Source organism: Harpegnathos saltator, unplaced genomic scaffold (genome assembly GCF_003227715.2).
Source record: "Harpegnathos saltator strain DR-91 unplaced genomic scaffold, Hsal_v8.6 scaffold436, whole genome shotgun sequence".
In the NCBI taxonomy this organism is placed as follows: Eukaryota; Metazoa; Arthropoda; class Insecta; order Hymenoptera; family Formicidae; genus Harpegnathos; species Harpegnathos saltator.
The window spans coordinates 290371-362282 of record NW_020230246.1 but is presented as its reverse complement, the minus strand read 5'-3'; the positions used below and the strand labels follow the sequence as shown (position 1 = coordinate 362282).

General features: G+C 37.2%; 6 protein-coding genes across 7 annotated transcripts; 3 read left to right on the top strand and 3 right to left on the bottom strand.

Annotated features, from left to right (window-relative positions):
* The first annotated feature begins 18847 nt into the window (after nt 1-18847).
* Nucleotides 18848-58954, top strand: LOC105186180 (uncharacterized protein C1orf112). The gene is made up of 14 exons (XM_011146224.3): nt 18848-19008; nt 48082-48168; nt 48258-48404; nt 49316-49536; nt 50903-51060; nt 52725-52918; nt 52997-53142; nt 53330-53429; nt 55718-55883; nt 55964-56195; nt 57408-57738; nt 57849-58049; nt 58130-58534; nt 58615-58954. Exons 2-14 carry the CDS (start codon nt 48085-48087, stop codon nt 58813-58815), a joined length of 2586 nt encoding a protein of 861 aa, XP_011144526.1. The 5' UTR covers nt 18848-19008; nt 48082-48084; the 3' UTR covers nt 58816-58954.
* On the bottom strand, nt 19180-21773 carry LOC105186176 (gamma-soluble NSF attachment protein). The gene is made up of 7 exons (XM_025301635.1): nt 21535-21773; nt 21292-21359; nt 21056-21140; nt 20739-20756; nt 20460-20667; nt 20124-20372; nt 19180-20010 (listed from the first exon to the last, which is right to left on the bottom strand). The coding sequence occupies exons 1-7, from the start codon at nt 21582-21584 to the stop codon at nt 19651-19653; spliced, it is 1038 nt and encodes a 345-aa protein (XP_025157420.1). The 5' UTR covers nt 21585-21773; the 3' UTR covers nt 19180-19650.
* Nucleotides 21859-22760, top strand: Chrac-14 (DNA polymerase epsilon subunit 3 Chrac-14). The gene is made up of 2 exons (XM_011146221.3): nt 21859-22107; nt 22201-22760. Exon 2 carries the CDS (start codon nt 22265-22267, stop codon nt 22655-22657), a length of 393 nt encoding a protein of 130 aa, XP_011144523.1. The 5' UTR covers nt 21859-22107; nt 22201-22264; the 3' UTR covers nt 22658-22760.
* On the bottom strand, nt 22876-29068 carry LOC105186178 (E3 ubiquitin-protein ligase LRSAM1). 2 transcript variants are annotated; one of them, XM_011146222.3, is made up of 13 exons: nt 28878-29068; nt 28435-28677; nt 27947-28363; nt 27754-27783; nt 27436-27537; nt 27161-27269; nt 26914-27075; nt 26732-26831; nt 26397-26640; nt 24959-25084; nt 24689-24883; nt 24142-24342; nt 22876-23813 (listed from the first exon to the last, which is right to left on the bottom strand). In XM_011146222.3, exons 1-13 carry the CDS (start codon nt 28962-28964, stop codon nt 23688-23690), a joined length of 2142 nt encoding a protein of 713 aa, XP_011144524.1. In that variant the 5' UTR covers nt 28965-29068; the 3' UTR covers nt 22876-23687. The 2 variants fall into 2 exon arrangements, with proteins under 2 accessions (XP_011144524.1, XP_011144525.1); XM_011146223.3 differs by lacking the exon at nt 27754-27783.
* On the bottom strand, nt 30070-46009 carry LOC105186182 (uncharacterized). The gene is made up of 7 exons (XM_011146226.3): nt 45611-46009; nt 42693-43841; nt 40426-40768; nt 37019-37376; nt 33456-33561; nt 30589-30755; nt 30070-30502 (listed from the first exon to the last, which is right to left on the bottom strand). Exons 1-7 carry the CDS (start codon nt 45785-45787, stop codon nt 30439-30441), a joined length of 2364 nt encoding a protein of 787 aa, XP_011144528.2. The 5' UTR covers nt 45788-46009; the 3' UTR covers nt 30070-30438.
* A 6439-nt stretch (nt 58955-65393) lies between the features above and the next one.
* Nucleotides 65394-68797, top strand: LOC105186181 (uncharacterized). Its single transcript, XM_011146225.1, has 3 exons — nt 65394-65463; nt 67047-67148; nt 68262-68797. The coding sequence occupies exons 2-3, from the start codon at nt 67073-67075 to the stop codon at nt 68795-68797; spliced, it is 612 nt and encodes a 203-aa protein (XP_011144527.1). The 5' UTR covers nt 65394-65463; nt 67047-67072.
* Nucleotides 68798-71912: the final 3115 nt, after the last annotated feature.

Here is a 71912-nt window from a genome sequence, read left to right as displayed (position 1 = left end):
GAGAGCGAGAGAGAAAAGATTCCCATTCCGGCGCGAACCCCCTTAATCAATACTCCCGTTGTCCTCCAGCGACCGCGAGCATCCTCCCGATCCTCCCTGGACCGCCTTCCGCGCGACTTTCGCCGACGTCGCCGAGGATGGGATTTGTGAGAGACGCCGTTCCCTTTGTTTTCATTCCGGGATAAACGGAATGGAAATGCTATATTCTTTTAAGAGGCAGAAAAGAAAATTAATTCTAAAAAGAAACTACATGGAGGAGCCTCTGATAAGGATATTCTATCATTTACCGTTACAAGTCAAGGCATATTTCATCTGTATCGAGGAAGATATTCTATCACTAAGAAAAACATTTATTTTTCTGTTTTTCAGCAACATGCTTATCTTTAACAAAGGATTTCTTGATAAACAAAGTTTCTTGATAATAATCTTAATGTACACCCATCGCAAGTTTTTTAAAAACTCAATATTATGTATTTAGAAGAAAAATTTATTCTATATATATTTAAGAATATTATAAAATGCACTCCAAGCAAACCGAGCTTTTGTTTTAATTTAATGTTCTTGATTTTAGAATTACATTCTTAATTAATAACATAATAAGAAATAATTAATAAGAATGTATACGTTCTTAGTTAAGAAAAGTAAGAAAAATTTATTCTCTATATTTAAGAATATTATACGAGTAAAATTCACTTTATATTCTAAGTAAACCGAGTTTTTGTTTCAATTTGATATTCTTGATTTTAGAATTGCATTCTTAATTAATAATAATTAATAATAATAATAAATAATTAATAAAAAATACATATTCTTAGTCAAGTAAAACGAGAAAAATTTATTTTCTATATCTTTAAGAATGTTATAAAATATACTCTACATCCCAAGCGAACCGAGCTTTTGTTTTAATTTGATATTTTTGGTTAATAGAAAATTAGAATTTTAAATATTATTAATTCTTAATTAGTAATACAATAATTAATAATTAATAAAAAATGTATTCCTAATTAAGAAAAATTTATTTTCTATACAGGTTGTGCTCGGGATTTTTTAGAAAAAAAAATTGCAAAAATTAATTAGATTAAACTAAAGAGAAAAGTCATTTTGCAAAAATCGCAATAGTTATTGAGTTATTAATTATTGAAGATGATCACATTTAGAAGTTCTTTTAATTGATAACTTGAAAATTTGTGTACTTATTTGCAAAATGGTAAAGGACTTTTTTTGTTCAGAATGACGTAATCTACAATTATACGACAGATTGTGTCTAGCGATAGATATGAATGTATTGAACTTTGAATCCTGAATCTTAAATCTGTCATGATAGCTTCATATAATTGTAGATTAAATCATTCCGAACAAAAAAGCGCTTTACCATTTTGCAAAAAAAAAGTACGTCAATTTTTAATTAAGGTGATCATTTTCAATCATTAATAACTTAATAACTATTGCGATTTTTGCAATATGGTACTTGACTTTTCTTCTTAGTTTGATCTGATTAATCTTCACAATTTTTCTTTCCCAAAAGATCTCGGACACCCTGTATATTTAAGAATATTATAAAATGTACTTTACATTCCCAGCAAATCGAGCTTTTGTTTTAATTTGACATTCTTACTTAATAAAATATTAGATTCTTAAGTCATATTAATTCTTAATTAATAATACAATACCTAATAATTAATAAAAATTGTGTGTTCCTAATTAAGAAAAGCTTATTTTCTATATATTTAAGAATATTATAAAACGTACTCTACATTCCAAGCAAACCGAGTTTTTGTTTTAATTTGATATTCTTGATTAAAGTACTAAACTTGTTAGGATTCAGAATATATTTTAAGTAAATTTGATGTTTACGATAAATGGTAGATACGCGAGTGTAAAAAATGTATGAAATACTTGAAACAACGTCCACTTAACATTCACTTCATTCTGCAATATGCATTTTCCTGTGCTTGGGCATAACGGAATGTAGAAGAACAAATCTTGTCCCACACTGCGCTAATAGACGATTCACCCTCCCGATCAGAAAAGAATCACCGGAAAGATTTACGTGAGAGCCTGGAATCGGACCCTTTTCTATTATCAGGGGCAAGCCGCTGCGGCGTAGGAAAAATGTGGCGCGGAAAGTGTCGATTTCCCGAGTGGCTGGTAACAACGGTCTCAATTAGATACCGGTGCATTACGTGTCAACTAGCAATCAACGACCCCCTGGGAGACACGATACGGTCGGCCACGTAGTTTTATCAGAAAGGCTAATTAGTTGAAGGAGTTTTGCCGCGCGCGGCAACGTGCCGGGACAACGCGCGCAAAATGCTGAACGTATATTTACTGAGCCGCAGATTGTATCTGGAAAATATATCCGAGGGGGTTCCGTTTTCTTCCGAGAATCTTGTCGCGAGATTCTCAGGAAGGATTCTTCAGGAAGAAATTGCGCGCGTCTCGAGTACATGAAAGAGAAGTGCTGACGCGCAGCCGAAGGATGACCGACAAGAATTGATACCGGTTATGGATTTGTACACGCAAATGGGATGACTCGGCGGCGAAACTTCGTCGTCTCTCACGGCCGATCAGAGGAGCGTAACCTGAAATCGATAGTTGCCGCTAATAGCCGCTGATTATATTGCTGGCTCTATCATTGAGAATACCACTCGCTCGTTGGTTCCTTTTCTTGCGATTGTGTATATCGAGTACCCCAGGAGCTGCGAAACGTGCCTACCACGCCGCGCCCACACATGCCCGTTTATGAACACTTGGAAAAGCCGCGTGAGCGACGTCAGCAGGTCTAAAGAGCATGCGGGTGAAGGGTCCGAGATTAAATACATTGCTTCGTGTGTCTCTCACGTATTTGCACGTATCACGTATATAAATGTACAGGGTGTATAAAAAGTAGCGGGACAACGAAATATCTCGGAAACTAAGCGTTTTAGAAAAAAAAATGTTTCAGACAAAAGTTGCACGGTTTCGAGGGGGACATAAAACAACTATATCATTTTGTTTATAGATGGCGCTACTTTCGAGATATTTACTGATCGTTACTTTTCTTAAACGGAAACTTCAATTTTCTATTATATCATCTTTTTCTACCGATTAATTTGGACAACTTTCGTCTGAAACATTTCTTTATTTACCTAATATTTTTTGAGATACTTAAGGGAAACCTGGTAAACGATATCTCGCTAACCATTTGTCAGAAGAAAAAATGGTACTGGACTTTTCTACTCTATTTGGTCCCAAGAATATATTGTTACAATAAGGCCCTGACTTTTGTTAATTCGATGATTTTGAAATGTCCAAAGGTCGATAAGTTAACAAAAGTTGGGGCATTATTGTAACAATATATTCTTGAGACCAAATAAAGTAAAAACAGAGTAAAAAATAGAGTAAAAAAGTCTAGTACTATTTTTTCTTCCGACAAATAGCGAGATATTGTATTAAAAAAGTTATCCTTAGTTTCCCTTAAATATCTCAAAAAATCTGAGGCAGATAAAAAAATGTTTCAGACAAAAGTTGTTAAAATTAATTAATAGGAAAAGATGATTTAATAAAAATTGGGATTTCTGTTTAAAAAAAGTAACGATCAGTGAATATGTCGAAAGTGGCGCCATATGTAAACAAAGTGATATAGCTCTGTTTTATGTCCCCCTTGAAACCATACAACTTTTATCTAAAACATTTTTTCCTAAAGTACTTAGTTTTCGAGATATTTCACCGTCTCGGTACTTTTTATACACTCTCCCAGTCAGAACCATAATTGATTCGAAATCGATTTGAAATGGTCGATGAACCATTGAATCAACGTTAATTCAACCTTCATGGACGTCGAATCAACCTTGAGTCAACGTTGTGGTTCTGACTGGGTCTATATTACAAAGAATTTCTCCTCTCTGCCCGCCATCTGCCTCTCTTTCTCGCGCTTGAAATATGCAGAATTTGTCCGAGCTGCGTCCCCGGCAATGTTAAAGACGAAATTGAAGTGTAAAAAATGCAATTGTCAGTAGAAAAGGGGCTGTGTTCAGCGGGAAGAGGCTGTCGAATGTAAGCGCGCACACGGCACAGTATGTAGAATTATCGTACTCCGTAGCGAAATAGACGCCTCCTTCCGCTAACGCGAAACGTTTTCTCTGTAATCAAGAATAATGGACACGTACGCGCATACGGAAATCCATATGGTGCTGCAACATTGTAACATCAAGCGAGCAAACAACGGTACAATTGGACTAGATTCCGCGCGAGAAGGGAGAAAGCAACGGTCGAAATACCTTCGGGTATCCTTGCGTTTCCCCCGCGAGACCTTAATCGACCGAATTTTGTAAACCTCCGAAAGCGCGAGAGAGAGGTCCGTGAGTTTTCCTCCGATCGCATGCATTAATCAGAGTTTACACGTGTTTCTTCGGACATTTCTCGTCTCTTCGATTTCGAAGCAACGCTGGGAAATTCGTCGAAGATGAGCCGCCAATCGGTGCCAGGAGCCACCGGTTGGCGTGCCCGATGACTCGGTCCTAAGCTCCGCCATGCACAGATTATTACAGCTCTTATCGATCTGTACCATGCTCCTATTTTTAATATCCTGTCCCCGAAAGCTCGCGATAAGTCAGCCGAATTATTTTAATCCGTGTATGAGTGTCGCCTGCAGGTACCAAATTGTCTTTACAATAGCGAGCTGAGTGTACGAATAAATCCATACAGTGCAAACAGTTGCAGCAATATTGCCGCAACGTTGCAACATTGCACACGTACATGCAATATATATAATAATAATATAATAATAAATTAAAAAATGTATGCAATGTTGCAACGTCGCAACAACGTTGCTGCAATTGTCTGTGCTGTATGGGAACGTTCACGTGCATTCGCGTTTAAAGCATTAAATCAACATGTTGAAATACTGTGTACACATCCTCTTTAGCAATATACTATTTTGAAAAGTTCCATGCGTTTCTCTATTTTTCGTACTCTTGCATGCGTGAATTTAGAATTTTTTTAGTTCACCTTGCTCGTAATAACTCAATCAGAAAAAAAATTTTTTTAATATTTCTGATAATATTAAAAAGACATTTAAAAAACATTTTTAAAATGTTAAAATAATTTTAAACATATTATTAACGTAAAATAAATATTAAATAAATATTAAATAAACGTTAAATAAATATTTTTTAATACATCATTTTAAATGAAGAATTAATGTAAAATATATATTAAATAAACGTTAAATAAATACTTTTTGTACAATAAATAGAAGAAATGTAAAGAAATATAAAATAAGTATTTAAAATACGTTAAAAAAATATTGTCTGCTGATTGAGAAGATCCCTTTGGTCAAAACTCGTCAATTATCGATATTCGCGACGATAAAAATGATAAACAAAGTATGTCATGTAAATGTTGTACGTAAAATTTCAGAACTCTCTTTTCCCAAAATATTCGTACTCTACGGTAATGTACTTTCTTTCTTACATGTATGCCTCCCGTTACCATCAATATCACATTTAGTTAACTGTTTCTCGTTCTAGTTATAATACACCCATAGAGGTCGCTAGTGCACGGTGAAGTTCTCGTGTTGGATTTAATCGTAACACGCATAACACTACCAAACATTAGGGAGAATACACATTCGTCTCTATATATTTAATGAGATAAAATAAAAACTTCTCATCTGATACCTGATACCGCTAAAAAATAAAAATCTGAGCGAAACAAGCTCAGGATTATTTGAATAAGACGTGATAACATCGATAACCGGTTTCCCAGTGAAGATCAAGACCCAAGAATCGAACATCGATTCGTCAGTCGATTATCGTTCGTCTACAGTCGAACGCTCAGTTCACGCGCATAGCACTAGAGAGGAACGTGAGAACGACCAATATGGCGTTTTCAGTGACATCGACTTTCCACACCCTTAAGCGTGGTCTACAATGGCAGTAAGTAAGAAGTAAGCGTAAGCGATAAGAAATAAACCAATCACAGTCGATTATGACAAAAATAATCAACTGTGGTTGGTCTATTTCTTACTGTTCACACTTTCTTCTTACTGATTACGGCCATTGTAGACCACGCTTGAGGCCATCACACATAAATGAACGTAAGCAGTAAAGAAACTGACCAATCACAATCAATTATTCTCGTAAGTTTTAAAATGGCGTCTTTAAGTTTCGATTGTGATTGGTCGATTTGCTTACTGCTTACTGCTTATGTCTTACTGTTTAAGTTCGTTTGTGTGTGATGGCCTTAAAGTGCCGTTTACAATGGCAGTAAGCAGTAAGAAGTAAGCGTAAGTGGTAAGAAATAAACCAATCACAGTCGATTATGATAAAAATAATCAACTGTGGTTGGTCCATTTCTTACTGTTCACGCTTACTTCTTACTGCTTACTGCCATTGTAGACGACGCTTTAGAGACTCATAGGGCCAGAGCACAGACTTCTGCATAACGCATAATACGCAACGCATAAGAGAATCAACAAATCAGAGTTCTTCATTTTTGTCCTGAGGAGAGAAATGAAGAACTCTGATTGGTTGATTCTCTTATGCGTTGTGTATTATGCGTTATGCAAAAGTCAGTGCTCTGGCCCTATGGGTGCGTTCCACTTCACGCATATGCGCGCATTTTTTATAGTATATGTAACATAAACTATAGATAAATGCGCGCATATGCGTGAAACGGAACGCACCCTAGAAGTAAGAGTCCGGTCAGTCGGTTATAATTTTCATTGGCTGCGGACTGCTTTGAAGCAAAATGGCGGAACCAATCATATTCCCCCTTCAAGTATCATAAGCACGCGATAATTTAACTATTAAAAAAAATACAAAAATACAAAAATAGATTCAACAATAATGTGAAACAAAAAAATACAAAAATAAATTCAGAGTTAATTTTGTTTTAATTCCGAGTTAATTTGCAAAAGAAATGTTAATTGTTAAAATAAAACGTATCTAAAGGAAATAGTTATGCATTAATAATAAGTTTTTAATCTTACATAATATAATTTATTATTATATATATACATATTTAATATATAACTATAAATTATTTATTAACGTTTTATCTTAAAATCGAATGTCGTGCCATAGTTGTACTACTGTACACTGGTGTGACTAGACGACCTTTCTGGCACTCTATTTTTAATCTAAATAGAATAAAATGTTTCATTATTAGATGTGAGATTTTATAACAGTCCTTGAGTATGTCACACTGATATTTTCTGGTTTACCAGGATCTAGCATTACATTTATTAATTAATATCGTCGTATATTTATTTCACAAATGTGTGAGTTGGGCGTAGGTTCCCAATTCTTTCGATTAATTTTTGTTATTCACAATGTCTTTCGCTCAGGATTAGATGGAAATCGCCTTAGCGAAAAACCTTTTTCGTTACTGTTTTTACATTCAGGAACACAGCAACCAGTCATTTTCTATTAAGTGATAACAATTAACACAAATATAAAATAATTAAAGAACAGATTCGAGTATAATTTTACTAGAAACACGGGCTCGTGCTCCCATAACTCTGTTTTTTATATTTCATTCCATAAGAATTAATCATAACATGTTATAATGTATGAACTTACATATTATTATTATAATTATTATTATTATTATTATTGTAGGTTTGAATAAGTTTGCATAACTGGCGTCATCCCGGTTTCCCGCCGGGTACTTTTCCTAGCCTCTGCCCCCGCGCCCCCGGCTAGAGAGGTCGCCCCGCGATCCCCCCTCGCCGGGGCCAGCGGGGTCGCCCCCGCCGGTCGACTCCTCGGTGCAGTGATGCATATTAGAGATCTCAGCACGCACGGCTTTACCCTTTTTTTTTTTGTTAAGGAGGGGAAATGCCTTACGCACATCCTGGGGCCCGTGCTGGAGGTGACCCCAGAGTAGTGTGGGGCTTGCACCCACTAAAACCCCGCCGGCCCACAGCGTGCTGAGTGCGGAGAGCCCGGGAAACACCATGCAAGACGGCACTTAGCCATCCGGACTCCCCGCCACACATGCGCGCCGCTACGCCAGACTCAAGTGGGAGAGCCGCACCTCTCCCTACCTACCCCCCCGCCCCCCCGGGTCAAACGGATGATGATCGTCATCATCCGGACCCGAAGAACCCCCCCCCCGAGGACAGCGACGATGACAACGACAACCGCGACAACGACGAAGACGACGAAGATGACGAGACGGACGATCGACGACGATGAGAACAATGACGACGACGACGACGAACCCGACACCACGGACAACGACGACGACGAGAAAGACGAAGACAAAGACGCGGAGCCGGGGGAGGGAGCGGACCAACTCCGGTCCCCCGATTGGGAGGAGGAAGAGGGGGAAGAGCCCACGACCCAGCGGTCGGCGGTCCTCTTGCGAGCCCTCTCCGCGTTCTCCTTCGAACCCAGCACGACCGCGGCGAATCTCGCTACGGCCGACCAGGCCTGACGAGAGCGGAGGCTCCCCCGCACGACCACTGGCAGGGACAGATCCCCGCCCACCACCCCCACCAACTCCTCGCGCTGCCCCCGCCATGCCACGCAGTGCTGCAGGGTGTGCTGCGCGTCGTCACGCGCGTCTCCGCAGTGAAGACACTGCGGAGATGGATACTTCCCGATCTTATTCAAAAACTCCGCGAACACCCCGTGGTCCGTCAGCAACTGCGTGACATGGAAGGTCAGGCCGCCACGATTCGAACGATCCAGCCAGAGATTAAATTCCGGCAGAATCGCGTCACGCACACGAACACTCGGCAGTCCCGGGGCCCGGAGCTGCAGAAGCCACTGCCGGCGGACCAGCAGCTCCTCCGCAGCCCGGGCCTCCGCGACCGCCTCGGACGTCCACAACCCGTACGGAAGAAGTCCTCTCGTACATCCGGCGACGAGACGCCGCCAGGATGTCAACGGGCGGCATCCGAGCCAGGAGGGTCGCAGCCACGTACGACACCGTCCTGTATCCGGACACCACCCTCAACGCGATTTGGCGTTGGATGCGCCTCAGGTCCACCTGGGCTCGCTGAGTTGCAGCAAAAGCTTCAACCCAAACCGGCGCCCCGTAGAGAACCACGGACATCATTACGGTTGCGTACAACCGACGCCGGGCCTCCCCGGGACCCCGCAAATTGGGCATCAGCCTGCCCAGGACCTTTGCGACCGTCGCGACCTTCGTCCGCACATACTCCAGACTCATTACTACTCCAGACACGACAAAATTATTCTCCTACATGACGACGCTCGGCCACATGTTGCAAAACCGGTCAAAACCTATTTGGAAACACTTAATGGGGGAAGTCCTACCTCACCCGCCGTATTCACCAGACATTGCTCCTTCTGATTATCACTTGTTCCTGTCAATGGCACATGGCCTGTCTAAGCAGCGCTTTACATCATATGAAGATACTAAAAATTGGGTCGATTCGTGGATAGCCTCAAAAGATGAAGAGTTCTTCCGACGTGGTATCCGAATGCTGCCAGAAAGATGGGAAAAAGTAGTGGCTAGTGATGGACAATACTTTGAATAAAACGTAATATACCGTTCTTTCACAATAAATTCCTAATTTTTGATAGAAAACGGCGGGAACTTATTTGTACTCCTAATAAGTTTTTACAAGTAAAACTTATAACTATAATAAAACTCTGCAACACTTTTTTACTGTACAAAAGAAGTGATATATTAGAACAGTAGCGCCAACTGAGAAACCTAACATATAAATATGATTATTGTATACTTAATATTTTGATTATAGAAATCTCAAATTCAAATTATTTCCTTTTTTAAGATATATATTATGTACATAACATAAGTTTTTACAAACAAAACATATCAAATTATTTTTCTTTCAAGATATAGTGTGTCCCATTTTAAGTGTCCACCCCAAATATCTCTCTTATTTTTTATTTTAGAGAAAAATGGTTCAGACATGTTTTGTATGGTTTCGAAGAGGCCATAAGATGGTATCATTGATTTGACCTTGAAGAGTCATTTGAAGGTCACGTGAAGGTTACCTCAATTTTTTTTAGATAGCACCCCCTATTTTTTGTTACATATTCTTGTAGCTGACCTCGAGAGCTTCCCAAAACACTATAATCAAATATTTTTTGGTGAAGTACTTTTCGAGTTATAAAGCTCCAAATTTACAAAATTTTGATAAAAATACAAAATATTTCGTAAAACATTCACTTTCCGATAGTCTTATCTTACATGATCCATCCAGTCAAAGCAAGATCCGAGCATGATCCAACCAGTTAAGGCAAGATCCGAGCATGATCCAACCAGTCAAGGCAAGATCCAAGCATGATCCAGCCAGTCAAGACGAGATCCTGTATTGCCTGATAATCAATGAACTGTAACAATTGTGAAAGTGCAATTGTCAATTCTTTTAATGAAACAAATATCAAGAGGCTTGTTTCAAATTTCTTACTTGAGCAACTATCGGTATTTTGGCGAAGTCTCAGACAGACGCATATTATTATCCATTGACTTTTTTTGGTAAGACAGGAATTTTTGGTTTTTTGGCGCTTTTTTCTTTATAATTATGGCTGCTTATCCACCAAATGAAATTGTGGATATGATTCGCATTTTGGGTGAGGCCAGGAATAATTACTCGGCAGCAGAAAGGCTTTATGCTGAAAGATTTCCAGACAGACGCCATCCTGATAGGAAAGTAATAAAAAGACTCTGCGACAGAGCTGAACAGGGTTTTCTTAGAAGAAACCGGCGAAAATCGGGCCCTGATGAAGTCACATCATTGACTGTTATAGATGCCGTTGCTTTGAATCCTCAAATCTCTACGAGACAAATTGAGAGGCAATACGGTATATCTAAATCAATAGCCAATCGTGCTCAAGCTCAACAAGTTTCACCCATATCACATTCATCTAACTCAGCAATTGGAAGAGAGGGACTGCCAACGCCGTGTACGTTTTTGTAACTGGGCTCGAGATCAAATCCAACAAAATCCCCGGTTCATTGCTGATACGCTTTTTTCTGATGAAGCCACGTTTTGTAATAGAGGAGGTGTTAATAGACATAACTGCCATTATTATTCAGATGCTAATCCACATTGTCAGAGAAGCCAAGAGTTCCAACGGCAGTGGTCCATTAACGTTTGGGCAGGCATCCTGGGAGATGTTATTGTTGGTCCATATTTTTTTGAAGAAATGCGGCAATCAATCTATCTAAGATTTCTTCAAGATGACCTGCCCAACCTCTTGAGACATGTCGACAATGATTTACTCAGACGAATGTGGTTCTAACAAGATGGAACACCGGCTCATAGATCTCGAGCTGTTACACAATATTTAAACAATAGATTCCCGATTCTCTTGAAGCGAATTTTTCACCAGCAAAATTGTTCGCCATGGACAGGAACAGATGGTAATCAATTGGTGCCAGGTCCGGACTATAAGGTGGATGTATAAGAACCTCCCAACCAAGCTCCCGGAGCTTCTGGCGAGTCACTATCGATGTGTGTGGCCTGGCGTTGTCCTGATGGAACACAATTCCTCTCCTATTGGCCAAAGCTGGCTGCTCCTGGGCGATTGCTTCCTTCAGACGGTCTAATTGTTGACAGTACAGTTCCGAGTTAAGAGTTTTGCCGTAGGGGAGCAGCTCATAGTAGATAATTAATTCCCTGCCAATCCCACCAAACACACAGCAAAACCTTTCTGGCCGTCAATTTTGGCTTGGCCACCGTTTCCGCCGGCTCACCGCGATTCGACCACGACCGTTTTCACTTGACGTTGTCGTAAGTGATCCACTTTTCATCACCAGTGACCAGCTTCAGAAATGGGTCGATTTTGTTGCGATTCAGCAGCGATTCGCAGATGGAGATTCGGTCCATGAGGTTTTTTTTCGTTAACTCGTGTGGCACCCATACATCGAGCTTCTTTTTGTATCCAGCCTTATTCAAATGGTTCCAAACGGTTTTTTGTGCAATCTTTAGCTCTTGGGCAATCGAAACAGTGCTTACATGACGGTCGGACTCGACAATGTCCATGATTTTATCGATATTTTCGACAATTGGCCTTCCAGTGCATGGTGCATCTTTGACATCGAAATTACCGGAACGGAATCGACGAAACCAAAATTGTGCGTGATTGGCTGTTACAGTATCAGGACCATAAACACTATTCACATTTTCAGCCGCCTGGCTTGCGTTTTCGCCTTTATCGAAGAAAAACTGTAAAATATAGCGTATTTTCTCTTTGCTAGTGTCCATCTTTGACGCGCGCTCAAACAAAACTGAGTCAACTAATCACAAAACTGTCACAAAAGTTTTTTTAGTACGAAATCTCATCTTTCTAACGCCATCTAGTGGAACGCGATCGGACTTATACAACGCGAGATACAGATAACTAAAGCCATCTATTTGAAAAATAATGGATTTCTTTTTACTACACCTGATATATATAGTAATAGAAGTATAGGTACATTTGTCTCTAATGCTACCTGTGATTTGAACTTTATCTCCCTTATTAATATCTAAAATTGAATAATCTTCATCATTGAAATTTACAATATATACTTCTAATTTATAAATCCCATCACTAATGGAGCCACAACCAATAATTTTATTAATGAGATTGCTGTGTACTTTAGAAAAATTTGATTTAATAAATGCTTCCACACCTAGAAAGAAACATAAATATAAATAATAAATAAGTATATGTATGTGTGTGTGTAACTTTGTTAATAGCGTTGTGTAACAGATTTTTTAGCTTCTAGTGAGTCTTAATTAAAAAATCATATATTTATATATGATATTATTGTTATTATTATTATTATTATTATTATTATTATTATTATTATATTTTTTACTATATTTTAACAATTTTATCGTAAATATTACCATAAAATTGTTAAAATATAGTATATCGGAATTCTGAACGAAATTACTATATGTATTTTAATCTTTATTGATCTATAATGAAGTATGTCACTATAATGGTACACTAAAAAATGTTTGACTCAGATACAATCCAATACGTCGTGTTATCTACCTATAGAAAACGGCAACTTTGATGGAAAAAAAGGCTAATGCCTGTCGATAAATGCCGTGATTTATTTACTGTGCATGTATATAAGTCGACCAGGCAATCTGCCTTCCTGAATTATAAGTGGAATACAACATATTTATATAAAGATGAGTAAAGATTACAATACACATAGTATTTAATACAAAAGTAGTATACAGTAGTAATACAAAAATAGTATTTAATACAAAAGTATTTAATACAAAATTTTCTCCATGTACCTAAATTTTAATCTGATTCGCTTTGATCAAAATTAGAAGAAACGAAATTTGTGTAAATGCAACAAAATTTTGTAAAAACAACGGAATAGGAAAAAAAGTACAAATCGTGGCATGGACGAAATAGAAAACTAAACAACAAAAATCTAATACAAAATATGTAAGTAGGCGATTCTTTTCTTTCTATCCAGAGTAATGTGCACACATCATTATTATTTATTATATTATCTTTAACTTAAATTTAAATTTATTCTTATAGATTTTATATTTGGATGATATAGAAATGAGAAGTTTCCGAAGCATACAGTTTAAACAAAGAAATGTGCTCTGTAAACTACGTTAAGATCATGACATTTTGATCAAGATAAAAACAAACTAACTAAAATTTAGATATGTAAATGCCCGAAAGTTATATATGTATGTATGCGAACAAGTATGCGTACATATGTTTGTTTGTGTGTATATCACTTACATATGTATCCGCTTGTTTCAAAAACATCACTTAACGAAACTTGCATTGGGCTATGAGTCGATTCATTTGTCGGCTCATATTTACCTAAAATTAACACAGTATTCGTCTTGAAATGTAACTTGAAATGTAACTCATAGGGCACGTTTCCTTGATTAAATTGATTATTTCTAGGACTTCTCGCTTATACACCATCTAAGTATATAATCTATAAAAATAAATTTAAAGTTTAAGTTAAAGATAATACAGTAATATTGTATAACATAATAATCGTATGTAAACATTACGCAGAATAGAAAGAAAAATTGTCTACTTACATAATTCGGTAGAATTTTATCGTCTAATTGTGCTATTTCATCATTCCATGCTATGATTTGGACTCGTTTACCAGTTCCGTTGTTTAAAAAAAACTTGTATATTTTGTATTGTTGTTTGTTTCCAACGAAACGAGATGCCTCAATACCGTCTACATATCCAATAATCTCTCTATTGAATAAATGATTTGTAAAAGCATGTAAATATATGAATATTATATATAATTAGTATAAAAGTACTTACACCGTTGAGTCGTATATTTTTATATCATCAAACACCTCGTTTGAACTTAATATTTCATTAATATTTACATCTTTTAAGTCACTTATTTCTTCATTAATAGAAAGAGAATCCATCTATTAATAATATTAATAGATTTAATTTTTTTATTAATAACTTAATAACAATTTGAAAATTAGAAGCATATAACAAATAATTATTTTAATTTTATTTATATTAAAGTTTAGAATAAATATAAATCAAAAATAATCCCTGGAGTGTTCTCTCTCTCTCTCCTCCCCTCTCTCTCCCTCTCTCACACTCTTTCTCTCATCCACTCTCTCTTTTTCTTTCTCTCTCTCCCTCTCTCTCTCTCTCTCTCTCTCTCTCTCTCTCTCTCTCTCTCTCTCTCTCTCTCTGTCTCTCTCTCGGATTCTCTCTCTCACATCTCTCTTTCTCTGTCCCTTTCTTTCTCTTTCTCTGTTATCCTACCCAGACAGCATTAATGTCCAAAATCAGGACATAAGCCGTTTTTAAGAAATGTTTAGAAGATGTCTTAAAGACGTCTTATGTCCCAGTTTCGGACATTTTGTTTGGGGTGTGCCGTTTGGAATATATTAATATATTTTATATATATATTTTAATTTTACTCTTATAATATCGGAGAGATGTCACGGCGATGCTTCTATCTTGCTGATATTCGTACAAATACCTATTGTTTTATTGACATATATCCCTATAGCAACCATATATATATATATTATGGAAAAAATGAGAATATGTTATATATATAATATGTTATATATATAATATGTTATATATATATATATGTTAATATATATAAAGATTTACGTTATTAGATAATAACATATTCAAATAATATAATATATATAATGTATCGCACTTACATACGTACGATACAGTATTACGATAGATACCTACGATAGATTGCCTATCCATAACCGCGTGCGTCCAAATAAACAATCAAAGCATTTATCGACAGATATTAGCATATTTTTACATCGAAGTTGCTGTTTTTTGAATTATCATAAGTTTATCGGGTTTGCATTATTATCTGTTAGAAAGTCGAATAATATTGTACTTATAAAATATATAAAAATATAGACACGAAAGCCATGGGCTTAAGTGATACAATTAAAATTACGAATTTCTCATAATTTCTTTACTGTTCTTTAACGTTATTGTAAACTTCGGCAAAAATTGGAGATTTCGAAAAAGAGGAAAGGAAACATATTATAAGCCTCAAACAAGTATGCAAAATGAATAGATTTTCGATGAACAGATTAATTATAACATAAGTTAATGATCACAACTTAACCGATGATCATTTTAAATACAACAAATTTTCGAAATATATTTTCTAAATTTTACGGAGAGAAAATTTATTCGAAATGAATGAAAATATTACCATGGTAACCGTATGAGCATATATTCCACTCATGTTTATAATATATTCTGAATGAATACATGAGTTGTAATCATTAACTTATGATGAATTTGAAATTAATTCATACTTTTGCAAAATTGAATGAGGCTTATAATGTTTTCTTTTTATTCTTCTCAAAATCTCCAATTTATATCAGTTTATTATAGGTGGCAATTATGCTAAAAAAACGGTAAAGTAATTATGAGTAATTTGTAACTTTACTTATATTGCTATTGCTATTATTATATTGCTTAAGTACATAGCTTTCGTATACTTATATATATACGAGGGCAGTCTGAATAGTTTTGAGCCTCAACATGAAGATGGTTCTACTCGTTAAAACCATTCTGGTACTACAATGGTATATGCTTTGAAATATGACTGTGAAAATTTCAACCATTTTGGACGCTCAGTTGTAGTTAGACAGTCGCTTGCATCAGTCGATGTCAATTTTTGTAAAAATGGAAAAAATTGAATATCGTGTCGTGAGTAAATTCTTGCATTTGAAAAGCAATACGCATGCGCACAAATTGCACTTCGAATTGATTAACGACCTACCGTATTCACCAGATCTGGCCCCTAGCGACTTTTTCCGAGTTTCATCGAACGAAGAGGTCATCGCATACTTAAACACCTATTTTGCGGAACAAGACGCCAACTACTATTTGGAAGGGTTAAAAAGGTTAGAGCATCGCTGGGAAAAATGTATCGACTTAAAAGGAGACTATGTTGAAAAATAAAACTACATTCGACCGAAAAAATACTTGTTTCTATATTAGGTTCAAAACTTTTCAATCTGCCCTCGTATATATATATGTATATATTTTATAAATACAATATTATTCAACTTCCTAACAAATCATGATGCAAACCTACTGAATTTATAATAATTCAGAAAATGACAACTTCAATGGAAAAATATGCTAATGCCTATTGATAAGTATCCTAATTTATGACGCGCGCGGATATGGGCAGATAACCCGTTGTATTGAATTGTATGTAAATGTAACACCCTATATGTACGTATATATGATATTATTTTATAAATACTTTTTAATTAATATTGTATAATATTTTACAAAAATAATATTGAATAATACTATTGTTAACTTGCAATAAATATGTTGGAACATATTGAAAATCTTAAGTTATTTTCTTGCTGAAACACTACCATGGGTGTTTACATTATCCATAAAAACGTTCATTATCCGTAAAACATCCATAACGATACTTAATGCATACTTAATGGTCAAAATTGACATTATTTATTATTATTTTTTTATTCATTTATAATAAGTATTAACTTTACTTATTAAAATGAGAGAAAAAAAAAATACGAGAAATTGAGAAAAAATTAAAGAAAATGAAAAATGCAAAAGAATATGTTTGAAAGAATAAGGAAGAATAAGAAAGAATATTATGTAATATTTATTTTAAATATAAAAAAATGTTAAATAGTACGCACGTAGTACGCGCTTCTGTAATGTTTTATATTATTATAAATATAAATAACTAAAAATTGTAATATGTTTCACATTTAATTTAATGATAATTTTTGTGCCTGAAATTCATATTTTTTTTGCATATATGATCAGTATTCACACATAGCAATCTATATTACATGTTCTTATATATCATGTAATATTTATTTTAAATAAATATAAAAATATTAAATGGCGCGCGCGAAGCACGCGCCTGTAAATGTTCTAGTTCTTTAAAAATATGATGTACTGAATTTGTAAGTATATTAAATCTATCTCTTGCTGCTAGAAAAGTTACTGGTCTGCTTAATAACCATATTGTGAATAATACTTTTTTTGGAGAGGTGCATATTCATTTGCATGTCTTGCAAGATGTTGTCCAATAACATTTGACAAATTCCATTAAATAAAAATAAAAGTACAAAATATAATTAATTAATCACTGCTACAAATAGTTATTCTCTAGATACATATAGCTATTCTCTAGAAAATTAAGTTTAGTTGTAAACTCATATTTGGTATTAAATTGTACAAAATTGATTAAATAATTTTCATAATTGTTTCATGTATATAGTTGCTTACTTCGCAAGTTGCTCTGTTTATTCTAAACATTTCTTTAAACTGGTCCTGTGTAAATCTAGGAATGTTGCCTCAAAATAATGCAAATTACGACGTTTTATTCGGGCACGACATTTTTTAAAATTAAGATTGATATCAGGTCTTATTAATGATTGTATAATGTTGTCTAAATTATGCATGGGTATTCCACCATCTTCCGCAAATAATAACATTAATTTAACAGCTATTGATTTCATTTTAACTGTATATACCTGAAACTTTAATTTTTAATAACTTTATTATCTATACATTATCCGCACATAGATTATATATTGTCAGATTATACATATTTTTCACTGTATTATTATAATTTACGTGTAAATATACAATTCTACTGTTAATCCTAACCTTATTCACTTTTCAACACATTGGAAGTAGCCATCTTTATAAGTAGCGATATCGCAAACGGATCATTCAGTGGAAAATTCATAGCGGAATTCGATCCATCGGAAACAGATGTCTCAATTGTTGAGTCTACTGAATGTAGCCAATGGTTGCATTCAGCAGACTCAACAGTTGGACAACATTACTAAATTTTCCACTGAATCTCGCTCCTCATTGGTAAATACTTCTGGGTCTATGAAGAATCTAAAAGAATGCTCCAATCACAAACAATAATCACTAAGCGCTCTCTGATCACTTTGGCCGCGTTCAGTAGAACAAAGTGATCAGAGAGCGCTTAGTGATTATTGTCTGTGATTGGAGCATTCTTTTAGATTCTTCATAGACCCTGAAGTATTTACCAATCAGGAGCGAGATTCAGTGGAAAATCTAGTAATGTTGTCCAATTGTTGAGTCTGTTGAATGCAGCCTTTGTTCTACTGAACGCGGCCAATGGCTGCGTTCCGATATTCACTAGGCCTGTTCGTTTTGTCTGCACTGCTGAACTGGTGCAATAAATTAAAGTGAGACAAACGTAGGTTTTCTCACTCTAACTTGTTGCACCAGTTCAGCAGTGCAGACAAAACGAACAGGCCTACTGTCAGTACTGAAAATACATAGTTTATGTCACGTATACTATAGATTTTCAATGCTGGCAGTGAATATTGAAATGCGGCCAGTATCTCGTCGGTGCGCATAGTTTTCCGCGTATATTTTAAATTCGTAAACTGTTGTGTCGTGCGAGTTCCAATTTGCCGGAAATTCGCTTCTCATCGACTACCAGTGGATTCGCGATCAAGAAAAATTGTCCGCTGCTACGTGATTGTTCCCGTATAATTCCAGTTTTCCAGTGAGTACCTGCTTTACTAAGACGTTTCTCTACCCGTGAAACCGGTGAACATAACCTATTAAAATGTCTTACAAAGATAAACTTTCGCAATTTTTGGGGAAATTTCGCTTTATTGAGAAGCGTTCCGTAGGAACGACGTGCAGGATTGATACATCAGAAAGTCCACAACACTTTGGAAGAGATTTAGAATTGTACGTTTTTATTAACTCGTAAACTCTCGCAATCATAACAGATTTCAGTATAACGATCGCTAGAGCAGTGCTGAAAAACTAAGTGTATCATATATTTAGTTTCATCTTTATCTTATTATTTAAAATGTCCAAACATGTGGAAAACATTAGTTAATTATTAAGTAAAAGTCATAAAGGCTATGCTAATGAGTGGATTAAACTGCGAACAGTCAAATTATCAAAAGCACATACAATATTAGAGAAACAATTGTTATAGAGTTTTGAGAAGTTAACAACATGAATTATCTTTCGAAGCCAACAGTGTGCTTTCGACAGAAAACGTACAATGTACATAAATGTCAATACACATGCACATGTTACAGGTACATTTTTTTGCAAGCATGCCAATTAGAGGATTTTACTATAATATATAGGTATATATATATATATATATATATATATATATATATGATCAACATAGGCCACCCTCATATTCATCTTCCTCCTCATCCTTTTTTTGCACTGGTGGTGGCGCAGAAGCACCTAGCTCTGCCTTCTTTTCTGTCGGTTGATTAGCCGCATGATTAACTTCCGCTTCAACTGTGGATTGACCCGAAGCTTTTGATGCGTTAGGAGACACATAAGATTCTGCAGCATTTGCCCTCACTCCAGCAGGTGGGACAGAATACTGCTGCTGAGGTAGAGACAAGCCCCGTGCCAATTTAGCATATTCCACATCCATGTGTTTGATAAAAGGACTATTTAATGCCGCCCTAGCCGAATCCGCGTCCTCGTTATCGTACGCTTGAAGCAACGTCTCCAACGTTTGCACCTAAATTCAACAGGCGAAGCTTACGATACTCAAAAAATTCGTGGAGAAAGAATTCTCTGTTGGTAATTGAATATTGCAATCCCTCAAATTAAATGTTTCCAAATTCCGTATACCTCGGGAGATTCGCAGTAGTTGCCCCATTCCTTAAATGCTTTCTCCGCCGCTACTTGGTCATCCCGCGCCAACTGCACCAGCACTAACGCCACGGTTAGTCGGCCTATGGACTGCCAGTGCTTTATCTGCTGATGCATTCCGATCTCTCGACGTATAGCATCCGCCGCTTCGTCGTACCTCTGCAGCTTCACCAGCAATCTCGCAGCCTTGCTCATGTACTCGGCCGCATGCCGTGGGCTGTCCTCACCCTTGAGAGAATGAAACAGTCATTAGCTGATTACTGACAGTTCTTGACAGTTTTTTACAAATTACTCGCATTCAAAATATTCACTCACCATTACTATGTCAGCTGCGCGTTTGAACAGCTCCAAGGCTTGTTCAGGCTGACTAGCTTCTAACATCTTTGCCGCCTTGTCGAGAGTAGTTACACCAGATTCAGGAGAACCATGTTGCTGAAAGAGACTACAAGCACTGTGGGCCAACTGAGATACACTCGACAGATCTCCCATTTCCTTGCTAATGAGCAAAGCCTGCTCAATAGTCCTAAAAATATTGTGCTTTTATAATATCAAACAGCATTGCACAATGAAATTTGAAGTATACACGATACATACTTTGCAGCATGGAACCATCTTTATTGCAGTAAGTTTTGTTTTAAGGAGAATGGATAGAAGTATTAACTTGTTTGAAAATATACAATTCTCAATTTATGAAAACATAATAAAAATATAATAAATATTGGTTATATAAATGATATCAATATTACAGTAAAATAATATTACACATAAATACATATACATGTAACAGAAATGACATTTCCAAATTAAGAAATTCAAATTAAAAAATAGAATACAGATTCATCACATTCACAACTCAGATTTGTATACTTGAAATTTAGAACACTTGTCACATTATATGAATTAAAGGATACGACCTGGTCTGTTTGTAACAATCACCCGCTTTTATCCAACACTCTTTGCACTCTTTATACGACTTGGCTACTCGGAAACATGTAGCTAACACAGAAAAACCCATCGATATAATCAATGTCAGGCTTGCAGGAAATAGTTCAGTGCAAAGTTTCACACGAAAAGGTTTGACTCTCTTCGTTTTGAACTTATCACGATATGCTTTACTTTCTGACGTTTGTCCTCATTTTTCACTCACCCGCATTTGAATACTCATCAGCTGCCACCTCGAAATCAGGTCGCCATTTCAGTAAAGTCGTCTTCAAGCTGCGAAATATTCGTTTGACATACAATAGAGAACACTATGCGACTTAAACGCGTGAGGTCTTAGTCGAAAGTTTGACAGTTGAAAGATATCGCAGCGCGAGAACCGAGAACTGTCATGAAGCGAGATGAAAACATTCGCGCGAGAAAGAGAGTAACGAATCGTAAATGCGCTTACGCTTTCTCGGCCTGCCGTATGTGCTCGGTCGCCTCTTCGATCTTTGACATTTTCCTCCGAATGGTGTCTTCGTTTTCCTCGTCGTTTTCACTAAACTAATAACTGCGACGGAATTGTGTCGATTCCGGGGCAAACCACTCACTTTCGTCACATATAGTACGGACACCGAAATCTTTATGATCTTTATCGTCCATGTAGACGGCGTTCTCGAGATCGCAAAGTGTACGAGGAAAATGATCGGCGACAATTACGCAATCTACTCCACGTTCGGCGTATTAGATCCCTCGCACGATGGAGTCACCCTCGTGTGTGTAGTAGCGTCAGTAGGTCCGTCCAAGTTTATGCCTGGGCTTTGTTTTCATTCGTTTAAATTTCTAACCTGTAATTGCATTGGCCATAAAGGAGCAACCGCGTTATTATAATTCGCGTTTACTGCGGCTCTTCGTCTGACTCGAAGAACTAAATCTCCCCTATTAACATTGTTGCACTCACACACATTTCGTGATGTGAACAGTCTTGGGAATCACGTTGGCGGGAAAAATCTAACCTGATTTTAGTCCACCGAGATTGAAGGTATTGACAGATAGATTGAGGCATATTTTAAGCGTTATATTTTCAAGCGACAAAAATAATTTCATTTTTCATTTAATGTTACTCTCGATGTAGCTCACAAGTAGCTTACAAGTATTACGACATATTCATTTGGCCCTGCGCTTTCTAACGATATCAAATGGCCGAGAAATTGGAAGACCTGAACTTGCCCAATGCTGTGGTTACTAGGATCATAAAAGAAGCCTTGCCTGATGGAGTTACGGTCGGGAAAGACGCTAGGACGGCAGTAGCGAAAGCTGCATCTATTTTTATATTGTATCTCACATCGTCTGCCAATATAATAGCCAAGAAAGGAAATCGTAAAACCATCAGTGGTCAAGATGTGATCCAAGCAATGATGGATATTGAGTTTGATCAGTTCGTTGATCCGCTACAGGAATCATTGGAAAATTTCAAGAAGGCTCAGAAAGAAAAGAAAGATGCTACATCAAAGAAGAAGCAACAGAAGAAGGACGAAGATGATGCAGGGGAGGAAGAAGATATCTCCGGGAAAGAAATTACAGTTTTCTGATGCATATGATTGAGCCGAGCTTGTTGTATCTTATTACCTAAATTATTAAAAGAGAAAGAAACAAGTCGAGTAAGAAGATAAAATCATGTGTGAATCAAAATAAAAATCATATATTGATATGAAAAAGAGAATGTTTCTTTTATATCTCGTTATTTATGTGCAACATTGTTCTACATTAGGTTAAAATTGTTTAAATACTGAATGAACGAATAAGTGACTTGCAAACGAGATTTTTACTATATTATTCAACAAGAAATTTGTTCACAATCAATTGACATAACCAATATATAGAAAGAAGAAAACACTAGAATTTAAATTTCACTTGTGAAATTTAAATTACCAATAAGGCTCGATTCGAAGGTGTTTTCACGTAATTATTTATCAAAATTTCGTCGTATAAATTATCATTTATAAAAGCTTATGCATAGCGCTGGTCTTCTTCCATCATCGCGCTCAACTACAAACAGATCTTAGGATCGTTTCTGTTGTTCGAGTTCTTCCAAGTATGTCTATATTCTGTAATCTATAAGATATGTTTGCAATCCACTTATATAAACTATGTGTACCGTTTGTAGTCAGTCGAGATTACGTTGAGACACAAAGTGCCACCAGATCTGATCACCTTCGAATAGTATTTCGTCTATACCACTTAAATGAGTTAAAGTGCATGTGTAAAAAGACTACATTCGAGTATATTCGTGGAACGCTATTTCGACTATTTTTAGGTTAGTGTTATCTCTAAGATAAGTAAAATCGATATATCAAACCTGGTCAAAGGAAAAGATTTGTTCTTGTGGCATAAAACGATAACATTGGTGTACTTTATACAAACGTTACATTACCATGCAGTGGTAGATATAACTGTTGTGCGCGTTATATTTTCCACTATTATGGAAATAATCGGTCCGGGGATGTATATATGTATGTGTGTAATCACAGATCAGGAAGAAGCATTTTTATGCGATTGCGAGATTGGAGAGAAATCATTCGCAGAATTAGTCAAACAAAACACCATTCACGTTCCGCGAGTTCAAGGCTGCACAACGCGAACTTTGCGTTCAATGGGGCTTCTGCACATCGGACACTCCGCGAGAATTTTATCTGCACACGCGGAACAACAGCACAGATGTCCACAAGGTAGAAAAATCACCTCGCACTGTAAAAAAAAGAGAGGATAATTGAGAAAACAATTGAAGTTATTATCAGCTGCAGATTTGAAGTAATGTAGAAAATGTATATTGAAGAGACACATACAGAGAATGTGTATGGCTATAAATGCACACCATTCTCTTATGTTTTAAATTAAAGGAGATTGAAAATTAAAATTCTACGAGAGTTAAATTAAGGAAGACATACTCCATGATAAAAGCTCCAGTTTGACAAGCGATATGATGATAACCATATAATGTATTTTGAAAAATATGGATCTTGAGAACACGAGGAGAGAATCAAAATTATTTATAGCGAATATAGATTTTACTCACCTGTGAATCGAGGCAAATTACACATTCTGTCATGTTAATGTTTTGAATAAAATTGCAGTCCTGACTACTAGTCGAAGCCTCTTCGGGTGGCGCGGAAGGCGTTAGCGGTGATCGAGTAGATTCATTCAGCTTCACTTCCGCTAGGTAATTCTCCACCGCCAACATTATGGCGGCGCGGTCCTTCTCGCAGCTTATACCGATCTGCGAAACGAGAGAAACGTAAAACACAAGATGATTGAAACAATTGAAACAAATACAAGAGATATGGTGTACACGAGATTTTCTTCGTAGACTTCTCCAAAGCATTGATAGTTTTTACTTGAGATGGAAATTTACCGAAATACTCGGATTTATATTTTGAGTTAGTTTTGAATTTTTATGTCAAATCATACAATAAACGTAACATTACACCGTGATTCAACTGAAAAACTCACATCTAACTGTGCATTCAAACGTGTCTCACTTGAGACAAGTTTCGAGGAACGACTATCGATTAGTGATTAAAAAATTTCCCTAATTAGTATCCCATTGATCTTCGGAAACATACATCATTTAGTTGCTCGTCGCTGATATCCGGTAACAAGGATGGCAATGCAGCCAAGAACGGAAGACAGTGCAGTGCTCCCGCGATCGCGACGTGTCGAACCAGCATGGGTTCCAGCATTTCCAGCAGGCCTTGCGGTCGCGCTTCCATCAAGGACTGATACTGCATTAGCCAGAACAAACTGCCGCGTCTGGCATTCTGTCAACATTTCGCCATTTATCATCTTCCACCGTTTGTCAAAAATGCTTCGAAAAGAGGAAAAGAGATCATTACAGAGATGCATCGTTGTTGCTCTATAGTATTTATCGTCTCCAGCAGCTGATCTCTTCTAGCCTTTTGCTGCTCCAGCAAGTCCACCAGAATAGCCGTCAGGGCCACGCGTCTGTCGGCGATTTCGTTCTACAAGGAAAAATGATAACAGAACAAGCATTATATTTTGTCAGGGTTGGGAAGTATAACTCATTACTTGTAACGAAGTTATAGTTACAGTTTTTTTCTCTCTCTTTTTTTTTGTAACTATAACTTCGTTCCGTTTTTTCCATCTATAACTATAAGTTAACTTAGTTACATTTGCTTGATAACTAGGACTAATTTAATAGTTACTTTGATAGTTACTTTATATATTTCAAACTCAAGTTTCTGGCAGACCAGCACGATAACGCAACGTATGATGCTTCATATCTGATAAGCATACAGTTATTCTGACTGCATTTGGACAATGCGCTCGTCAAAATTGCGTCATTTATCGTTCATTAGATATAAAACAAGGATAAAATGACGCAAGAGCGCTGATAGTCTCCTCTCCGAACGCAACCTGTATTTCTTTCAAAAAATTGTACACCTATTGGACATTTCCGTCGCGCGTCGCCAGTCCTAATTTATTAACATAATCTACGTTCAGCGTGAAGTGCGCTGCGTGGTTCCAATTATATAAAAAATTCAAGCAATGGATAAAACGTCTCAATCTACGGAGAAGGATTGTAAAATGCCATGGCCATCATATGCAGAAATATTCGAGTTACAGCAAAAATTTGGAAACGAGAACAACTGGGCATTTTTCTGCAAAATTTACACTGGCAAACAAATTATTCATGCAAGTAGAACTATTCTTCAACTATAAATTTAAGAAAATATATAAGTACAAGTCTTTATTTACAAAATATCAATATATTTTTTAATGAAAAAATCTAATTTTGATGTTAAAATTATTTTTAATTTTTTTAGTATTTATTATCCTCATCAAATTCATTCACTTTCTTATAATTGTTATTAATAGTCTTAAAGAATAAATATGACTTGCTTATTTAAATTAATGAATCTAATTTGTAAAAATTATATACAATATGAGGAATATAATAATCAACAAACTACTTTTATATAAAACTGAAGGAATTTACACAATTACGAAATTTAAAATAATAGCACTATTATTGTAAAAAAGTAACTGAAAAGTAACTCGTTACTTTCTAAATAACTATAACTATAATATATTATTTTTGAAGGTCAGTAACTTGTAACTGCAACTAGTTATTTTTTTAGTAAAAAAACTGTAACTAGATACTTTTACAAAGTAATTTTGTGAAACAAAGTAAACTCTGTATCTTGTATCAAGGCTCTCAAATATTCAATCGCTGAGAATTATAGGCCAATAAGAGCTGCACAAAGATGTTCATATCAAATAAATTTTTTTTTGTTGAAGCTGTACACTCACGAGCTGCTGATTGATCTCCAGCTTCTTCCTTTCCAGTTCAATGGTAGTGAGCGCCGCCAATTGCGATTGCACTAGATTCACTTGCTGAACGATGCTCCAGGAACGCGCGTCGCTGCGTTCCAAGAGTGTTGCGACCGCTGCTTTCTGCAGGACCTCGTCCTGCCGCAGCCTGTCGATGAGATCCTGTCGATTCTTCTCTTGGTCATGCACTATTTGTGCCAAATGGTCGTTGTTTCTCACCTCCCTGAGACAGTTCGCATTTTATCTTCACTGATCCGCTTTTAAAAAGCGTAATCGGACGTAAAGAATTGAACAAATTTCAAACTATTACTAACAATGTGAGCAGCGATTGCGCGGTATAGTTCCTATATTTCGTATATTCCTCCAGCTTCCTCGCTTTACACATCTCTTCCTCCAGCAACTTCTCCATTGCAACTGCAAAACAGAATCTGTTCATGTATATTCATGTGCCGATAACCTCACAAAATGTGTGTCTGTTCTTCTATCCAATGCTCACAGAGGGTATCCTTTGTACGTAGCATGAACTGCTCCGAATGGCACGAACTCAACAGACGCATCTCCTCTCGCTTCTCTCGCTCCAGTAATTCCGCCTGGCTCTGTCTCTCCCCCTCGCTGTTTCTCAGAAACTCTTGAATCACGTTATCGGCCTCTTTCTCGGCTAAACAACAATCATCTCCGTTTTTAACAAGCTGCGCATCTCCCACCTTGCAAAATTCCTCGAGAATAATCGGAAATAACTGTACCGTCGTAGATGTATAAAAGTAAACGCGTCCTGTTCGTGTCCCTTTCCTGCTGCACTTTCTCCAGTTCCTGCTCCAATTGTATCTGCTGCAGTGCCAGATCCTCTAACAGCTGGAAACACATATCTTTTAGTTTAAGATGTTTCTCATCTGTTCGACGCAATCGAGTGTAGTTGTTAGTAATGACGACAATCATAAAAATAGAAGCAGCATATGCCGCTTGATCTCAGTATAAAATTTTAAAGCGTGTCGTCACAAAGATGTTTTATAATAATCACTTTCTTTCTGTGAGCCTTGAGCATGGATTGCACTTCTATCTCATATTCCTGCTGCTGTTTTATGTTCTTCTCCACTTCCAACAAAGCGTTCTGCCGATGTTCCTGTCGAGAGTGATTTTTACTATTACAGCAAACTATACTAGGACACTTAAGACATTTCTAAACTCACAAACGTGCATTTAATCACTCGTTATTGCTCGCGCAAAGAAAATAATCACAGGAAGGGAATAAATTATAAAGGCGAGCAAATTATAAGTAAATACGAAAGGAATGTAAGGATTGAGAAGCGTACGAAACTCAAAGAAGCATCCAACATGCCTTGATTTTGTCTAGCTTCTGTAACACTGCCTAAAAGAAAAACAAACAGAGAAACGGTGAATACGTCATCGAAAGCGCACGCTGTGCGGCAATTGTGCATACCGTAGAGACAATTTAGCGCACAGAAACTTGTTATTACCCTATTATTACACTTAGAAAATTGCGACATAACGTACTAAGTAATAGGTAGTACCTGCACATCGTTACTTTTATTGTGGTATACCGCCTGCATATCTTCCGAGCTTATATCTCTGGAGATATCGGTAGTTTCAGATACCGAATCCTCTGGCGAGTATTCAATACCGCTTTCATTCGCCAGGAAAGCGATGATCACAATTGTGCCCCCATTTAAGATATCTGATGGTGGGTATGACAGGTTCAGTTCATCAATATTTAAATTTGTCAAGTGCTGGGCATAGCCAAGGGATTTGGGCAGCTTCTGCAGCGACTTGTTATGACCAATGTCCAAGGCAGTGAGCTGCTGCAGCTGTCCGATCTCCTCGGGCAGCTGTTTCAGATTGTTCCTCGATACATTAAGGATTGTTAGTTTGCTTAATTGAACTATCTCGTTGGGCAGTTTGCGAATATTGTTATCTTGCAAGTAGAGTTCCTGGAGAATATACAGGAAGAGATGGGATAAAATGGATAATCATTGCTCTCAATCTCTATTAAATAGTGTACCTTGAGAGAAGAGAAATACATTATGTCCGAGGGTAAAGCAGCGAACTCGTTTCCATGAATGTCTAACACAGTCAGCAGCGACAAGTCACTTAAGGCACCTCCGCCTGAGAGCGAGCTCAATTTATTGTTGTACATTACCAGGACCTTCTTCCTGAACACCTTGCAGAGCGAATAGATCCCCGATGGCACATGTTTCAAGGCGCATTCCGAGACGTCGAACACTGGTTCCGGATTTTCCCTGGCCTGTCAAAAGATAGGTTTAATCATTACCGTGTCTGTCAAGTTACCGATGAAGATGCGATTGAAGCACAGGCTGATGTAGCGTAGTTAAACTTCTTCAACTAATTCACGAGTACCAGAATGATTGTAGTTGATAAAGGTACGGTCAATCCCTTAACCTCAATTTACCTAACCTCAATTAGCAGGCACACACATATACGCACCAGGTACAACTTGTACTCGAGCCGCGCCTTGTAGTCGACGTTAGCCTTGTTCCCGTGTTTCTTCGATAGAGACATCCTTGCTCGCATCCGTCATGACAAGGCGAGCAAGGATCTCGTGCGGCGGCTCGCTTCGCGTTTGACACGTGATAATCAGTGATAACCAGTGATAACGTCAAGCCGCAAAAGGGATGAGTCAGCACGTACACTTGCACATCTTGAAATCTCATGATTTATGGCTAAGTGCGCGCGCGCCATCTACCGTGCATTTTTACATTTACAAGCGGATCCCGCGTCTAGTATTTTCTAATGATCCACGGCTGGACGCATGCGATCATGACGATTTCTTTGCGAATTCAAAAAATACCAAGATATATTACATGATGTAAACTTTTGCCGATCGAATTTGAGAAGAAACACTTTGTAGCTGTCCACTTTCATACACTTCTTAATATTTGCTTCTCGTCATAATATCACGAAGATCATTAATTAAATGTTGAGTAATAACTAGTTAATCAGCTGAAAATTAAATTAAACCGTGAGAAAGCCAGTAGCTTTTAACTCAACTCAGTTGATCTTAAAAGAGTAAATTGTTAACTTAAACTGATTGTCTTAAAACGCATTAACGTCGACTTTTTAACATAGTTTTATATAAATTAAAATAATATTAAAATCATCGCAAACGATAAAAAGCTAATTGTATAAAAAACATAACTTTTGTCAATTTGATGATTTCGAAAAGTTAACAAATTAACAAAAGTTAGGGTACTATTGTAACAGTATATTCTTGAGACCAAATAGAGTAAAAATATTTAGTACCACTTTTTCTTCCGACAAATAGTTACCGAGATATCGTAAGTGATATCGTGAATATTGAAAAAGTTAGCAAGTTTTCCTTAAATATCTCAAAAAATATCAGGCAAATAAAAAAATATTTCAGACAAAAGCTGCTCAAATTAATTGGTAGAAAAAGATGGTGTAATAAAAAATGGAAGTTTTCTATTTAAAAAAAGTGATGACCAGTGAATATCTAGAAAGTGGCGTCATCTGTAAACAAAATGATGTCACTATCTTATACTTCCTTCAAACCAAACAACTTTTGTCTAAAATATTTTTTCATCCAACCACTTTCCGCGATGTTAATCGGGGTACACAATTAAAGTGGAACATCTTGTATATCGGACCAAGGGTGGAGCGGTGATTGAATTTTGGATTATTTGGTAAGAACTCAAGTCATTTTATTGAGCGGTACAATGACGTATAAAGAGAAGAAGTTGGCAAACTCTCTCGGTAGAAAAACAATAAAAAAGAGATACCTCTGGGAATAATTGGAAAACAATTCGAGAATAAGAAGATCGACAAAAAGGGGCAGTAGGTTTCGCCTAAAGCTCAGTAGGAACTATCTAATTCGGTTCGGTTTGTGCCTCTTTTTCCGTGTATGCTCAACTACAACGCTAACAAAATGCCTAACGTCGGCGCCGTTCACTACCCAATTCGCTTCATCTGCATCGGTGGATCTGGTCTTTACGATTCATCCGTTCCCATTACGATCCATTCGCGACTTTTATGATAAATCTTGCGAGAGTTCTTTCTGTCGCAGTCGATATTCCGTCGGTGTCAGCATGCCTCTAAGGGATAATTATATTTGTAATCATTCGTAATAAACAATGTGAATTATAGTAGAGTATCCTAAATTTGGCACTCGCAAAATTACCTTAGAACTGTGTCGAAGGACACGCACACACCCTTATCGCACATTCGTCTGTAAAGGTGCCAGCATTCTTTTTCCTTGGTGGTTTGGAAGCGCGGCTCCGTCGACAGCGTCATCTCCCTCGGTGGCATTTCCTTCGCAGGCAGCATTTCTTTGACATATTGTTCGACCTGTATTTGCGATAAAGACAGATTAAAGAACATGAGAAGATAGAAAAAGGATCGGGAGGGGATGGAGAGGAGGGAAAGAGAGAGTAATCGAGTAATAAACCTTTTATCGGAAGATTAACTACGAGAAAATTAATTAAAAGATAAGATGTCATGCTTTCCCTTTCCCTTTCTCTTTCTCTCTATTCTAGGAATATATATATATATATATACAGTGTGTTTTACAAAATGGGTTCAGGACTTTAAGAACAGATCGTACTGACAAAATAGAGGTAAAAAATACTAATAAGCATAGGTCGAAAAATTGATATTGTCGGAGTTATAAAAAGTTATTTATTTTAATTAAAGCAAGTGATTTGCTCGCTTCTGGTGCACGACCATACATGAAATGCATTTTCTAAAGAAATGTTATTTCTTGATTAAAGTAATGCGATGTCATTCTTACCGTATCGTGAAAACTTTGTGATAACTCTCTGCGGCTATTTACTGTTCACGAGAATATGTGACTAACAACTGCTTGGTGAAGTGTGTGCATAAATGGGAAGAAAATGGACGTTTGTCTACATTCATATAGATAAATGACATAGACAAATTACATTAGAAAATACAACAGCAACAGAAGCGAGTAGGACACTTGCTTTAATTAAAATATATAATCGTTTATAACTCCAGCAATATTAACACATTGCTTGCGGGTATATTTCGCCGCGGACTTACGCGTGTAGCGGGCGTTTTTTCGTGAATTTCGCGAGAGTTTGGTCATTCAGTAAAATCGCAATAAATCGATATTTCGTTTTTCTCAACGAAACTTTTTTTATTTTACACTTAAAGAAACAATGGAAATCGTTGCCTAACAATACAAACACCATACACACTTACAATGTCCATCGTATTTATACGATACCCGCTCTCCAGCACAAATCTACTAAATACGTACTAAATACGTACTTTTACGTGACCCGCGCTCTAGTCACAGATTGCAAAAAATGTAAAAGTACGTTCCCCGCAATGTGTTAATTTTTCTTATTAGAACAGTTTCTCCTCCATTTTGTAAGTACCATCTATCTATAATGTCTTGAATCCTTCTTTTTAAATACACATACATATACAGGGTGTTCGGAATATTTTGGAAATGAAAAATTATGAAGGTTAAGCAGATCAAACTGAGAAGAAAAGTCAAGTATCACTTTGCAAAAATGGCAATAGTTATTAACCCTTTAACTGCTACAGTCGAGATAACTCGAGTGTGGAAAAAAATGGCGACCTTGCTACGATTGAGTTTACTCGATTTGGACTTTTAATGTGTGTGGTATTGCGTGTGGTATTTTTAAAATTTAAAAATGTGAATTTGTGAAAATCTGGATCATCAGCAAATTATAAAATATTTTATAATTGTAAAAATAACTTAGCAAAGAAGGTCAAACTGGTCATTTAATATCTCAGCAGTTAAAGAGTTAATGATTGAAAATTATTACATCTAGAGGCTCTTTTTATTAATAACTTTAAAATTTGCGTAGTTATTTGCTAAATGGTAAAAGACTTTTTTGTTTAGAATGGCTTAATTTACAATTATATAACAGCTATTGTGCATAGCGACAGGTGCAAGATTTAGAATTCAAAGTTTAATATATTCATATCTATCACTAGACACAATAGTCGTCGCATAATTGTCAGATTAGGTCATTCTAAACAAAAAAGTCGTTTACTATTTTACGAATAAGTAGGCAAATTTTCAAGTTATTAAAGTTAAATAATTAAAAGTCTCTAGATATGATAATTTTCAATCATTAATAACTATTGTGATTTTTGCAAAACGGTACTTGACTTTTCTTCTCAGTTTCATTTAATTAATCTTCACTTTCATTCAATTTTTATTTACAAAAGAGCCTAAACACCCTATATATATAATCGTATATGTATATATGTAGGATACTTTTGCGGACATATGTTATTAAAACTTTTTATATTTATTTTTCAACATAGGATCTGTCCTGTAAATTTGTCGATAAAATTCAGATATACCCTGTACATTATATAGTATATACAGGATGTCCGGGATCTTTTGGAAACGAAAAATTGTGAAGATTAATCAGATCAAACTGAAGAGAAAAGTCATGTACCATTTTGCAAAAATCACAATAGTTATTAAGTTATTAATGATTGAAAATGACCACATTGATCGAAAATTTGTGCACTTATTTGAAAAATGGTAAAGGACTTTTTTGTTCAAAATGATTTAATTTACAATCATGTGACGGCTATTGTGCTTAGCGACAGGTTCAAGATTCAGGGTTCAAAGTTTAATATACTCATATCTATCGCTAGACACAATAACCGTCATATAATCATAGATTAGGTCATTCTGAATAAAAAAGTCCTTTACTATTTTGCAAATAAGTACGCAAATTTTCAAGTTATCAATTAAAAGAACTAGGTGTAGTCATTTTCAATCATTAATAACTTAATAACTGTTGCGATTGTTGCAAAATGATCCCACACAGCATAGAAGTTGCAGCAATATTGCCGCAACATTGTTGCAACGTTGCAGCAACTTTTTTTCAGCTTTGTGTGCTGTATAGGGTACTTGACTTTTTTCCTCAGTTTGATCTGATTAATCTTCATAATTTTTCATTTCCAAAAGATTCCAAACACCCTGTATATGTGTGTTTCTCTTCTTAACTTAGAGTATTATAACTTGTTTACTTTCGGAAGCTGACCGTCGATCGGCGAAACCAAACCCGCGACAAGATGCGTCGGCCTCTGTTCCTTTGGCTCCATCGGCACATTGATATTCGTCTGCTCCGCAACGCTGCAGAAACATTATTGAGACATATTGGGACATATTATTGAGACATATTATTGAGACGTACAATTCTTTTTCATCGTTCGCATAATCGTACGGCAGGCAAAATCTCAGCTCGTGAAACTGAATAACGATCGGATGGAAATTCCACGACGAAAGATAACATTTCTGTTCTGTCACAATCGAAAAAAAGATTGTAGTAATCGAAAGCAATAGCCCTGATTAGAAACCTCCTGCGGGAATCCTTTTGTCTCTACAACCGACCTTTTCTACTTATCCCTTCTCCGTTCTTTCTGGCAGCGGGAAATTCAGTCACTGACAGGTTTCCGGAAAACCGATCGTTTTCTCGTGCATGTGAGGAGGTCCTTGCGGTGCACGGTATAGCTGCAGCCTCGCGAATACATTAACCAATCGAACGCGAGTAAGTATATAAAATTGGCTTTAATCGTATCGCCGAATAATAGACAAACGACTCCGACTCGAGCGCGGAGAGCCTTAAATAAATTCAGTTAAAATTCGGCGGAGCGAGACCGACCAATCGAAGGACGTACCAGTTCGGCGGGATGCGGAATTACACGCGGCGTTCACGGCCGTACCAGTCCGTTACCACCCCTCCCTCCCCTCGCAAATCGCAGTTTACCTATTCCGTTACATCGTCCCACTTAATTTTTTCCACATCGATATCATAAATCGTCGGGCAATCGAACTTCCCCTTCGCCATACACCGCGCCTCCCCCGCCCTTCCCCTCCCCTTCACCCATCCCCTCGCGCATGCACTTTGTTAGATTAAAAATACGATACAGGGCTCGTATGCGGCCTCGAGCTCGACGAATCGACGCGCTCGTACAGATTGGCGATTCATTTGCTCCTTATCAACTGCTCTTCTTTATTATTGCGTATCGCTCGTCGTCGTCATCGTCGTTATCATTATTATTTATCCACTTTTGCAGAGCAGGTATGTGCTCGCTGCTCCCTGTATTTCTCAAAGTGGAAGCTCGCTCAGAACGAGCGGAAAGTGGCGATATTTTTGCCCGAGACGATAGAGAGAATATGCCTGTCGAAATCGTAATTGAGCGGATGTTTCACTCAACTTTAGGTTCTAACTTCACACGAGCGAATGTTTCAATCGATCAGAGCGAGTCCCTGCAACCCCTGTGGAATGCGCGCTGAGTTCCAAAATAATTCCAACGTCTTTTCTGGAATTGATCGATCTAGAGCGCAGCAGATGTTCCACGAAGGAAATTGATTTCAGAGAATTTGTCATCGGCTGCGCCCGAAAAAACGTACTCAAACCGTTTTGAAATCCACAGTCACCAGATTCAATCTTTAGGATGAAGGTGTTCACTCGGCGATCCAAAGCGGAGATTTCACTCTGTATGAGTATGAGTATATATCATCATTCTAATTCACCATAATGAAGAAAGGGATCAGTAAAAACATTTTTCCGCTCTCACAGGATTTTCAGAAAAAGATTTCTTTATGATTTTTTTGTGGATGATTATTATGAATGTCCAAAAAATAACCACTGAGATGAGGAAAAGCTTGATAAAACCAAAATTAATTATTAATCTAGGTGTATCATCATGGTGGTATTTAAGCACTTTTCATGACTAATAAAATATTTTCGCTCATTGTATTTTAGGAGTGTGATTTAGTTTTGAAGGTCTTTTTTTCTCAAAAACTGATTTCGGATGATCTGAACGGATACCTTAATCAAAATATTTTCCTTCGTTTTCTACAACTTTTTCCCATCTTTCTGGCAAGAGATGAATTTTGCAACGATAAAAAGATTCTTCTTTGGAGTTGATCCAATTTTCAATAAATTTTCGCCTTTTGTACGAAGTTATGAAAGTATGTATCTTCTAAAGCAGGAGTTCCCAACCGGGGGGCTAAAAGACATTCTTGGGGGTGCGGAAAAAAGTGATTGTAATTAATAATTAATAATAATTAAGATGAATCAGAATTCATTCTAGAGAATAATCCGACATTTTTACCATCAAATTAAAAAAAATGTTATTAAAATTATATCTTTTTTACGTATCACTATGTGAAGCTTGATACCGTGAATAACAATTTTATAATATTAAAATGATACTTAATTTCTATAAAACAATACTATGTAACAATAAATTATTATAAATTAACTTCTTACCTTAAAATCCTAACAACTAATTTTTACCATAAAACATACGAATAATTTTTTTTATAAGCGGTGTGAAGGTTCATTAATAAATTTTTAAGGGTGCGAAAAAAGGTTGGGAAACCCTGCTCTAGAGCATGTTGCATCGACCGGAACAAGTGATAATCGGATGGAACAATGTCTGGAGAATATGCAAGATGCGGTAAGACTTCCCATTCCAGCTCTAATAGCGTTTGCTTCATTGATAATGCAACATGAAGTCGAGCATTGTCCTGAAGAAAGATTACTTTGCGTCGTTTACTCGCAATTGGTGACTGTTTTTGGTCCAATGCTCGCTTCAATTTGTATAATTGTTGTCGATAACGATCAGTGGTGACAGTTTCATCCGGATTTAACAGTTCGTAGTACGCAACACCTTTTTGATCCCACCAAATACATAGCTATATCTTTGAACCGTGAATATCACCCCTCGAGGTGGATGTTGCTGGTTGGGTTGGATCAACCCATGATTTTATTCATTTGAGATTATCGAGATAGATCCATTTTTCATTCCCAGTAACAATTCGATAGAAAAAACTCTTCATTTCTTGTCTTGCGATCAACGAAATGCAAATGTTCAACCGATTCGCAATGGCATTTTCCGATAATTGATGTGGAACCTATTTTCCTTCTTTATGAATCTTTTCCATATTATGGAAACGTTTAGTAACTGTTGTACGATCAATATTTAATGCCCTGGCAAGTGGACTCTGAAGTGGATGGAACAAAGTTGTGATCATTGTAAAGGTTTTAATTTCTTCCTACTTCTAAATTTTTTTTATTCCATTTTTAATTTTTTATTTCAGTTTTTTGTCTTTTGTTTTTTGTTTTTTTTTAGTCATATTAAGCACTACGACCATGATTTTTAAACATTCTCTGACGATGATTGTTCAGAATTCGATTATTTTTCTTCATCTCCATCTGTCCAGTAGGACAAACAATTGGTAGCATCACCTATACTATTTACAAAATCCTTTGATAGCCCAAGATGACATTAATATGACGGCAGAACGAAGTATAATGAGCGAAAATATTTTATTAGTCCACTTATTAGTCATAAAAAAGGCTCAGGTACCATAATGATATAGACTAATAATTATTTTGCTTTTATGTGTCTAGTTTTTTCTTACCTAGTTATTTTTGGCATTCTTAATGATCACACAATACAAAAAAAATTGGATTTTTTAAAAATCCTGTGAAATCAGAAAAAGGCCTTATTGACTTTCCTCTCTTTTAGAGGGATGGGGGGAGTGCCACTTATCGCATGTATCAAAAGTCACTCACATCGGGCGGCTGGAGATGCTGCGCGTTCGCAAGAGCTTCCGCTTCTTGTCGTCGTGCAAGTCGCCGATCGGCACCGCCAAGCATCGCTTCTCGCGATCGGTCAACGGCGCCGGCTCCGGCACCGTCTCCTCGTCGTCCTGAGTCAAGAGAACAGGGACGGCCAACGATGGTATCACAGCCTCGGCAACGTTTTGCCGCCAGAGCGGCGCGTCATCGCCGGAACCGTTGACGACGAAGTTCAGGCGAGCTGGTTGAATCCCGACGATTGACTTCTCGTCTCCCAGCCTCGTCGACGCCTGCGGCGCCTGCAACAACTCCTTCGCCGGGTCCTCGTCGAACGAGTACCTCTGGAAGGAGACTGTCTGACGATTCAGTCGCGTTGCAAATCCTCTTCGTCTTGTTCTCACCCTTCAAATGTCCTCAAATGAAAGTTCACTCGAAGCGAAGGGACATTCACTGTTTCGATCGATGATGAAATTACATTAAATTCATTCTTTAATTTCGAGCGAAAGGATTCACCCAACGATCCAGAGTAAGGAACTCGGCATGAGCAAAGAGTCACTCGAATTTCTCATGATTTCACTCCGCTTCTCTAGCGAAATTCCACTCCAAGAAATTTAAAGAGTAATTCACACTTCTTTTTACTTTTTATATTTCTCTGTACAGTTGGATAATTAAAAGTTGCAACGCTTTTTCTCAATGAATCCTGATACGCATCCTGCAACCAATAGGAAAATATATCTCACGAAAATTACTAGAAAACAAATTCTTCTATTGAATATGAAGTGCATTGTAGTTATTTAACATATAGGATGTGTCAAAAGGTAAGGATAACGGTAACGACAATACGGAGATGAAAGAGAAACTCAAGTAGGATACATAAAATATAAAAATTTCTTTTGCATTCGTTCTGGTTTAGTAAAAACAGCGCTCACACGAGTATACATAGTAAGGATCGAAACTTTTAAATTTTAATCCTTATGTGAGATCTTGACAACGCTATTCAAGGTCATACTAATTTTACTAACGTGTCGCTTAAAACCCTACAACTTTTGTATGGAATGTCTTTCTCGAAAATGCATATTTTTCGAAGTAACAAGAGTTTCGAAATATCAAGTACGTATTTCAACACTTTGTACATTCATATAAAGCGCTGTATTTCCTAAATCATAGCGAAAATAGAAAAACGTATACAGGTTGTCCGGGATCTTTGGGAAACGAAAAATTGTGAAGATTAATCAGATCAATCTGAGAAGAAAAGTCAAGTATATATACAGCACACAAAGTTGAAGAAACGTTGCTGTAATGTTGCAACAATATTGCTGCAACTTTTTGTACTAGATGGGATTTTGCAAAAATCGCTATATTTGTTAAGTTGTTAACGATTAAAAATTGCCACATTTAGAGGCTCTTAATGACTTGAAAATTTGCGTATATATTTGCAAAATGGTACAGGACTTTTTTGTTCAGAAAGATCTAATCTACAATTATATAATGGCTATTGCGTCTAGTAATAAATATATATTGAACTTTAAACCTTGAATCTTGAGCCTGTCGCTAGACACAATGCGCTAGCCGTCATATAATTGTAGATTAGGTCATTCTGAACAAGGAAGTCCTTTACCACTTTGCAAATAAGTACGCAAATTTTCAAGTTATTAAAAGATTAATTAAAAGAGCCTCTAAATGTGGTCATTTTTATCATTAACAACTTAATAACTTTTTTTGCAAAGTGGTACATGACTTTTTTTCTCAGTTTGATCTGATTAATCTTTATTCTCGTTTCCAAAAGATCCCGAACATCTTGTATATACATTGTTTATTCTACTCAAGCTTCTTTTTCATTTTCTTGGTTGTCCATAGATTTTGACACACCCTGTACAAGGAGAAACCAAGCGATTCATTTCCGGCTTAGTTCCCCTCGCCTCATTTGATTCCTCGCTTAACGAAGAATTTTATTTCTTCGCTACTGCAGGATTAAATAGATCTGCCTATAATCTTGCTAGAAAACGCGATGCAGAATCAATGAAGAAGGAGGAGGGCCGAGAGATGACGAGTAATATTTAATCGGGGTAATTCAGTCCGCGTTGCGAAAGTAAATCGATGGTATCGTTTGGCCCAGTTGCCAAATAGCCCGATAGAACCGGGTTACCCGGTAAATAGAGCCAGGTCGGCGCGGTGCGATTGCAAAAAACTCGAGCCCGATCATATACACAACCGCGATAAAGCCTATTAACCCGCCGCGATCAATCCCGCGGTGTCTCCGCGAGATGCGCCTTATCGAGTCGCACGAGTCGCGAGCCGCGAGCCGCAGTTAGCCGAAAGGACGAGCCTCAAAGGGGTGGTCGCGCTGGTCGCGCGCAGGAGGAACTCGAAAACGATGTAATTAAATTGGCGACACTCGAGTTGTAATCCTGTGGAGTTCGTTTGTGTCCGATCTGCGAGAAACGAACGCGGCTCGTGATACGAACAGCGTGATACCTGTATTGAAATTATTCCGGGTATGCGCGGCTGGCGTGTCTCGTGTCTCTTCTAATTAGTCGGCTCAATTATGGCCCTACGCTTTCTCACCTCCGGCCTGCCGCGTGCGGCACGTTAACAAATTCGGCACGTGGACCGAGAGATATCGTGGGCAGCATGATGTTCACGAGCGGTTTGAAGATTTATCGAGAATCGCTCTCTGCGAATTTGTGAGGATAAAAAGGACTCAGATCGAATCAGCGGGATAACGAACGGACAAATTCGATTCTGAGAACCGAAAATTCTGTTTCCTTCCTCGTGTAGGAGAACCAACGAAAAATCATTTTACGACAGATTGCAAATTTTCACGGCGGAGTTGCGGAGGAAATTAAAGAAGAAAATTAAATTTAAAAGTTAAAAAGGAAAAGAAGAAGAATTAAAGAAAAAAAAGTCAAGGAGAAAAATTACGAAAAAAAGAAGATTATAAAAAAAAAATTCGTCTCAAAAATTCAGATTCGTTACTAATTTATTATTAAAATTTATTAGGGCTTCTTTATTCTATTTTCATATATATATAAATAATTTGTAGATAAGTAATTTGTAGCTACAAAGAAAAAGAAGAATTAAAGAAAAAAAAATTAAAGAGAAAAATGACAAAGAAGATTATGAGATTATAAGTTCAAAGATTATAAAGTTCGTTTCAAAGATTCAGATTCATTACTGATTTATTACTAAAATTTATTAGAGCTTTCTTTTCAAATTTATAAATAATTTATAGGTAATTTTATTTTCAAATTTATCAAATTTACTTCAATTTTCTATTGCTACAATTTAATATTGCTAAAATTTAGAGGTTTATCTGAAATTCGAATTTATTTCCGGGACACAAAAGAACACCCTGAGTATCGTTCCTTTTCAGGCTTTATCATAAGAATGGAATGCCGCACCTGACTTGATCGGCTTCCTCGTTACACCGGGATTAGGATTGATGGATGTCTTAATGATCGGTGTAGTGGGTAGTTTGCTGCGCAGCTCGCTGATGAGCTTATCGTCGCCCGGCGAATTCTCCGCGTCGCTGTCGCTGTCGGCCGAACTGACCAGCGATACCATCGTCACCACATCGCTGGTTCTCGAGTCTACGTAGGCCCTTGCGCGTCCTCCACATCGATCCTGCGCCCTCGCGTCCTCCTCATCCTTGCCGCCCGCTCCTGAAGACGCTAGGAAGCGTTTCTTCGCGCTTCTCGATCTCCTCTTCAGAGGCGCTGACCGCACCGATCGTTCGCGCGATATCTGAAGGACAGATATTGTTCTGCTCTCTAAAGTACAGTCGCTGTGTTCTTCGCTGAATGTTATACTTTTAACTGGGGTTTCAGTTACAGGTATAGCACTGCGATCGGAAAAATCTCGGAACGGTTTGAAATAATCGGTTAATTGTGGGGGCCGTTTCCGTAATTATGAAATGTAACGTACTCCCCAGAGAAGTTTTATTGCAATCAATATCAAGTTCAATATTATCAGAATTTTCAGCTCTTGAAAAGAATTTTAGCATTTAACGGATTCGTATTTAGCGTAAAAAAGAAACAGGAAATGACTGGTCTCATTCTGTTACTTTTTTTGCCGAACAATGTTATTAGTAAAATATTTATTGACTCAGAATCAGAAATGTTTTACTTGAAAAGAGTATCAACGAGTTATGATGAAGTCCAATGTTTTCATCCTCTTCAGAATTATCAAATTTCTCTGTTTTACTATCGAGTTGACGGAACACAATGTCGAATTTATCACAAAATGCAAAGAACTAAAATAATTTGGATTCAAAAAATCGGAAAATGAAGAAACATTTTTACTGATTTACTTCAAGAGAAAATATTAACACGTTACGCTGAATTTTAACATTTTTCTTTGCTTTTCGGAATCTAAATTTTTTTTTTTATTATCATCCATTTCCGGAAAAAAATGTTAAATTTATTACAGAATGCATAAGAACAAAATATACAAATTAAAAAAATTTTAATCCTGAAAAGCAAGAAAACATTTCTACTGATTCATTTGAAGAGAGAATATTGATACGTTACACTCAATTTCAACGCAATTTTTGCTTGCTTTCCAAAACCTATTTTTTATCATTTTTTTTATCATCCAATCGGCGAATAAAAAATGCTGAATTTATTACAGAATTTACAGGATCAAAATAATTCGAATTAAAAAATTTGAATTCTAAAAAGTAAGCAAATATTTTTGCTGATTCACTTCAAGAGAAAATATTGATGCGTTACATTAAATTTCAATGTTTTTCCTTGCTTTCCAAAACCTAAGTTCTTTTATCATCCAATCGGCGAATCAAAAATGCTGAATTTATTACAGAATATACAGGATCAAAATAATTCGAATTAAAAAATTTGAATTCTGAAAAGTAAGCAAACATTTTTGCTGATTCACTTCAAGAGATAATATCAACGCGTTACTAAATCCAATGTAAAATTGGTCATTAAAATTATTAATAATAACTTGCAAAACCCAATGTATCCTTACTTATCAGAATTCGTCGTCCCATCATCGAAATAAAAATAGCACATCAAATATATATATGACGAAATCTAACGTTTCCCTGCTTTCCAGAACCCAAACTCCTTTCTTTACCGCCGGCTTGTCGGAGCAAAGCGTTGTATTTATTACAGAATGCAATCAAGATAATTTGGATCGAAACATTCGTATACATCACATACATATCATACATAAACAAAGACAGAGGTCTAAGAGGTGTGTTCGAGTAGCGCTACTTGCAGATCCCTTTACTCTCATCACACGATGACCCGGTCGTCGTCTGTGCGACCCAAGGTCCGTAAATAGAGGAACGAAACAAAGTTAGGTTCTCTCATGGCCGCCATTTTGGAACCAGAAAATCTGTGTTGGTGTACGTGATACTATGTACGTGTAGTATTTTGGTTTAGTTGTGTGAGTGAACACAGTAATCAAAACATAGTTTAAACACATTCCAAAATACCAGTGAGAATTTTCGGAAGAAAAACAATTACAATGCCGACTGTAATATAAAAAATTGCAAAAAACCAAAATAATTTTTGACCTGATGATATGTGGTTAATCAGCTGAGCCACTGTCGCCGCCATTTTCGAGCCAAACCGCGTGAAGTGGATGAGAGGACCTAACTTTGTTCCGTTCCTCTATTTACGGACCTTGATGCGACCTTCCCTACCTTTACGGAGCTCTCCTCGCTCTTCTCCACGGTATTCTTGCCGGGCTGCAGCCCGCAAACAATCGGCTTGTCGCTCGACGCATCGGCGAGACTAGGCGCGTCGATTACGATGTTCACCTGCACGCGTGCTCCGGATGTGACATTCCCTGCCACTGCTCCTCGCCTCTGTGGCGGCGCGGAGTTCGTCCTCCTCGCCTTCTCCAGCGCGATCATAGCCGAGTTCTTCGCTAAGACGGCGCTCTTGTCGGGGGCGACCGGCGACCTCGCATCCGTCGTCATCATCGTCTGCTTCGGCGTCGCGGTCTTATCGGCCGTTGCGGACGCGCATTTTGCCTCGGGTGACCTCACCGGAACGATCTTATCCGTCGCAAGACATTTATTCGCTTCCGTGGCTGCCCTCGCGGGCTTCTCGATCATGGGAACGAGGAAGGCACGGTTGGTACCGCTGTGGAAGCTCGCGCGCTTCTGCTTCGCCGAGGAGAAGTCGTCGCTTGCGACCTTCGCCGGGGATGCGACCGCGCTGTCCGCCTTCAAGGATGAAGAGGACGTGGCCGAAGGGTTTGGAGGATGCAGACTCGTGCAGTCGATGCTTATGAGCGTTTTCCTCTTCTCCTCGACGCTTGCGTCAGCGACGTGCTCTTCTACCTCTTCTTCTTTCTTGGCCTCTTTCGCCGCATTCTCCTCGCTCTTCTTCATCGTTCCAGACACGACACCTGGTGAAGACTCGTCTTCATGCTCGATTCCCCGTGCTCGATCTTCCCCGGAAGGATCCCTCGGCTTCTCTCGCGCAGTAGTACCCCAATCGAGAATCTTCTTCGGACCAGGCTCCTTCCTCGGCAGAGGAGTCGCCGGGACGGACATCGACAGCTCGGAGTCGCAGCGCTCTTCCACGGCGAAGCCGTGCGCCAAGAAGATGTCGATGTTCGCCCGGTTCTCCTCGCGGTGCTTCCAGGCGAGCCTCAGCCGCTCGGCGAGTTCTTGCCGCGAGTATAGGATCGACGCCTTCTCGACGCCGCCGACGTAACCCCTGCCGGCGGATCGGCCGCTTGTGCTCTGCCTGGACCGACCTGGGATCTGCCGAGCGACCACCTCCACTTGCTCGAGCTCGCCGTCGCAGCCGCGCCGATCGTCGCTCCACGCGACTCGCACCTGCCAATTTGCGCTAATTAGACGAATATACACAGAATGAGAGTTTGACGCAAGACGCGACGACATCACAGTCGACCGACTAAAAGCCGCTTCTCTACGAATTCTATAACATATCGCATGCACTCAACAGGAAAACGGATCTTTTGAGAATCGCTGAGGAAGAAATTGTCCTGTTTAGACTGAAACCTCTGTGATGTCGGAATAATCCTTAATTGATTAAGGATTAATTGATTTAAATCCGAAATTTAAATTGAATCGAACGATTTTTTATTTTCGGCCCTCTATGTTAAATCCGCCATTTTGAATTTCGCATTTTTTATTAGGGTTAATTAATTACCCTGTTAATTGATCCTGTTAATGACCTTATTAACGACAGAAAGGAAATATTTATAACGGAGTAATTGGAATAAGACGCTATATTTTTGTTTTCAAAGTTTCTGAATTCAAACTCGAGGTCAAAATTGCGAAATTCAAAATCGGATATTAGATCGGCGGATCTAACATGGCAGACCGGAAATTTAAAAAATCGTTTGATTCAATTTTGACAGAAAGATATAATGTCCTGATCCAATTGCTCCGTTATAAATATTTTTTTTTTTTAATGCGCGGATATTTCCATCTTCAGCAGTTTGGACTATTGATCTTTGAACCTTGAAAGTCAATCAACAGCAATAAAATGATTAATTTGAGGTTAGTCAGAATGTTTGCGCATGCGCATGACTAAACCTCATATTAGTCACTTTATGTTGATTGAGGGAGAATCACAGTGTTCGGAGTCTTTTATGAGTATGCTCTAACAGTTTGTGAAGTATCCTTTCGTACAAATATCTTTTTATTTGAAAACGACACGCAAGAATTTACAACGTGTCATTTCTCGTCTCTGACATCACTATCCAATATGGCGGGCAACTGGAGCCTGAACGAATTGTTACCCCAAAAATATGTCGTGTGCATTTTTCGTGTATTTTTGATCAACGTGCATCAATTTCTTTAAATTTCAGTTCACGAGTGGCTTGTTAAAAATACTCGAATTTTTCTCACTATAAATTAATGAGCCTACTAAAATATAATAGATCGTAAGATTAATAAAGATTCTTAAGCTTGCAAGCCTAGAGGCTTAAGTAAGAGTTTAAGCTACTTATCATTAAAAAAAATTTTTTTCTAAATCTTGCTACGCACATCTAAATTCAGACCTCTCGTAGGGGTCTCTACCAATCTTTTTAGAAATTTATTTTAGTAAACGATAATAGATAAAGATCCATAATTATTTGTAATTTGTAATTATTTCTAGCAAAGCAAAAGACGTGAAGAACATTTTCACAAGAACTATCCCCAGCAAATATAAAATATGTAAACAAAGAACACGAATGATATGAATTGGAACTAATGACAACTCTCTCAACAAACTAAAGGATAAAACATTGCAATCCTTTAAAGCAACCAACTACATGCGATTCCCACGTAGTTTAAAGTACAACTGACTCAGAAAATGTCATCTTTTGTAACGTATTTTGAAACAAAAAAAAGTCCAAGATACATAACCTTTCTGCATAAAGTCCATTCTTTGTCGAAGAACTTTTGAACTAAAGTGCACACTACCTGCAGTAAGTTAGACTGAAGGAAAGTACACTTCGAGTTCCATTCAAACTTTTAGTTCAGAGGTTCTTCGAGAACGAGCAGACTTACGATTACCTACAGAGTTCTCGCTCCGTTCAATCGACACGAGTGAACAATCAACGGATGTCTCGGATTCATATCAGCTGACAAACCTTGGGTTTCTCAGCTCCATTGCCGGCGAGTCTGCCGCGCGCGATCGGATTCGCATAGATCTGCAGGGACTTGTCGTCCTCCGCCGATCGCTGCCGCCTGATGTGCTGCCGGCGCGGTGTCGGTTGTTGCAGGGACAACTGTCTGACGGGTCGCACCGCTCTTCTACCGCTGGACATCCTCGTGCATCGGTCGTATCAGCGCATGTCGTCGACGATCGCGGAGGCGGAGGACTCGGCCGAAGGACAACACGTCGACGTTCGTGTCGACGGCGCGCGCGGCCGAGCGCCGACTGACTGACTGACTGACTGCTTCATCCCTTACCTTCTTACCACCCTCCGATGTACCAAGACCAAGCCTGGTTCACCAACACCCCCGGCCAACAGGCATGTGTCTCGCTCTCTCGCTCTCTCTCTCTCTCTCTCTCTCTCTCTCTCTCTCTCTCTCTCTCTCTCTCTCTCTCTCTCTCTCTCTCTCTCTCTTCTCTCTCCTCTCTCTCTCTCTTCTCTCTCTCTCTCTCTCTCTCTCTCTCTTCTCTCTCTCCTCTCTCTCTCTCTCTCTCTCCTCTCTCTCCTCTCTTCTCTCTCTCTCTCTCTCTCTCTCTCTCTCCATTCCTCTCCCTCTCTTTCTCTCTATCTCTGTCTCTCTTTTCTCCGCTTTGAACGGCAGGTCAACACCAACACTACCGCTCTGCTAGACTGCCATTATACAGGGTGTTTAAAAAAAGAGGTGCAAGACTTTAAGGGCAAATAATATTCACAAGGGAGGAAAAATGTTCTGATGAACATGGGTCGAAAAATTAATATTGTCGAAGTTATGGACAATGATTTATTTTAACTAAAGTGACTCACTCATTGATGCTTTTATATTCTTGTATTTTATATCTTGGACGAGGTAGACCAGTCTCATGGTCCCCTCGCTCTTCTGATTTAAATCCCCTGGATTTTTTCTTATGGAAATTTCTTAAGAGCATGGTGTACTCTTCGTCGATGAACGACATAGACGAATTACATCGGAGAATACAAAATGCCTGTCAAATAGTTAGAACAAAGCCAGGAATTTTTGAAAGAGTTCGCAATCCTACGAAGATGTGTATAGAAATAGGAGAAGAAAATATGAAGCTCTTCTATAAACTTTGCAAACACCAGAAACGAGTAGGTCATATGCTTTAATTCAAATAAATAATTATTCATAACTCCGGCAATATTAATTTTTCAACCCAATTTATCCTTTTTCCTCCATTTTGTCAGTACTATCCGTTCTTAAAGCCTTGAACGGGTGGGACCCGATTGACCACCTTGCGATTGAACCAATAATATTACTCAAATCTAACCTAACCCTAACCTAACCTAACTAACTACTTTGATTGGCTGTGTCGAATTGGGATGCCCCCGTCCTGAACCTTTTTTTCTAACACCCTATATACAACCACATGTTCTCCCCATTATTACCTTCGATCACAGGTACTGTCAGTCCTGCCAGTCAGGGTGGTCGAACTCGCAGTGATGTAATATCGCGATATCTGTGCAGGCGTTATGTATCACGCGGTATCGGGCCCGAATCGAATCGCAGCGCGAGTTTAATCCGCCTGACAAGATCGATAGGAAATATAACAAGCTGGAGAAGAGCGCGAGGCTTTTCGAGAGACAGCTCGATGAATCTCTCGTCAACGTTTTATTATTCTACATATCTTTCTCCCCAAGGTACGCGCTCTCGTGTGCGACGGGAACGGATGGCCCGAATTCGTAAGTCTCAGGGACGAGGAATTAGCATCTCGATGGAAAATCGCATCGCTCATCCGTCCTCCGTGACTCAGACTGGTACACGTCGCTCGCCCTACCGCTTCGTCATGTGTCGGAACCACCCCCGCCACCCCCTCTCTCTTTCCCTCTCTCGCTGTCGCTCTCGCTCCCGCCTGGTCCCACCGCCCATCACCACCGCCACCTTTTACACCCGGCAGCCACGTGCTATTGTTTGGAGTCGTCGAAATCACCGCGAGACTCCGTACCGAACTCGAACTCTGCCGGCAGGCAGCCAGTCACCCGGTATTATTGATCAAAACTTTGCCCATCATCTGACAGCTTGTTGTCCGCAGTTGCCATGGCGTCGAGCGATCATTCGAATTCGCCGACGGATCGACTTCTTTTCTCGACTTCGTTCGCCCCCTTAACCACCCCGATACTTCGGTTACAACGGCTTGTCGACGATGACGCAGAAATTGAAACGGGAAACTTTCGGCAAATCACGGCGAAACTGCCATCGATTAGAACGGGGCGCTGCCGAGAGTTTAATTAGGCCCCTTCTTATCAGGAAACTTCGAGCATTGCCAAGAAATTTTCGAGGCCCCGTTTCCTCTTCCGCCCATTACAAGCGGTTAATAGAGGCAGATTGGATCCGATTACGCTGTCCGTGGTCTACAGGCGTTCTCCCTTCTCCTCGCGATATAATTTGTGTTATTTATATGTTCTTACAGAATATGTCGGACGGCGATATATCGCCCAAGCTTTCCGGACGCTTCTTGGAGCCGGGCAATCTCAAGAGCCGAGTGTCGAGACTACAAATATCCTTTGATGCATATCGGTGATGTGCGCTCACCTCACGTCCTTCAGTGTGATTAATCCTTAACGCTTTTGTTATTTTATTTATCACGTGATGCTGGAAACCGACAACTTTACGCTTGACACCGAGTGTCTATTGCAAACGCTGGAACAGTGTTTCCTTACTTGCGCGGCCGAATTGCTCGACGAGCAAATTTTTCGAAAAATATTACCGAAAGCTCATCGTTCGCTATCGCAGGTAACTGTATACATCTTTGTGCAACAATAATTTTGCATTTTACAGTTTTCTATTTATCTAATATCTATATAGATATATATAATGTTTTATTTTAATCGCCCCAAGCAAATATCTCGAAAAATGTGAAAAATACAAAAAACAGATGACAAAAGATTTCAAAAAAGTTATTTAGTTTGAAGGGAGACGTAAGAGACAGCAATAATATTTTGTTTACAGATGGTACCACTTTCGAAATATTCACTCATAATCACTTTTCTTAAATGGAAACCCCTATTTTACCAATTTTACCAATACTACCAATTAATTTAAATAATTTTTGTCTGAAGCATTTTTTGTTTGTCTATTATTTTTTTTGTAGATAGATATTTAAGGTCTAATATTTCCTTTTTTTTAGATAGATAAATATTTAAGAAAAACTTGGTAACTTTTTCAATATTTAATTTACGATATCTCGACAACTATTTGTCGAGAGATCAAGTGGACTCTTATTCTATTTGGTTTCAAGAATATATTGGTATAATAATATTCTAACTTTTGTTAACTTATCGGTCTTTGGAAATTTTAAAATTATTAAGTTTTCCTTAAATACCTCAAAAAATATTATCTAAATAAAAAAATTTTTCAGACAAAAGTTGTCTAAATTAATCGGTGGGAAAAGATGATATAATAAAAAATGGAAGGTTATTTAAGAAAAATAATAATGAGTGAATATCTCGAAAGTGGCGTCATCTATAAACAAAATCATATCACTATCTTATGTCTCCCTTCAAATCAAACAAATTTTGTCTGAAATCCTTTTCCATATCTTTCATATTTTTCGAGATATTTGCCTGGGACAATTAAAATGAAATACCCTATATACATATCTTACATTTAATGCGCTGCACTCCTTGATTTTTACAATACCAAAGGTCGTGAAAGCCATCGACGAAAGAATAAGCGATAATGAGAAAATCGGCAATTTGGACGACGTGAAGCGTAAATTGCACTTCTGCGACGGGCTGCTCGTTTTTTGGCGGAAGTGTGTGGAGCACGTTTCCGCGCTCAAAAAAATTCGAGCTCTTCATGTCGCATCATTGTGCAGTATTCTGCCCGAGACGATAAAGATCATCTTCGAACATTGCAAAACCAGGTACTTTTCGTTTTAGGTGAAAAACACGATACGTTCTCTTGAAACTTTTTTTATGAATAAATTAATATGGAATATATGGTTGTCCAGGAAAAAAATTATTATATAGTTATATAAAATCGTATATAAATATATATATATATATGATTATACATAAATTATATACAAGATGTTTAAGAAAAAGATTTCTGACTTTAGATAGAGTAGATAATATTTATTGTACTAAATAAAATGCTTATCGAACATCAGTAAAAAAAATCAATCTTTTCAGAGTATTATAAACGTTTTTCAATTTTTCAATTTTTGTAACGCAAATTATTTATGTGCTTGTGTGCGTAAAACGCTTATTGTAAACAAAGCAGTAATAAAATAATAATGTAAGAAAATACACGTTCGTTTGTCCACTATGCATGATCAATGGAAGCGCACAAATAGCTTACATTACCAAAATCGAAAATCATTTGTAACCCTGAAAAGAGATTGATTTTTCGATCTATATTTACTAAGCACTTTTTATTCATTATAATGAATACTATCTACCCTGTAAGTTTGGAACTTTTCTTTGTTAACACCGTCTATAATTATGAATGAAATTATATTATTGAACTGAAGAAAAAGAAAAAAATATTCAACTAAATATCAACATTACAAGCTGCTACAAACATAAGTATTTACTTCAATTGTACAATTATTGTTTATACAGGATGTCCGGGATCTTTTGGAAACGAAAAATTATGAAGATTAATCAGATCAAACTGAGAACAAAAGTCAAGTACCATTTTGCAAATTTCCAAGTTATTAATTAAGAAAGTCTCTAGATGTGGTTATTTGCAATCATTAATAACTCAATAACTATTGCGATTTTTGCAAAATGGTACTTGACTTTTTTTCTCAGTTTGATGTGATTAATCTTCACAATTTTTGGTTTCCAAAAGATCCCGGACATCCTGTATAAACAATAAAGACATAATACGCATAAGTAATTTATAATTTATATTAAAAAATGTTAAATATAAAACTGATCAATAGCACCGTGAGCAGAAAAGATTTCGATTCAATAGCGGTATCGTTGAAAATAGTACCTAAGTTTTTGAAACAAATGCATGACGTATTAATTTCAATAATGTCGCTGTATGAATATTATTAAGAATATTTACTGCAATTATGACAGTGTTGATCAGTTCTGTTAATTCAATAGCATTTCTTTTCCGTGTATATGGTCGCTTTTTTTCGAGTATCATAAAAGACATACGATTTTTAGTAAATTTTCAATATTATTACGAACATATTATGTGGGAGAGGGAAGAGGGGAACAATTCATACGTCGAGCACAGTATAGAAGATAAAGAGCATTGTTGTAAAACCGCAGCCCCAAGACCTATGGGGCGTTATTGAGCAGCGCCATGCAGGAGCTGAAGAATTTGTTTTCGCGGGCGAGTGCGATCTTCAAGCTATTCTTTGCTACTTTAGACGGCGTAATCGTCTTCGACACGGATGTGGAATCGGAAACGGAGCTGTTGACGAAAGGTGAGCGATCCTATTACGTCCTAACGACTCTTTAACCCGAAGCACTTTCGCCCTTATCGAGCACACACACATACACACACACACACACACACACACACACACACACACACACACACACACACACACACACACACACACACACACACACACACACACACACACCCACATCCACACCCACACCCACACCCATACGTCCTGCCCTTTCTTTCTCCTCGAGACAGAAGAATCCTCAAAGTAATAATCTGGAGACTTCCGCTTGACTTCACATCATTGTTCGCAACAAGTATCCGGTAAAATATGAAAAAGGGAGTCTGAATATCATGCTCTTATTAGGAAGTTGAATTAGTTCTGGTCCCTATCAATAGATGGCTTTAGTAACAAGTTAATGGTTAGTACGAATGTTGAAATCTGACAACACTGAAAGATTTGACATTTCTCTATGACATATGATTGCGTTATGTTTGCGCACTATTGTTACTGATAGTTTTATTGTTTATACGCGTTCAAAATGGATCATATAAAATTGCATTTTCGACATTCATTATTTTTTTTTTTTATTTGAAAAAGTCGGCAACTGAAACTCACGAAATACTTATTACAACTTATGGCGATCAAGCTCCATCATATTCCAACTGTAAATTTTGGTTCCAACGATTCAAAAGTGATGATTTCGACTTGACTAACAAAGAACGTACTGGTCAACCAGAAAAATTCGAAAATTCTGAATAGCAAGCATCATTGAATGAAAACACTGCTCAAACGGAAATCAATTGGTTGAACAACTCAACGTCGATAAATCAACAATTTCTAAATGCTTACACGCCATGGGAAAAATTCAAAAGGAAGGCAAATGAGTTCCACATGAATTGAGTGAAAGCGTCATTGCAAATTGTTTGAATATCGCCATGTCTTTGCTTGCTAGATACAAAAAAGAGATTTTTGTTGCGAATTATAACTGGAGATGAAAAGTAGATTTATTTTGATAATCCAAAGCGAAAAAATCATAAGTTGATCCAGGACAATCATCAACATCAACACCAAAATGAAACATTCACGGTCACAAAGCAATGCTCTGTATTTGGTAGGATATGGAAGGTGTAATGTACTGTGAACTTCTAACACTGAATGAAACAGTTACGGGGGAGCGATACCAGCAACAATTGAACAAATTGAATGATGAATTGATGCAAAAAAAGCCAGCGATAGCCAACAATAGGCGCAAAATGATTCTTTTGCACGATAATGCTCATCCATATATCGCTTCAATCGTTAAACAAATATTATTAGAGCTCGGATGGGAAATCCTTCCGCACTCAGCATACTCTCCAGACCTAGCACCATCTAATTACCATCAATCTTCCGATTGATGCGACACGCTTTGGCAAATACACACTTCAATAATTACGAGGATGTGCAAAAATGGGTGTCTGATTGGATTGCTTCGAAAGACAGATCGTTCTATCGTCGCGGAATTGCTATGTTGCCAGAAAAATGAGAAAAAGTCATAACTAACGACGGAAAATATTTTGATTGATGTAAATTTAACCATTTCTTTAAGATAAGGATAAAAAAAATGACAAAATAAGACCAGAATTAATTCAACTTCCTAATACTTCGATCGCGACCTCCGACTTTCGGGCGTCACTTTGAATTGTCGGTTTCAGTGGTGGATGCGTATGGTAACATCGCTTCGATCGCGTACGGGATGGACACGAAAACGCATATTGAGATATCAGAGGCATTCGCTAAGTTAGCTGTTGACAATCAGAACGATATAAAATGTGCGTCACCGAGCAGCGTGGCGACACACCTTGCTCAAATGGCGAAAGACGCGTCTTGTCTTTTGTCCACGATCAAGGTATGCGAGCGTAGGACTGAAATGGAAGAGAGATACTTGACAATAATACACGTATAAATAAATAATTATTGCGTACAGGACCAGAACGATAAGAACATGGAGCGAACTACAGTGGCTACCATGCGTTTACTGAAAATAGTCGAAAAATTAACGGCGGTTTACGGCACATTTTTCGCATGCGAGACGCTATTATATCTGATCGAACTTTCCACGAGAATGCACGGGTGATGAATCTTTTATTAATCATTCTTCAGTCGTAATAAAAACATACGAGTCAGCCGTTGACGATAAAAGACGAGCCATTTGAAAGTAGAATACGTGAACATATTTAAAAATAAAATGTGTGAAAATTATATGAAGTCAGAATCGCATTATATCGGAAATTTATTTGTGCAATTATTTCTCACGCAGATATTCATACTTGAATCTAACCAAAGGCGGCGGGAGAATAATATCGGTCAATACTGCATCCTTTTTAGATATCATTTTCGATCATGATGATTTTAAACAGGTAAAGTAAAGTTTAAAAAAGTATGTTACTACTCCATCAAAAAAGATTATAGTATAACAATTATAACATATATTTATAAAAAGAAAAAATATATAATACATATAATTATGAAATATATATATCTAATAATAAATATATAATATATACAGGGTATCCCATTTTAATGTCCCACCCCAAATAACTCTTCAGTATTGAAGTTTCAAGGAAAATGATCTGGATAAAAGTTGTAGGGATTTAAGTGAGCTACCTTATGATGACCTTGACTTTGACCTTGACCTCTATTTTCGAGATCATCTGAAGGTCAACTTGCGTTTTTTAAATGGGAACCCTTATTTTTTATTACACTTTTTTTCTACTAGTTAATTTGGACAACTTTTGTCTAAAACATTTTTTTATTTGTCTAATATTTTTTTACATATTTGAGGAAAACTTGATAACTTTTTCAATATTTAATTTACGACATCTCGCTAATTATTTGTCGGAAGAAAAAGTGGTACTAGACTTTCTTGCTTTATTTAGTCTCAAGAATATATTGTTACAATAGCGCCCTGATTTTTGTTAATTTGATGATTTTGAAATTTCTAAAAATCAGTAAGTTAACAAAAGTCAAGGCGCTATTGTAACAATATATTTTTGAGACTAAATAAAGTAAGAAAGTCTAGTACCACTTTTTCTTCCGACAAATAGTTAGCGAGATATCGTAAGTTAAATATTGAAAAACTTATCAAGTTTTCCTCAAATATCTCAAAAAATATTAGACAAATAAAAAAATGTTTTAGACAAAAGTTGTTCAAATTAACTAGTAGAAAAAAACAGTATAATAAAAAATAGAGATTCTCATCTAAGAAACGCAAGTTGATCTTCAAATGACCTTGAAAATAGAGGTCAAGGTCAAAGTCAAGGTCATCATAAGATAGCTCACTAAAATCCCTGTAACTTTTATTCAGATAATTTTTCTTGAAACTTCACCACTGAAGAGTTATTTGAGGTGGGACATTAAAATGGGATACCATGTATAAATTATACAGGGTGTTTGAAAGCTTATCATACAGACGAAAGTTGGAGATAGATTGAGTGTAGCCGAGAAGAAAAATCCATAATGTCAAATTGGCAATAGTTATCGAGTTATTAATTGAAACATGTGAGCCAATGAGCGCGTATGGTAGAGAGCGCTGGGCGGCTGCCTCTTGTCGTTTGCGCTCGTTCGCTCCTTGTCGCGCGCGCTCACCTCTTGTCGTTTATGGTTGCCCATCGCCGCGCGCGCTCGCCTATCGACGCTCGTTGACTTCGCTTATACCAAATGTCTTACCGTGGCCGCCCAGCGCTCTCTAGCGCTCTCAGCATTCATTGGCTCACATGTTTCAATTAATAACTCGATAACTATTGCCAATTTGACATTATGGTACATGACTTTTCTTCTCGGCTACACCCAATTTCCAACTTTCGTCTGTATGATAAGCTTTCAAACACCCTGTATATGTAATATATAATATATATAATTATATATTAATATTATATATATATAATTATTAAATATATACAGGATGTCCAGGATCTTTTGGAAAATTGTGGAAAAACGAAAAATTGTGAAGATTAATCAGATGAAACTGAGAAGAAAAGTCATATACCATTTCGCAAAAATCACAGGGTCATTCTGAACAAAAAAGTTCTTTATCATTTTGCAGATAAGTACACAAATCTTCAAGTTATCAATTAAAAGAGCCTCTAGATGTGATCATTTTCAACCATTAATAACTCAATCATTAATCACTATTGCGATTTTTGCAAAATGATACACGACTTTTCTTCTCAGCTTTATCTGATTAATCTTCACAATTTTTCATTTCCAAGAGATCCTAGACACCCTGTATATATATATAATATTATATAATTCACATAATTATATTATATAATTATTATAATATAATTAATATTATTATATGTATAACATAATATATATATATATATATAATTATGTAAAATCATATATAATCATATAAAATTATACCCACACTGAGAAAAGCAACGCTGTTACACGAAAAAAAAGGAAATTGTTCCGTTCAATTGCACATGTCGGTCACATCACGGGCTGCCATAAGCAATTACTTTGATCATATTTGTAAATAGCATTTTTTTTTTAGTGAGTGCCATGTATACGTATAATAATTATATGTGTTTATATACATTATCATATATAAATAGCAAAATTCATATATAATCTATTTTTTGTCGAGTACACTCTCTATAGTGTCGCAACAAGATCCGTTCGCGTAACACTCATGTTTCAGGCATATTTCGAATACGGGAGAAAGACCGATGTGTGTCGGTTGAATTACCATTTGCTGACGATCACCGTCATGAAGAAACTGAACAGCATACCCTACGAGCGCCACTGTAAATGGTATCTAGGCATGAACTCGATCTTAGACGTCGCGTTCACTCATATAGAACATCGTAAGTAACGATGCTAGAAGCCAAAATTAAGACTCGTGAAGTTGATACTCTCGACCTGAATTATCTGCTTCTGACGATAGTCCAAGGAGAAATCATAGTTGGGGAATTACGACTGCCAGGCAATCACGAAATCGGTGAACGGCCGCGACTGGCCGGCATTTACGAAGCGACTTTGGTGCCCATCTGCGACCTGGTCAGCCAGATCCCCTCGGAAGCCTTCCACGCGCTGGAGCTACTCTTGTTGAAACATTTGTTGTCCGGACGCTTTTGGAGCTCCCTATTGAGTTCGGACGTTTGGTGCTTCATTGGCAGGTACTAATTAACATCGAACATATTGACCAAATGGGCAATGATTATCGTAACAATTGATTGAGGGTTGAGAAAGTTACTTTTGAGAAATAACGCATTATCGTTATGCAAAAAGTAACGAATTGATGCAATTTCCATCAGCGAGTCTTCTCCGAAGATCTTTTTATTAGAATTCGCTTCCGTTCATTTTATATATTAGATGCTTGCAATAATTCGTATGATATTACAATCGTCATTATTTATTAATGACAATGATATGATGTATAATATTTTAATTAAAGTGTTGGCTGTTGCTGTCAATACATTTTGCCATCTTTCGGGCAATTTGGTCTCGCGCTGACAAAATAATTCATCTCTTGAGATAATCCATTTATCGATTAATTCCGCACTTCCTCAGCTTCGGAACCGTGTATCAGACGGACTGTGCTGCATCGGTTAGGATAAATGAGAATCAGATGCGGCGATGTCTGAAGAATATCCTGGACTTCTGCAGGACTTTTCAATAACTCTAACTCGAACGTCTCTTTAGTCGCAATAGCAACACGCCTAGCGTGAAGCATGATTTTGCGTCGATTCGCGGCTATATTTGAAGGAGTTGTTTTCTTCATAGCTTAGATCGACGCCACAATTGTTGACTGTAGCCATCTCTTGTGACTGTCTGCATTGGTGGTAATAGTTTATAGTAAAGTATTCCTTTTTGGTCCCGCCAGATTTACGAGAGAACTTTATGATCCTTATGATTATGGATGTTTTATCGTGGATGGTTGGCCGGAACCATGAATTTTTGCGTTTAGGATTGTCAAATTAGATTCGCCACAAAAATATTTTCTTTTATGCCTGGCAAGCAATGACGGTAAGCCAGTTCGCAATCGCGCTTGTAGAGAGATCATGGGAAAGCCATTTTCCTTCTTTTTGGATCCTTCTCATCGCTCTCAAAGAGCGGAATACTGTTGATTCGCCAACTTCCAGCTGTTCTACAAGCTCTTTTAGTGTTTGGGTCAAATTTTTGTTGTGCAATATTCCCATTGCCATTACTCAAATAACTTAATAGCGTTACTGCTATTAACGAAAAAAAAGTATAACGTCATTACCAAGTCGTCTACTGAAGAAGAGTAACTTGCAACGGTGTTACAAGTAACACGTTATTTCTCAATCCTGCAATTGATTAATAAAATCAAGTCGCATTCAGGGACTGATTAGTGTTGGTGATTTCAGGCTCAGCACTTCGCAGCTATGTGCTGATCATATAAAATATTTGATACGGGTCGCTGCTGCCTTGACGGAAAGGCGCAATACTGTAGAAGTGGTCATGCTGGACATCATGATCGGCAGACTCTACGAACTGCTAAGCGAAGATGCGAAATCCGCTTTGCTAGACGATCTCGCCGATTTAGATGCATCTACTTTCGATACTCCTACCTTGCACTGGCTTGCGGCGAAAGTGAAGGGTTCCCATCCGAAACATTTAATATATAAAATAGACGACCTGTCAAAAGCCTTCTCGGACTTGCGGGAACATCCTACTACGCGCAATTGGAAACATCTTGTGAGCGAGCAAGAGAGAGAGAAACGATGTCTTATATAAAAATCTCAAAAATTACCGTATTATATAAACTTAAAAGAAAAATGTTGAGCAAGATTTTCTCTATACAATAGATGCAGCGTCTATCTACAATGCAGGCGGTCGATTATAGCGATAATAGAGATATCAATGACGTCATGGCTAAAATGTGGAGTTTTGTGGCAGATGCAATTATCGAGTGCGAAAGCAGGCAACTCGACCTATTATCCGATTTTGTGGTTACCCTTCTCGACGGCACTCATCTCGATAATCTTCGAGACAACGTCCTTGATTCGGTAATTTTATGAAATCAGACAAATGACATCGGAAACAGCTTGTTAGATGTTTGTCTACTGCGTTAATTATGCTATTTTAGGTCTTGATGTCCATCGCGGTTGCGTGCACTTGCATGCCATCTCGAGTGAAGATCAAACTCTGCCAGTATTTGCGACGGAGTGTCGAGAATCTCGATCGTTGCGAGGATTCAGATGTGTCCACTTTAACGAAACTGTTCAGTCGCTTGTTGGAAGATGAAAATCCCTGGGTACTCCAGGAAACTCTGGAGTCCTTTGAACGCATAGGACATACCTGCTCGAAGCGACTTGTTGTCAAACTAGCGAAAGGTCTGGCGAAGATACCCACCATCAGCAATATCATGCAGGCATATTTATCTTGTACACCGCACTATGTGCTGGAAGGTTTTCTGAATGCGTGCGACTATCTCGGGCATATATCTGAAGCAACCCAAGGCCATTGCGAGCACATGTGCTACGAACACGGAGTAAGTACAAGTGCGATAAAGCACGGGATATTGTCCTTATTTATAAAAATACTGACGTGATCAATGGATAATTTTGTAAGGAATCAGAAAGAGAGGAGAAAATCCCAAGACTGGAGGAGAACTCGCAAAATATCGCGCCGGTGTTGATACAACTGGATGAGCAAGCAGAGCAAATGTACAAACGACTAACAGAGGCTTTAGAAGGACGAGCTAATGTCAGCGAAACAGTCTGTAGAAAACTCATAACTGTCCTGGAAAAAATTCTAAACACTTCTAACTAAAATTTCGCAGAAACGGCATCATTAAAGTGATAAACTTAGAAACATTGTCCTAACGATAAAAATATTTTATCGCAAGAAGAAACGATAGTGATAATTTAGAGAACAGAAATAAACATATGTAAAAATATTGGCAGTAAACAGGAAAATAAAAAGAAAAATGATTGATGAATAAACAAAAAAAACAAATTAATGATTTAATTTCTATAAAACCCTCCTCTTGACCGTGTATAAGTGTATGTTTATATGTATGTATGCGCGCACAGTATTTTATATGTGTATATGTGCGTATGCGTGTGCATGTCGTATGCGCGTGCGTGTGCATGGGCGTGTGCGTGCGTGCGTGCGCGCGTGTGTGTGTGTGTATGTGTGTGTCGTATACGAGTATCTATGTGTATTAACGTTATATCATTTATTAATGTTATCTAAATTTCAATGTCCGTTGTCGATAATGAGATTAACAACATTGATTAACGACATTTATAAAAGAAGCCAAACGCGCTGTAGAATGCAGTCTAGTGCGAACCAGTTTCATGCATCTATTTGCATTGCAACTTCTTAGTAGATATTAATAAATAAAAGTGTGACGTTCCCACTTCCCGTCAAGTGTTACAGTGAGGTGTTACAGTCAGGTAAGTACGGTGATACCGTGCCATTGCTATAAACAAACAAATTGCTATAAAATATTCACAACAAAATGCATATTTTCATATGTTATCAACAATAACTTAATTTCAAGTTATAATAATTCATGACTAGCTAAAAATAGCATATATGCAGGGTTGGGAAAGTTACTTTTTAAAAGTAACTCGTTACCGTTACCATTACTTTCGGTAAAAAGTAACTCGTTACCGTTACTCGTTACTGATCTTAAAAAATAACGCGTTATCGTTACTTGAAAGTAACGATATTTTATTTCGTTACTTTCCGTTACTTTTTTTTGTTGTAAATCCAGGATTATAAGAAAGATGTTAAGTGTTCCCGTCGGGTTCAGCCGACGGCGATCGCGCGTTATCGCACAGCGCTGTGCGCGAAGGGCGCCAGTACGCGATCTGAATCACTATAGGAATAGGAGTGCAGAGAAGCCGAGCGAGTATGACGACACACAAAATAAGTTTATTCTATTGTACAAAGAAATAGCCGTACACGGCGGCGAACAATCGAGCGATCAAGCGGCGCTCGCGGACGCGACGTTCGCTGACGGCGCACGAAAGATAGATATGATGGCTAATCGGGCAATGCTAGCCACGCAAAATAACGCACTTTAAACGCATTGAGTGCTCGTGGTATTGGTGGGTACGATCAAGCATCGGAAAGTGACGTGCGTCCCAGGCGCGAAGAACAGAGAGCGACTTTACGAAATCGTAACCGAGTGCAACGATGTAGCCACGATGAAGTAAGCACCGATCGTGCGAACAGAGAATGAGTGAAGATCATGCTCGCTTGTTGCAATCGAAAAATAAAGACCGCTCGGTAGAAAGCCCAAATGCGCAGAGAGCGATGAAATTTCGGTCTCAATTATATCCTTTTTCAGTTCGAGCTGGCAGATAAGGATTGGCTGCAATCCTTATCTGCCAGCTTTGGCCGTAACACGCCGTGATCGCATGCTCGGGGTCTGCCCGACATACACGGCGAATACGCAGGAATAAACATTGTTTTGATCGTTCCTCGCCGGGGATCCCGTGGCCCAACGTTCGGCGACGAGATCTCCGCTAGCCGAGCACGCATGGATCACGCGCAAGCTTCGTGAGGTCGAAGCTAGAAGAATATTTAGATTCTTCCGGAAAACCGTTGTGCACGCTATGACTCCGAACACTAAGACAAGATATAAATCGGACATAAAACGATTAGAAATATATATATATATATATTTAAATATTTTTATTATTTTATGTTATTAAGTTTTGTACTTAATGAAAAGTTTCTTAATTAGTGGATATGAATTTAATATTTGGACATTAGTGCCTGTTGACTTTAAAAATCTTTGCCATTCATCATAGGCAGATTTCTCATTTGATGTTTGCTATTTAAAATTAAAAAAGTCATCGTTATTATTGTGCTTATCAGACATCAAAAAATTTTTAATTGAAAGAATTCCTTATAAATCTTCTAAATACGTTTGCGCAAGTTTTCACTTATCTTCAGCAAACCAACTCAATTTGGGATGCAAACAGTTGGCAATTATCAATTCTTCTTTTTCGAGTATAGTACAAAACCTAAAGTTAAATCAATAAAATTAAATATGAACATATTGATTTTTCTTTTTGATCAGATGAATGTTGTTTGATGAACATATGTATTAACCAAATTACACCAACTTACCTTTCTTTTAAACCTTTCTGTATAGCTACGGCCAATGGATGACAATATGTGAGTCTCTCTTTATTGGTTCTCATTAAATCCAGCACAAAACAAAAAATGCATAGAAATTAAATACAATTAAGTTTAATTTTATAAAAATTAAAAAGTAACGATTAAAGTAACGGACGTTTTGTTACTCGTTACAAAAAAATGTATCACCGTTACTTTTTCGTTACTGACACCAAAAAGTAACGGCGTTACTTAATCGTTACTCAAAAAAGTAACGAGACCAGTAACGGCGTTACAAGTAACGCGTTACTTCCCAACCCTGCATATATGCATACATATGTAGATATATATCAGAGTAGAGTAAATCAATTATTTTTCAAAATAAGCAAGTTTGAAGTTAAATAAATTTTAAGTGTAACTATAAGTAAGTTTGTAGCCTACAAAATTATTAAAAGTTACATAAAGGAAAAATAATTCAATTAAGATTAAATAAGATTTAATACCTTATTAAAGGTAAAAATTAATTATATAAAATAATATATACATATATCTTTTTGCAAAATTGATTTTAATCTTAGCTTAAAATTAAAATAATGAAGAAGTAATCTTTTACAAGGAAATACCGACTATTTTATTCAGAATTCCATACAAGGAAACATATGCTTGGGTATGTGAAGTTAACAACCCAACTTTAGTTCTCGATAGTTCTTATTAGAGTTCTAGCTTCCTTTTGAAGAGTATAAGAGTTCTTTTATATTAATAAAAAGAGTTCCAGCGATTAACAGTACTAAAATAGCAATTAATGGGGTGCTAACTTCACACCCAACTTCAAGATCAAATAGTTTTGAATAGCTCATTCGATGTCTTTTGACGAGTACTAGAGTTCCTGATAGATAAAAAGATATTCTGATTTTTTCCAAAAAATTAAAAATTTCGAAAAATTGAACATCAAGCTTGAATAGTTCTAAATGGTCTATCTGATTTCTTTCGATGAGTTCTAGAGTTCCTAACATAAGAAAAAAATAAAATTCACAGAATTGTTTAAAAAATAATTACTTGGTTAAAGATCCGGCGAGCGAAATTTGGCTAAGTACTGAGCGAAATTATTTTCAGAGTTCTCAGGAGTTCTGAAGGCAGTTTTGGATAGCATTCTAAGAGTTCTAAAAGAAATTTTAACGGTCAAAAGCGATCCGACCAACCGTTTAAAACTTATTTCACTTTAAAGATCCGGCAAGCGAAATTTGGCTAAGTACTGAGCAAAATTTTTTTCAGAGATCTCAGGAGTTCTGAGGGCAGTTTTGAATAGCATTCTAAGAGTTCTAAAAGAAATTATAATGGTCGAAAGCGATCCGACCAGTAATTAAAAAGTTATTTGACGTCAAACGTCAAACGTCTGTTACGGTAATACTGTTAGTAATTATTTTTTAAACAATTCTGTGAATTTTATTTTTTTCTTATATTAGGAACTCTGGAACTCATCGAAAGAAATCAGATAGACCATTCAGAACTATTCGAGCTTGATGTTCAATTTTTCGAAATTTTTAATTTTTTGGAAAAAATCAGAATATCTTTTTATCTATCAGGAACTCTAGTACTCGTCAAAATACATTGATGAGCTACTTAGAACTATTTGATCTTGAATTTGGATGTGAAGTTAGCACCCCATCTTTTAATTGCTATTTTAGTACTGTTAATCGCCGGAACTCTTTTTATTAATATAAAAGAACTCTTATATTCTTCAAAAAGAAACTAGAACTCTAATCAGAACTATCGAGAATTAAAGTTGGGTTGTTAACTTCACATATCCCATATGCTTACAGAGACAAAAAATTCAGCTAGTATTATTTTTTATATTTCTTATTCTATATTATAAGCAGTTCGCAATAAGTTTAACATTGAGTTATATATATAATTATAATAACAATGGATTATATATTTTATCTTATATATCAAAAAAGTAAATTAAAAAATTAATGTGTCTTAAAGTAATTAATTTAAATTAAAAGTTATATCACAGTTAAGTAATAGCTGATTTGTCGATTAAATTAAAAAGTTATCTTGTATATAAAATTAATAATTATTTAATATATATATTCAAGTATCACGGGATATTAAAAAACACTATAGCAATTTTATTGACCAAACATATCTTAGATAAGACGATCTTAAATAATACGGAACTGTAAACACAAATAGATGTAGTTCTTAATAAATAATTGTACAGAGCGCACCATCTGAAAAATTGTTTGAAGCAAATTCCTTAAGTTACCGACAAGATATTATTAATACGTGGCTTAACACTTAATTATATGAGACATGGTGCAATGCAGCTCGTGTATTTTATTACTTATTTTATTACTTATTTTGTATTTACGCTATAAAATATGTTTTTTTATAATATGTAAGAAATACATATTCTTTGAGACTTGCAGTTAATTCAAGTACTTTTCATTTCGTGAAGGGACAAAATCGCATCAGGTAATACTGATACATTTTATAATATCTTAAATGCAGCAATAACATATAAATAACGTATAAAAATTCGAAATATTTTGAAAGTTTAATAGTATGAGCTCAAACGATAATGAGAAAATTAAAAGATATCTTGTTAACGAGATATTCAATAAGATAAACAAACGATTTATAACTTTGGAAATTAAAGAAGTGAAAAAGACAAACGAACACTTAGACGAGGTATTTATTATAGACGAGGTATAAAAATTCTTATGTCATTAAGAATATGTGCATTCGTATAATCATTATATATATTGCAGATATTTACAAAGTTGATAGAAATGATGAAAGAGCAAAACTCATTGTTTAAGATGACATATAAAAAAATTGCATGGACTGGTAGTTTTTATAAAAGATGAAGGTTGCGTTTCCTGATGCGTTTGATTTAAATTTAATAAGCTAATTATCCAAAAAAGATGATATGAAGGTAATAGCAATGCACTTCTAATGAGAATCTTCTGATAGAAATGCTATGTTTTTTAATTAATAATTAGTAGTTATATATTATTGCAACTTAGCACAGATTTAAATTTACCAGGTTATATTAAAATACACACAAAAATTTACGAAAACAATAATTTAAATATGGATGCAAAAGCATACAGGTATAACTTGTATTACAATACAAAATTATTTTCTAAGTCTAGAAAATAAGAAAAAAATTGTTTATTTCTTGTTTAGTGATATGATGGATTTCATTGATGAAAATCAGTACCTATACTAAGAGAAATTTCGTAGATGGATTGAAAGTATCTTGAATAAAGTGGCTTCTACCACCAATAGAAATAATGACAAATAATGATAAAATTGATAATTATATTGTTATAATGTACCATAATAGATGTTTGGCAAAAATATATATCATTCAAAATTGAAACAAAAATACATAAATTTCTTTTTATCTCTCTCTCTCTTTCTCTAAACATTTTTCCTCGTACTTTTTAGATAAAAGTAAGCAAATCAGGCCCAGCATTTACATTATCTTTCCAAAATATTCTTCAAACATATCCAATCAATGTCTACTTAGTTCCTGTCTTAGCATTTAAAAGTCATGATCTTCCACCACAATGCTCTACATATCACACGCTACAAGTGCGTACCATAGTATTGAACATAGTACATAGCTGTATTACATATAGAAGAAATTTTATTTGCGCATACTAATTGCCATCATTTCGTAGGATAGAGATATTTTCGCGATAAAGATATTTTCCTAGTTTCCAAACCGTTAAGCAATAAAAATATTTTCTATGCAAATTCAAGACCAAGTCGTTCCTGACGATTAAGTTTTTATGAATTTGAAAAAGACATGCTCTCTAGATACGGACAAGCTAAACCATAATATGCCAGTTAAAGGTATAACAATATATTACGAAATCATAAACATTGATTAATTTGAAGTTTATTTTATTTCGTACTAATAGTAATTACATTCTTAAAAATTCAAAGAAACTCGGAATTGGAAAAGTATTGCCAGCTATTACATTGAAACATTATGTTTCCACCATTTAGAAAGATTTGAAACATTTACCAGAGAATCGAATACTTCTTTGTTGCTCACGGTAATGTTTTTAACATTGAAGAAAGATCCTCTTTTACGAAAATGATAATGAAGCAATAATACTTGCAGATGTTAGAAAACCTCCATAAAACTTTCGAGATCGGTTATATAAAACATTATTGGATCGAAAATATTAATGTACTGGAAAATATCGAAAAAGATGAAATGAAGAATATGAAAAATAGATATCATAAAAGACATCAGGAAACAAATAATAAGAGTAACCGAACGATTTATATACAGAGTGTATAAAAAGTACTGGGACGGTAAAATACCATAAAAACTAAACATTTTAGAAAAGAATATATCAAACAAAATTTTAGGGTTTCAAAAGATCTATTTACTAACATTATGAGTTTGACCTTGGGTGGCGTTGCCAAGGTCAAGACAAGGTCACCTTGAATTTTTTAAATGGAACCCCATATTTTTTACATATTCTTGTAGCCCTTCTTCATACCTTTTCAAAGCACTATAATTTTTTCCACTTTGATTAAGCCATTTCGAAGTTATCGAGCTTTTTGATAAGATGTCCAGCGAGCGGCTGAAGCAATTTCGTGACTGTATTTCAGACACATTTAATATTAAAATGTAATACTAATGTACTAAATTTATAACAGCACTAAAATTCACCTTCGAATCATTTCAAATCAATTGCAATGAATTTGACTTGAAGTAGAACATATTACTTATACATGATACGTGTTGTTTCATACGGAAAAGATAAATGATTTTTCTTACTGGTTTTTCTTTCTTTATTTTATTTTTCTTAATTGACTTTTCTTTATCGATTTTGTTATCTAATTAATACAAATTTCTATTTATTGAATAAATCTTTTTGTTTTCTAGCTTATTCCTTAGACTTTACTTTTTCTTTTAGAAATTAACATTATTTTCAAACGCTTTTGTAAGGATTTCCTCAATTTTTATTTTGCTTATTTCTGTACATTTTTTCCATTTAGTCCATTTTTAAATATTGCTGATAGTTATTCATTCGTTTCAAAATTTCCATCTCGATAATTTTTATCAATTAAAATGCAACATTTTACCGAACACTATAGAATATTTGTCTTGATGATAAGGAGCTGGAGTGTTAGATTAAGATCATATCAAGATGTAAAGGATCTTTTCAATGTAACTTTTCGAGATGAAAATATTCCTATTTCGAAATGTTGAAAGAACTGTAAGGTTGTTTGAAGAAACAGGAAGCGTTAAAAATCATCATAAAACAGGAAGCCTGCTGCAGCAGGCATCGATTAGTATATTGTCAAACAATGAATGGTGAACAATTTGAGCATTTGATACATTAATCGTGCTTTCAATTGCTAATTTTCCTTTACGATCATCTTGCCTTAGCTGGTTGGATACTTCTTTGATCTTGCTTTGGCTGGATACTTCCTTGATTTTGCCTTGGCTGGCTGGATATTTCTTTGATCTTGCCTTGGCTGGTTGGATACTTCTTTGATTTTGCCTTGGTTGGCCAAACATCTTATCATAAAAAGCTCGATAACTTCGAAATAACTTACTCAAAGTAGAAAAAATTATAGTGCTTTGAAAAGGTATGAAGAAGAGCTACAAGAATATGCAATAAAAAATAGGAGGTCCTATTTAAAAAATTCAAGGTGACCTTGTCCTGACCTTGGATGGCGTCGCCAATTTGTCTTACCCAATAGGAGAATTTGTTTTCTAATAGAAGTATTCTTCCATTAACCAAGACGAATATGTTCAGAAACTTATACCAAAAATTACGGACAATCTTACTGTTCGCAAACACATTTAGATAGTACTACTCATAAAAAAAATTACCAGTCTAGATATTAACTAACTTATTTTACTTGAATTTTTATTACAGTAAATCCGGATGAGATAGTTACAATAATGTGGCCGAATTCAACACATGAAGCAGAATCAGAATCAGATCTAGAACAAGAACTAGAATCACAGCTAGAAACTGGTCAGTGTTGGAAGTATATATTATTTTGAAGGAAAAAAATGATCAATGTCTACTTCTTCAACTTTTAATCATACAGGATGTCCGGTAATTATCTGCCAACCCGAAGTATGAGGGTAGATTGGATTAAGACAAATAAAAATCCCATACCATTTTACAAGATTCGCAATAATTATCGAGTTATTAACGACACAAATTTGAGGAGTGGGAGCGCGCCGCATATATGATTGAAGAAGTGTTGCAACTAGGGTTGGCAACTGTCCGGTTTTTACCCAGACTGTCAGGTTTTCAGAAGTCTTGTCCAGTATCCGGTTAATAAGTCAAACCGGACGTCATATGTCCAGTTATTTAAGTTATATCCAATCAATGGAATGAGAGTTCAGATTTTTTAGCAACGTTTCTCCATTTCAAGCGCCTACAAACGATCGAGCGCCACGAAAAGCCATCTAGTAGATGATCTGCCGATTCATCATTCCATATATATATTAATAAAGTAATAGTTTATTATTTTATTCGATCAAATCTTGTTTAAAAAATTGTTTAGAAATTAATATTGTAAATAAATTCTTGTCATATTTTGTATTTAATGTAATATTATGATTATTATTTCTGTCTGGTTTAGTCCGGTTTGGGTTTGTTACCAAAGAAGAAATGTCCGGTAATTTTAATTTTTGGATTTGGCAATCCTAGTTGCAGCTGCTCAGGCCACAGCGCGGCCCGATCGATCCAGCAACTGTTGCTAGTGCGTGGCGAGAAGAACGACAAGCGCACCGATATTCATTGTTTTATCTCGCTGCACCTACGTCTCGCTGCACGCCGCCAACAGTTGCTGGGTCGACTAGACCGCTGTGGCCTAAGCAACTGCGACGCTTCTCCAATCATCTATCTCAGCGCGCGCTCATTCGTCAGATTTGTGTAATTAATAACTCGATAATTATTGCGAATGTCGCAAAACGGCACGGGACTTTTATGTTTGTCCTAAGCCAATCTACCTTCATACTTCGGGTTGGCAACTTATAACCAACCATCCTGTATACATTACTCCTGGCCATTTTGGCCAGAACTCTGCGTTGACATTGGAACCGTACTTAATCAGTGATGGGAATTCGGTGACAGGCTTGGCAGAGAATCTTCCCCACCACACACATAGGATCCGCCGGCTCGGTCGATCTGTGAGGACCATGCACTCCAGCGATGTGAACTCGGTGATAGATTTGCCAGAGAATTTCCCCCACCACGCACGCAGGAACAACCGGCTCGGTTTGTCCATGTGGACTACGCGCTCCAGTGATGTGAACTCAGTGACGGGCTTGCCACAGAATTTCTCCCACCACACACGCACACACAGCCTTTCTGTGCCAGGTCTATCTGTGTTGACTACGCGCTCGGCAATCGTCCTCGCGCCAAGCGAGAGAGAGAATATCATTCCCTCCTTCTCGTTCTTGTGTTCGCTCAACGATGTGAGCGAGAATATCTCTCCCTCTTCCTCGCTCTCGCTCAACAACGCAAGCGAGAATACTATCTCTTCCTCTTTCTCGCTTTCGTTGCCGCTCAGCGACGCTGAAGCTAATACTATCTCGACCATAATCGGAATCGCGGACGCGGTTATAACGATACTGGGAAGTTCTTCCCATTCGGCACGCCGAAATTAATATGAATAACATTTTATTACTAATAATATTATTATTTGTAATATATATTATTTGTAATATTATCATTTATAATATTATTTGTAATTGTACAATATTATAAATTATATTATAAATAAATTATAAATAAATTATATTAAAATATATTATAAATTATAATATATAAATATTCTCTCTCCCCCTCTCTCTTTCCTTCTCTCTTCTCTTCCCCTCCCTTCCCATCTCCCTCTCCTCCTCCCTTTTCCAATCCACCTCTTCCTCTCTCTCTCTCTTCCTCTCCCTCTCTATCTCTCCCTCTCTGTCTCCCTCGAAAGAAGTAACAAATTGTTGCAATTTCCGTCAGTGAATCTTCCGGAGACCTTTTTATTAGAATTCGCTTCTGTTCATTTTATATATTAGGTGCTTACAATAATTCGTATGATATCTCTTTATTTATTTATTTTTATTATAATCGTCTTTATTTATTAATGACAATGAAATGATGTATAATATTTTAATAAAAGTATTGCCCGTTGCCATCAATAACATTTTGCATGGCAATAATTTAGTCCTGCGCTGACAAAATAATTCATCTCTTGAGGTAATCCATTTATCGATCAATTCTGCATTTCCTCAGCATTTTGGAATGTGTATCAGACAGATTGTGCCCAAGTAACACATGAAGCTTAAAAACGGCTGCGATAACGTTGTCGCAACTTAAATAGCAGCATCCCAAGTAACACATGAAACTTAAAAACGGCTATGATAACATTGTCGCAGCTTAAATAGCAGCATTTTTGTCTAGCGCAGCGACAACGTCATTGTGACATTTTGACAACGTTCTAGCAGCAAAAGTGAGAAATCTTTTTGAGCTTTGAAAACGTTGTCGCAGCTATATGACAGCTATCTTGCTGTAAAGAGATTGTCATAGCCATTTCAAGTAGCATATGTAGCTTTAAAACGGCTGCGATAACATTATCGCAGTTTAAATGGCAGCATTTTTGTCTAAAACATCTACTGTCACAACGTCATTATGATGTTTTGACAACGTTGTAGGAGCCATATTATAGCAATAATAATCGAAAGAAAGATAAAAATAACTAATAAACAGAGAACATTTTTTTATACGTAAATTAATATCTAATAAATTTAAATTTTTTAATTTGCTTAAATTTTAAAATATTAAAAAGAAAAAAAAAATTGTATTCAACTAGAATTGAATACAATTCTCAACTAGAATTGAACCTGTGACCGTTCAGAATCTTTGCTACAATAAACTAAGATTAAATTTCGAGATTAATTAATCATTGCAAATTGTTACACTTTATGACATATAAGTATATTAGCGTGGACGCAAACTTATAAGCAGAATTGGGAAGTAACTCGTTATTTGTAACGAAGTTACAGTTACAGTTACTATTTATTAGTAACTATAACTTAACTTCGTTCCATTTTTCCATCTGTAACTATAACTTAACTTAGTTACATTTATTTGGTAACTAGTAACTAATTTAATGGTTACTTTAATACTTAATTAATATATTTCAAACCTAAGTTTCTGGTAGCACTACAGATGTTTATAATATAGACATCTGTGGGTAGCATGATAATGCTACGTGCGATGCTCGATATCCAATAAGCATATTAGTTATTCTAGTTGCGTTCGGAAAGTGTGCTATTGTGCCATCTTTAACATTAGATGTAAAAAAAGGATAAAATAACGCAATAGCGCTGATAGTCTCCTCTTCGAACACAATCTGTATTACTTTCAAAATATTATATTTCTACTGGACATTTCCCTCCAGTGGAGCTCCTCGCCGAGGAGAGGCGGGTCCTCTATTGGAGGACCAAGGAGCTCCGCGAGGAGGGGGAGCTGACGGCCAGGGTCCTGAGAGGTCTGAAGTCCCAGGCCGTGGCCCGTACCCTGGAGATGTGGGGGGACATGTTGTCCGACCCACGGGGGTACGGGCGCGAGACAGCCGAGGCTGTCCGCTCTTGCCTGCCCGAAATGGCAGGCAAGCGGGGGTGTGGACTGACTTTCCATCTGGTGCAGGTGCTGACGGGGCATGGGTGCTTCGGTAAGTACCTGCACCGGATCGGGAAGGAGCTCACCACCCGATGCCACCACTGCCCCGTGCTTATGGACACGGCGCACCACACTCTGGCTGCTTGTCCAGCCTGGAGTGAAGAGCGCCGTGTCCTGACCGGGGCGGTGGAGTGCCGGAAGGAGGACATCTCGCTCCCGTACCTGATTCAGGCCATGTGCGGGAGCGAGGAGGTGTGGGAGGCGGCGGCCTCCTTCTGCAGGGACGTTATGTCCAAGAAGGAGGCCGCCGAATGGGAGCGTCGACCGAAGAACCGCCTCAGGAGGAGGCGGGGTCGGCGCTCCCCCGGAGGAGGTATTGGCAGCGGACCCGAGGTGGCACCAACCAAGGAGGAGGAAGGACCTCTGGACAACAGGGAGCCAAGTCCTCCTCGGCCGCCTCGGGCCCGACTCCGTTCGCGGGGGGGGGGGAATCTGGGGAATCTGAAAAGGGTCCATTGAAGGACTCGTCCGTGGTGGATCCCCTGGTTCCCCCGCGCGTCGGACAAGTAGGGACAGGGGGGAGTGGAACACCCAGTTGGGGCTGAGTCCACTCCCCCAAAATCCTCCCCTTCTTGACTAGCAGGGAGGGGAGGTAAGGAGGGAAGGTGGATGTCCCCTCTCTTCTTCATTGGAGATACCAGAAGGCCAACCGGCGGAGCAACCCTCCGGGGACCGCGCCCTGGATTCCCTTTGCGGAACAGGGCGCGATATACAGGTGGCGAGGGGCTCCCGAAAGGGAGTCCTGGTGCCGGGGGATTGGGGAGGGAATGCGGGAGCAGTTCCCCTGACTCCCCTCCTCACGGTCCGACAGGTAAACAACCCGCAGGGGTTTTAGTCAGTAGGAGTCTGACATAACCCTCGGTCCCCCCAAGAGCCGAGAGTATCCATGATGGATTTCCCTTGCGTGACCAAAAAAAAAAAAAAAGAAAGGCTGGAGTCCCATGAAAGGAATTTTCCGCGTAATGCGTAACCGCGTAACCAATCAGATGCGTTATAACACTACGCGAGAAAGTTCATAACGTTTCTGATTCGTAAAGTCGTATTATTTTTAAA

Bases quoted from the DNA above. Each gene is read 5' to 3' on its own strand.
- LOC105186181 (XM_011146225.1), top strand. From the start codon at position 67,073: ATGTGGCCGAATTCAACACATGAAGCAGAATCAGAATCAGATCTAGAA. The intron at 67,149-68,261 runs GTCAGTGTTGGA...ATTCGGTGACAG, and splicing joins AGAATCACAGCTAGAAACTG to GCTTGGCAGAGAATCTTCCC.
- LOC105186180 (XM_011146224.3), top strand. From the start codon at position 48,085: ATGTCGGACGGCGATATATCGCCCAAGCTTTCCGGACGCTTCTTGGAG. The intron at 56,196-57,407 runs GTACTAATTAAC...TGGTGATTTCAG, and splicing joins GTTTGGTGCTTCATTGGCAG to GCTCAGCACTTCGCAGCTAT. The intron at 58,050-58,129 runs GTAATTTTATGA...ATGCTATTTTAG, and splicing joins GAGACAACGTCCTTGATTCG to GTCTTGATGTCCATCGCGGT.
- LOC105186178 (XM_011146222.3), bottom strand. From the start codon at position 28,964: ATGCGAGCAAGGATGTCTCTATCGAAGAAACACGGGAACAAGGCTAAC. The intron at 28,364-28,434 runs GTACACTATTTA...TATATTCTCCAG, and splicing joins TGTATTTCTCTTCTCTCAAG to GAACTCTACTTGCAAGATAA. The intron at 27,538-27,753 runs GCATGTTGGATG...CACTCTCGACAG, and splicing joins AGAAGCTAGACAAAATCAAG to GAACATCGGCAGAACGCTTT.
- LOC105186176 (XM_025301635.1), bottom strand. From the start codon at position 21,584: ATGTCAAAGATCGAAGAGGCGACCGAGCACATACGGCAGGCCGAGAAA. The intron at 21,360-21,534 runs GTAAGCGCATTT...AATATTTCGCAG, and splicing joins ATACGGCAGGCCGAGAAAGC to CTTGAAGACGACTTTACTGA. The intron at 20,373-20,459 runs GTGAGTGAATAT...CATTCTCTCAAG, and splicing joins GCGCAGCTGACATAGTAATG to GGTGAGGACAGCCCACGGCA.
- LOC105186182 (XM_011146226.3), bottom strand. From the start codon at position 45,787: ATGTCCAGCGGTAGAAGAGCGGTGCGACCCGTCAGACAGTTGTCCCTG. The intron at 43,842-45,610 runs GTTTGTCAGCTG...GCAAATTGGCAG, and splicing joins ATGGAGCTGAGAAACCCAAG to GTGCGAGTCGCGTGGAGCGA. The intron at 37,377-40,425 runs GTGCGGCATTCC...ATCGTCAGACAG, and splicing joins GAGGAAGCCGATCAAGTCAG to TCTCCTTCCAGAGGTACTCG.
- Chrac-14 (XM_011146221.3), top strand. From the start codon at position 22,265: ATGGCCGAGAAATTGGAAGACCTGAACTTGCCCAATGCTGTGGTTACT.